The sequence below is a fragment of the Medicago truncatula genome, chromosome 5 (genome assembly GCF_003473485.1).
Source record: "Medicago truncatula cultivar Jemalong A17 chromosome 5, MtrunA17r5.0-ANR, whole genome shotgun sequence".
Classification (NCBI taxonomy): Eukaryota; Viridiplantae; Streptophyta; class Magnoliopsida; order Fabales; family Fabaceae; genus Medicago; species Medicago truncatula.
Window position 1 is genome coordinate 14,466,859 of NC_053046.1, and position 72,089 is coordinate 14,538,947.

Here is a 72,089-nt window from a genome sequence, read left to right on the forward strand (position 1 = left end):
GTCAACCCCTGTGAGGGCTCTGGAAGAACTAGAAACGTCAACTCCTATGAGAGCTCTGAACGGCGTCAACCCCTATGAGGGCTCTGAACAAACAAGAAACGTCAACTCCTATGAGAGCTCTGAACAGCGTCAACCCTTATGAAGGCTCTGAACGGACAAGAAACGTCAACTCCTATGAGAGCTCTGAACGATGTCAACCCCTATGAGAGCTCTGAACAACGTCAACCCATATAAGAGCTCTGAACGAAATTAAAAACGACACCTCTTATATGAGTTCTGAACGTACGACACAACGTCAACCTCCAAAGGATACCACCACATAAAAACAAATCATCATTGTATTATGCCGAAAAATTTAAATTAGTTGGCTTTGTATCCTGAGTGCCTACAACCGGCTATAAAGTTTGAACATAAAAATAGTAAATCAATTAAAAAAACAACAATTATAATAAAGTCTGCTCAATAGTAGAACCTGGAGAATTTGTTTCTGTGTTACACTCTCATTTATAAAGAATGTACCACATCATGTAATATCCTCTCATTTTTTTTTTTTTACAAATCAAATAATATCGTTATTATAATTGGTTTCTATGCCAAAATTATTTTCTAATAGTATGATTCAAGATAAATCTTCTATTCACACATCCTTAACAAGAAAGAGGGGGTTGGGAAATAGAAAATAATTCACGATTCAGAGACCAATAGAATTCGCTTAGACCGTCAAAAATACCTGATTTCAGGTTAATGTGTAATGGATTTAGTTTACATAGTTTCTATAGACTAAACTCAAACAAAAAAAAAATATCATCTTTAAGATAGTAAAATGTCGTTGGAAAATATTTAGGCAAGATTTGAAACTTTCAATTCTTCACATGAATCACTTTGTAGTTGAATATTACACAAAAAAATACAACAGTGGTATACCTGATACATTTAATCTCATACAAAGAGAAAATTATCTATAAAAAAAAAAAAAAATCACATATCAAAACTTAACAAAATCAAAATGATCGAGTTACTAGTTTCTTCATTTGATAAAAATTTTAAACTTAGGATGGGGGTGGGGATGGATGGTGGAGCTTGGTGGTGGAGGAGGAGTCTGCGGGTGTGGGAGGAAGAACTTTTAATAGAGTGTCAGTTGTTACTTTGTGATGTGACTTTGCAGGTTCATTGTTCAGACAGATGGGTTTGGTCACCGGATCCTTCTGCAAGGTATACTGTGAGAGGCGCTTACACTCTCCCCACTAGTGACGTCCCTTCTCTCGATGCAGTTGTGCCGGATGCTATATGACAGCGGCATATTCCGTTGAAGGTGTCCTTGTTTGTCTGGCGTCTCCTATTGGATCGTGTTCCGACCAAAGATATTCATCGTCGCATTATCTATGTTGATGATCAGAAGTGTGTTTCAGTCGGAAAAGGCTAGTCAACTATTCTTGGATTGTTCCTTTTTTGGAGCTCTTTGGATTGATGTTTACCGTTGGTTAGAAATTGTTACAGTTTGTCCCCCATATTTGACAATGCAGCATTTACAACAGTTTGCTCATATTGGTGGTGTTTCCAAATCCCACCTTGTTTAGTTTGTAATGATTTAGTGCGTTTGCATTTGGATTATTTGGAAGGATAAAAATAACATAATTTTTTCAGCTAAATCGGCCTTCACTCTTCAGCTTATTGACAGTGTTAAGCTTCTCTCATTTTAGTGGTTAAAGGCAAAGATCCCTAACTTGTCCTCTGATTACCATAGGTTGTGGCTGAACCCTTTACTGTGTATGAGCATAAGTTAATTCTGGTGTTTCCTTTTTCATTTTGTACTATGTGAAGGTGAAAAACACAAGAAGGGGGGGGGGGGGGGGGGGGGGGGTTGAATTGTGTTTTCTTTTTCTCTTAAAAAATACTTCTTCTGATAAAACTTCAGAAGCAGTTTGATTGCTTCTGATGAAATGATCAGAGTCAGATTGCAGCGGAAAAGAACAGAGCAGAGAAAAGAAAGACAAAGACACAAGCAGTTATCCTGGTTCCTTCCACAACACGGAAGTAGTCCAGTCCCCCTTGCACTTCCAAGGAGATTTCACTATAATCACAAAGATTACAACTGCTCAATACTTTCAAAGTATGAGACTTCACAAAACAATGCTCAAGCACACACGCAAGAGTCTTCCAATGCTCAAGCACTAAGCAAGAGACTTCTAATGCTCAAGCACGCAGGCAAGAGACTTCTAATCAAACAAAAATACAGAGAATTGAGTTTGAATTGAACACTTGATATACAATCAGTGGTGTTCACAATACAATACAGAAAAGACTCTAGACTTTGAATTTCTAAGATGTATCAAATCAGTGCAGAAATTCAGTGTGCTTTGTAGAATCAAATTGACAGAGTTTTGGCGCTTTTAAACTTATGTATCTCTGTCTCAAATCTTCAAGTCTTCATTCCTTTATATAGAGGTGTGAAAGAGACGTTGAGATAATCAGCACGTCTAAAGAGTCGTTTGAAATCCTTTGATTATCCACCAGTGATCCTTTGCCTGATTTGGGTGTAGTCCTTTGAAGAATAAACTTCAAATTCATTCCCATCTTGAGTGTACAAATTCTGCAGGCATGGCTGTTGTTTTGTCTTGTAGCGTAGACAGAAAACAGAGTAGTGGAGGTAGTGGTTGTACACTTGTACTTTGTCAACTCTATTAACGAGAGACAAGAGCTCAGTGCTATCCATATATCCGTTGATACCTCCCTTTCAATTCTTCGTTCTTCTTTGATAAGACTGAATTGAGAATCAGCTACTTTGAATCTTCAGTTTGATTAAAGGATCAAATGTAGCTTCTGGTGAAGATATTGCTTCTGATGAAAACTTTTGCTTCTGATGACTTTCTGCTTCTGATGACGTCATCTCTTCAGGAGCAGTTTAGCTTCAGGAGCAGTTTTCTTCAGATGCTCAGAATTTCTTTTTTCTTTCCATTGTTCTTCCAAGACCTATTGAAATAACTTGAGTAGCCTTTGGTCCTGTACACTTGAACAATTATTAGTAATAACCAATTGACAATTTTTAATACCTTGTTATCATCAAAACTTAATAAGGTTCATTGTGAAACACATTTTGTTCCAACAATCTCCCCCTTTTTGATGATGACAAACAATAGTATTTAAAATGTTCAATTGTTGTTGATCTAATTAATAAGTTGACTACTGGGACAGAGGTTTGTAAGCTCCCCCTGAGTCTAATAGTTCTTTAAGGTGAGGTTTGTAAGCTCCCCCTAAGTCTAATAGTTCTTTAAGGTGAGGTTTGTAAGCTCCCCCTAAGTTCTATTCTTATTAATTAAATTTCAATAAAATACTTATAAAATCAAATCAGAAGTATTTAAAAGAAATTTAGAAGTGGTTATAGTAGGGCTCAGTGCCTAAATAAATACTATACATTTACTCCCCCTTTTGTCATCAACAAAAAGAATAGAAACAAAAGAAAGAGTATCAGAGCCAAAACAAAACAAAAGAATAAACATATAATCTTTCAGAGCAAGCAGCATTGAAAACAGTAAATATCATCAGAGTTAAAGCTTGTAAAACATATTGAAGGTGAAAAAACACAAGATCCAGAAACAATGATAATATATATAAAGAAAGATTAAGATACAAAGACACAGCTACTGAGAACAAAAGTAAAAAACAAGCTAGAGTTGGGTGTGCAACTAAGGTTGGGCTTGCTTATACAACTGTTCTAAGAGATACTTGATCTGATCATCCTTCTTCTGAAGTAGCTCATCCTTTTCCCTCATTCTTCGTTTAAATCCAGCCTGAATTCTAGCAGCCCTAGTGATGTACTCTTCTTCTGGATAGAAAGGAGTGATGTCCAGCAGAGGCACAAAATTCAGCTCTTTCTCCTTAGCTGCTTCATGCATATCATCCAAAAGCTTCTTCAGCATAGCAGAGTGAGATGACACACATTTAGTTCTAAGCTGATCCAGCAGCTCATCAAAGCTCTTCTGTAGATCCATCCACTGATCAAAATAGTGAATAGGAGGTGCAGGAACTGTTCTGCGAAGAATCAGTGCCTGAATCTCATCACTAAGTCTGATCAGTTGTTCCTCTATATACTCAGACTCCAGGATATGGTCAGGGATGGGTGAAGGTTCAGTTTGAGTTGTATGTGATGTGGAAGGTTTGTCAGAGGTTAAGTCTATTATAGTGGGTGAGTCTGGTTGTTGTTGTTGTTCTGTTGTTTGGTCAGAAGTTGTTTGGTCAGGAGCAACTTGTTCAGAAGCAGTTTGCTCCTGAACAGTTTGCTCAGGGATGGTTTGGGTTTCTGTTTGGGTTTCCAAGACAGTCTTTTCAGAAACTGTCTTAGAGGCCTTAGTGGGTGTTGGTTGCATTTCACCACCTAGATGTTTTTCTAAGTTGTGAAGGGTTGAGGATTCTTGGTGTTGGGGGGTTTCTGAAGTAGTTGCATCTGAAACTACTTCAGAGGCTTTTTGTGGAGTTTGGTTAGGTTCTTGGTTGGGTTCAGGTTGTTGTATACTAACAGGCTCTGGAATATCTGGATATAGTGGATGAGTAGTAGGCAAATTGAATTTCTCACAAAGTTTTATCCTATTTTTTGAAAATTCTATTTGAGTACTCTCATAGTCAAGTGTTCCAAATTCTGTTAGTTTGGTAGGTTTGGTTTTTAGAAGCTTGTCTATATGTTGGCTAAGGGGTTGGTCATCTGATTCTGTGGATGATGAAGAGGGTGAAGAGGGTAGAGATAGAGACTGAGTATTAGTTGGAGCTTTAGATGGATTACCTGAGGACTGAGCTTCTGGATGAATTGCTTCTGGAGCTGTTGAAACTGGATCTGATGAAGTTGCTCCTGAAGCTTGCTTATTCTTCAAGGCTTGAGAAAGCAGAGTTGCTCCATACTGAACTGTTTCTTGCTCTAACTCAGAAGCTAAAGCAGCAATGTCAGGAGTAGGCACATACCCTGCAGCCTTGAGACGCTCATCCCTTTCTTTCTCAAACACTTCCTTCAACCTTTTCTTTTCTGCTATCTTGGATGCAGAAACCTCTCTAGCGTACTGCCTCATTTCTTCAGACATTTCAAAACTGGGCATGACTATGGGCTCAGAAGTTGCAGTCCTTTTTGCCTTCTTGGGGCTAGAGTCTTCATCCCAGTTCTCTTCCAGTTCTTTCAACATTTCTTCCCTTCTTCCTTCAGCTGTCTTCAGATTACTTGTAAAATTAGACCTCTTCCTTTTGATGGTCTGAAGAGCAGCTTCTCTTTTATTTTTGGGACATGAAGGCTTTTCAGAAGCAGTTTGATCAGAAGCAGCTTGTTCAGAACCAGCTTGTTCAGAAGCAGGCTGTTCTGCTGTTTCTTGAGTACTTCTTGTCCTTTTTCTGATAAGAGGGACATCATCCAAATCCTCCACTTCCTCAAGAATGGTGGACATAGCAGATTTTTCCTTCTTAGCTTTCTTATGCTTCTGAGCACCCACCTCAGTAGCATCTTCAGCAAGGTATTCTTCCTTGGTGATCTGCTTCTTTTTAGATTTTCTGCCTTTGGCCACAGGCAGATCACCACCATACATTTCTTCTGGGATATCTTTCAGGCTGATTTTCTTGTTGTAGCTCTTGTAGTAGTCCAAGATGTAGGCCCTCTGCACATCCAGGGGATCTTTCTTGCAGATAGGGATGTGATGAGTGACTAGATCAGATATGACATCAGATTCATGCATATCTGTATCTAGTTTCTTGCAAGTTGAAATCAGCCTCATCTTGACTAGAGTTGCCCCATTGATTATTTTTCCTGTGACTGCTCCCAGCTTCTGATTATCATAAATACCCACGTCTTTCAGGGCACTTAGGAGTCCTCCTTCTTGAAAGATTATGGAGAGCAGCCTTCCATAGGGAACAAACTTCCTGTTCTCCATCTGGCTCTTCTTGAGTTCCTTGATCATGTATTTAAACATATACTTGGGAACGTTCATTGTTGTTTCCTGAGAGATGGTGTGATGCAGAAAGACTTTGTGACCAAGTGAAGGTTGATCATTTCCTCCACCTTTGGGAAAAATGTTTTCATTTTGGATCTTCAGCAGCATTTTCTTTTCCATGCTTAAGGTGCTGTAAGGCTTAACATCCTTTGATCCGTAGATAGTGTTGTTTACTATCTCCTTCCATGGGCTTGTTCTGGGGTTAGGAATCTCTTCTCCATCGTATGTCCCAGAAGCATCCCTTCTCATGGCTTGAGCAATCACATGCTCATTGATTGTTACAGGAATCCCCATGACGTTTGATCTAATCTCAGTCCCAGTGAAGGCGAGTAGACCCATTTCTTCTCTGGTTTTTCCCTCCAAAGTAGGATCAACCAGAATCATCTGAGCTTCTTCCTGTTTAGCAGCAACTTTGTCAAACACTGAAGCTCTTACCCAGAATTGTCTGACAAGCACTTCATAAGTAGGACCGTTGAGAAGACTGAAGTAACTCATCAGCTTCTGCTTTTTGTAGAATCTTACCAAGTCGCATCCATGATGAGTTAGAGAAGTGAAATCCACTGGATTTTCCGCTTGAATGATTAGATCCCATTCCTCAATCGACATAGTTCTTCCTTTGATTTCATAAGCAGGAGTATCTATATCCATATTCGATGAAGAACCACCGGCAGAACTTGAAGATGCCATGATTTTAAGTAGAATTAGGGTTCTAAAGAGTTTTTGAGAGGATGAGAGAATGCGTTTACTTTCGCAGAGGGTTAAGACGAAAAATAGAAAGTGTTTGTTGTGAAGTGAGTAGTGTGTGAATTGACTTAGTGTTTTTATTAAACCGTTTGCAATTCAATAGAGACAAACAAACATAGCATTAATGACAAATTGGGGGCGCGTGTAAGTATGTTAAAAAGCGAATAAAACATCATTGCCCTTTTTGTTATACTCCAATACAAATAGACCACGTCAGAGACTCTTCAGAAAACTACTTTTTGGGTAATGGGACAGCTGTTACATAAAGTAACTGCCAACGTTCCCACTAACCAAACTATTCAGAAGCAAAGAATAACACTTCTGAAGTTTTAGTGCTGACGTCATCTTCAGAAGCACATTTTCCTCAGAACCTCAGTTAAGAGCTTCTGATGAACCAACATGCTCCTGAATAAACTTCAGAACCAAACTTCTTATTCAGAGGCAAGCAATTTTTCAATCAGACACAAAATGCATGTTCAAATTTTTCTTAATAAAATCAAATCTTTCAACAGACAAAGGTTTTGTAAATATATCAGCCCATTGATGTTCAGTATCAATGAATTGTATATCTAAAATTCCTTTTTGAACATAGTCTCTGATAAAATGGTGTTTGATTTCAATATGCTTGGCTCTTGAATGTAGAATTGGATTCTTTGACAAACAAATAGCAGCAGTATTATCACAATAAATGGGAATACTGTAAGCATTGATCTGATAGTCTTCCAACTGATGTTTCATCCAAAGTAGTTGTGTGCAACAACTTGCAGCTGAAATGTACTCTGCTTCTGCTGTAGACATAGCAATAGTTGCTTGTCTTTTGCTTGCCCAGGATATCAGATTCTCTCCCAGGAATTGACAATTTCCACTGGTTGATTTTCTTTCAATCCTATCACCAGCATAATCAGCATCACAGAATCCAATCAACTTATAATCTAGGGATTTCCTATACAGGAGTCCAAGATTAGTTGTTCCTTTCAGATACCTGAAGATTCTCTTAACTGCAGTTAAATGAGATTCTCTAGGATCTGATTGAAATCTTGCACACAAGCATACACTGAATAAAATATCAGGTCTAGATGCAGTGAGGTATAACAGAGAACCAATCATACCTCTGTATAGCTTCTGGTCTACTACTGTTCCAGTATCTTCTTTGCTTAAGGTGCAGGTTGGATGCATTGGAGTGTTCATCACTTTACAATCTTCTAGCTTGAACTTCTTCAGAAGCTCCTTTGTATATTTTGTTTGATGAACATATACTCCTTCTTTACTTTGGTTGATTTGAATTCCCAGAAAGAATTTCAATTCTCCCATCATACTCATTTCAAATTCATCCTGCATTAACTTAGAAAATTCTTTGCAAAGAGATGCATTAGTAGAACCAAATATTATATCATCAACATATATTTGCTCAATCAAAATATCTTTCTTAAGAGTCCTTCTGAAGAGTGTTGTGTCAACTTGTCCTCTTTCAAAATCATTTTTAATTAAGAAATTACTTAGTCTATCATACCAAGCTCTGGGAGCTTGTTTCAAGCCATATAGTGATTTCTTAAGTTTATAAACATGGTCAGGATGCTTAAGATCCTCAAACCCAGGAGGTTGTTTAACATACACTTCTTCTTCAATGACACCATTAAGAAAAGCACTTTTGACATCCATTTGATATAATATTATGCCATGATTAATTGCGTAGGATAGAAGTAACCTGATTGCTTCCAATCTTGCAACTGGAGCAAATGTTTCAGTGTAATCAATGCCTTCTTGTTGACTGTAGCCTTGAGCAACAAGTCTGGCTTTGTTTCTGGTTACTTCTCCTTGTTCATTCAGCTTGTTTCTGAATACCCATTTTGTTCCAATAATGTTCTTCTGAGAAGGTTTGGGTACCAGATCCCACACATCATTCCTTTGGAATTGATTTAGCTCTTCTTGCATAGCTAATATCCATCCATCATCTGAGAGAGCTTCTTCAACAGTTTTAGGCTCAATTATTGAAAGCAGTCCTATTAAAGACTCTTCTTGTCTAAAATGTGATCTTGTTCTTCTAGGACTATCTTTGCTTTCAATGATTAACTCCTCAGGATGTGAAGATTTGTGCTTGAATTTAGGTTGAATAACCTGCTGAGTGTTATCTTGAAAGTCCTCAGAAGCACTTTCATTCTGTACTTTTGGGCTAGGTTCTGCTTCTGAATTAGACTCAGCTTCTGGAGTGATTTCAGCTTCTGGACAAGATTCAACTTCTGTATACTTTTCAGAATCAGAAGGTTGATCAGATTCTGATGCATCTTCAGAATCAGTTGTACCTGCATTACTTTCACTTTGCTCTGAATTTTTACTTCCAGGCTCTCTATCATCAAATTTTACATGCATAGATTCTTCAACACATTGTGTTTCTGAATTATACACTCTGTATGCCTTTGACCTTTCAGAGTAACCTAAAAAGATTCCTCTTTGAGCCTTGGCATCAAATTTCTTCAGATAGTCTTTAGTGTTTAAGATGTAACAAGTACATCCAAACTGATGAAAGTAAGAGATATTGGGTCTTCTTCCTTTAAAGAGTTCATATGCTGTTTTCTCCAACATAGGTCTGATATAGATCCTATTTTGAATATAACATGAAGTATTGACTGCTTCTGCCCAAAAATGTTTAGCTAAGTTGTTTTCATGGATCATGGTTCTGGCCATTTCTTGTAAGGTTCTGTTCTTTCTCTCTACAACCCCATTTTGTTGTGGAGTTCTAGGAGAAGAAAACTCATGGAGAATCCCATGTTTTTCACAAAAAAGTTCAAATGGCTCATTTTCAAATTCTCCACCATGATCACTTCTGACTTTCAAAATTTTCAATTCTTTTTCAGATTGTATTTGAGTGCAGAAGTTGCTAAACACTTCACATGCATAGTCTTTACTTTTAATGAATTTTACCCAAGTCCATCTGCTGTAATCATCAACAATGACTAATCCGTATTTACTTCCATATAAAGATGCAGTGTTAACTGGACCAAAAAGATCAATATGGAGTAATTCTAAGGGTCTGGAGGTTGATATAATGTCCTTAGATTTGAAAAAACTTTTCACAATTTTCCCTTTCTGACATGCACCACAAAGTGCATCTGAATGATAATCAATGTTAGGCAATCCTTTGACCAGTTGTAACTTGCTAATTTTAGAAATTAATCTCCAATTAGCATGTCCCAACCTTTTATGCCATACCCATTTTTTATCATTCATTGACAGAAGGCAAACTACCTTCTGATCAGCCAGATCAGAGAAATTTATTTTATAGACATTCTCAACTCTCTTTCCCTTGAATGTAATGGATTTGTCATCCTTGTTGACTAGTGTGCAGTTGGTCTTACTGAACGTTACATCATACCCATTGTCACAAAATTGACTAATGCTCAATAGGTTATGCTTCAGACCATCTACTAGCCACACATTATTAATTGAGATGGAGGAATTACCAATAGTACCTGTACCAATGATCTTTCCAGTTTGGTTGCCACCAAACTTCACTTCTCCTCCATCTTTCATTGTAAGGGTAAGGAACAAAGCTTTCTCTCCAGTCATGTGCCTTGAACATCCGCTGTCTAGGTACCATGACCTTTGTTTCTCTCTTGCCCTTAAGCACACCTGCATTTTTGGCCAATTCAGATTTAGGTACCCATATCTTCATGGGTCCTTTTGGGTTAGTTTTGGAGGTTTTACTTTTCCTCCCTTGTACCTTAGGGTGAATGCTGAGTGGCTTTTGATCATTCAATACTTTAGGTTTGACACCTTTTGGTATTGTTTTCTCAGAATCAGTAGCTGCTTTGTTCTTCTGATCCTTTTGTTTTGGAATTTTAGATTCTGGTTTAATCAGATTCTGATGAACAGGTTCTGATCTTTTCAGAATTTTAATCTTTTGACTCTTAGGATCAGATTTTGTCATTACCTTGATCTTAAGATTCTCTGGCTTTGATGTGATCTTAGCCTGTGAACCTGAAGCTTCAGGTTTTGACTGAACAGCAGTTATAGCATTTGTACCTTCAGGCACAAAGGTGGATTTCAATCCATCCTTGATACAATCACAGTAGCTCTTGAGACTGTATTCTTTGGATTTCTCCTCAGAATATCCAATCCCTTTGCCTTTGTTCTTGTATGTGCTGTAGATCATAGAAGCAACTTTGCTTCTGTCTATTCCAGCCATAATAAAATCATCCAAGGCAATCTCATGTTTATTGCCTGAACCTTTATCACATTTTTCTTGTAGCTTCTGACAAAGACTCTTGAGTCTATCTTCATATGTTGTTGATATGAGGTTAAACCCTTTGAGTTCTTCTTCAGAAGCTTTCAGTTCCAATAGAGTTGATTTTTGTTGTTTCATCAAATCAACATATTTTTCTTTTAAATCTGTCAACTCATTGGTTCTGTGTTCAAACAGTGATAAAAGTTCTTTTAGAGAATCAACAAGTTCTTGTCTAGGAATTTTGGAATATACCTCATTTTCATCTTCTGAATCTGATTCAGCTTCTGATACTGCTTCTGATGATACTGTTGCCACTAACCCAACGGCTGCCTTAGCATCATCATCAGCTTCTTCTTTATCAGAACCAGATTCACTATCCAAATCTTCCCAGGTCGCCATCAAGCTCTTTTTGATTTGCTTTCTGAATTTACTAGAGTTGAAGCTTGATTTCTTGGATTTGCCTTTAAACTTCTCCTTCTGAAGATCAGGGCAATCAGCAATGAAATGACCAGGCTTCTTACAATTGAAGCATCCCTTCTGATCTTCTTTCTTGAAGTTCTTGTAGCTACCTCTCTTGCTCAAAAATTTCTTCTGCTTCCTTGCCAGATACTCAAGCTTGTTGGACAGCATAGCCATCTTTACAGATTGATCTTCATCAGAATCTCCATCAGGTGATTCTTCTTCAGATTCACTGGCTTTGTAGGCTTTGGAAGACTTTGAGGTCTTTCCTTTAGATGGTAAAGCAATGGATTTACTCTTCTTAGAGGTTTCATGCTCATTTAAACTCATTTCATGCACTTTGAGTGAGCTAACAAGATCTTCAACACTTAAAGTATTTAGATCCTTAGCTTCCTCAATAGCAGTTACTTTGGGTCTCCATCTTGAAGGTAAGCTTCTCAAAATCTTACTAACATGATCAGAGGCAACATAGCTTTTCTTCAGTATTTGCAATCCAGAAACTAAAGTTTGAAATCTTGAGTACATTTCTTCTATACTCTCATCATCCTTCATTCTGAAAAGTTCATACTGATGAACTAGCATCAAAGCTTTAGCCTCTTTTACTTTCTTGCTGCCTTCAAAGTTTGCACATAGAGAAGCAAACATAGCCTTCGCAGTAGATTTGTCACTCATTTTCATGTATTCGGTGCGAGGTATAGAAGCCACAATGATTCCTCTTATCTTGTGATGTTTCTTATAAAGCTTCTTCTGAGCAGGAGTATGTATTCTTCTGTCTATAGCAGCTCCTTCTTCATCCAAATTCAGATCATCAACTCCATCTTCCAGTATATCCCATAGCTCTTCATCCAATCCCATGATAAAGCTGTACATATTAGTTTTCCACCATGAAAACTCTTCTGGATCTCCATTAAACTTTGGAGCTTTTCCAGAGTCTGTTTTCTTGTCAGCAGTATCATAGTCATGCTTGACACTTGTGTATTTTGGAGTAACTGATTCCTCATCTCCAGACATGTTTTTCTAATAGATCTTAAACTGTAACACGGTTAAGTGCTGTGATAACAGAGCAAGCTCTGATACCAATTGAAGGTGAAAAACACAAGAAGGGGGGGGGGTTGAATTGTGTTTTCTTTTTCTCTTAAAAAATACTTCTTCTGATAAAACTTCAGAAGCAGTTTGATTGCTTCTGATGAAATGATCAGAGTCAGATTGCAGCGGAAAAGAACAGAGCAGAGAAAAGAAAGACAAAGACACAAGCAGTTATCCTGGTTCCTTCCACAACACGGAAGTAGTCCAGTCCCCCTTGCACTTCCAAGGAGATTTCACTATAATCACAAAGATTACAACTGCTCAATACTTTCAAAGTATGAGACTTCACAAAACAATGCTCAAGCACACACGCAAGAGTCTTCCAATGCTCAAGCACTAAGCAAGAGACTTCTAATGCTCAAGCACGCAGGCAAGAGACTTCTAATCAAACAAAAATACAGAGAATTGAGTTTGAATTGAACACTTGATATACAATCAGTGGTGTTCACAATACAATACAGAAAAGACTCTAGACTTTGAATTTCTAAGATGTATCAAATCAGTGCAGAAATTCAGTGTGCTTTGTAGAATCAAATTGACAGAGTTTTGGCGCTTTTAAACTTATGTATCTCTGTCTCAAATCTTCAAGTCTTCATTCCTTTATATAGAGGTGTGAAAGAGACGTTGAGATAATCAGCACGTCTAAAGAGTCGTTTGAAATCCTTTGATTATCCACCAGTGATCCTTTGCCTGATTTGGGTGTAGTCCTTTGAAGAATAAACTTCAAATTCATTCCCATCTTGAGTGTACAAATTCTGCAGGCATGGCTGTTGTTTTGTCTTGTAGCGTAGACAGAAAACAGAGTAGTGGAGGTAGTGGTTGTACACTTGTACTTTGTCAACTCTATTAACGAGAGACAAGAGCTCAGTGCTATCCATATATCCGTTGATACCTCCCTTTCAATTCTTCGTTCTTCTTTGATAAGACTGAATTGAGAATCAGCTACTTTGAATCTTCAGTTTGATTAAAGGATCAAATGTAGCTTCTGGTGAAGATATTGCTTCTGATGAAAACTTTTGCTTCTGATGACTTTCTGCTTCTGATGACGTCATCTCTTCAGGAGCAGTTTAGCTTCAGGAGCAGTTTTCTTCAGATGCTCAGAATTTCTTTTTTCTTTCCATTGTTCTTCCAAGACCTATTGAAATAACTTGAGTAGCCTTTGGTCCTGTACACTTGAACAATTATTAGTAATAACCAATTGACAATTTTTAATACCTTGTTATCATCAAAACTTAATAAGGTTCATTGTGAAACACATTTTGTTCCAACACTATGTTTCTGTTGTTAGACTTTTGTGACCGTTTAGTGATCCTTTAGCACTCCTTGTGCTTGGGAAGTTTAATATAATTCATTTTAGTTTCTTCACAAAAAAAAAAATTGATAATTGATTCTTGGCGTTCGTATATTATATAATAAGAAGGAATAGATATTTTTTGATCCAGAGTTGGATGGCTCCCACAACTTTTTTTGGCATATCAATACCTTCTCTTTCTCGACACCATACTCTGTGTTTTCTTTGTGACAAATCCATCTCATACCCTTCACAATAGTTGCAATGGAGTCTGCGAAATAACGTAATGTTAGTAGTGTGCTTGTATTTGTAGGGTGTACCCTTTTAAGTGTAAGTTGTTTTTATCAAATATTTCTCCCTTAGATATGTCAACTTGTATTTAGAACTTAAAAACAGAAGAAAAGAGAAGATCCGCGTGTATATGTTTTTCGTGGATAGATGAAATGACAAAATCATAATAAACTCACACACACAAAATGTGGAGGCAGGGCCGGCCCTGCCAAGTGCAACAAGGCCCTTGGCACAAGGCTTCACCTTCAGGGGGCCCTCTAAATTTGAAAAAAAAAAAAAAAAAAACAAACTTGTACCTACGAACAAAATCCATCACTAAGGCTTTGTTTGTGAGTTTGGAGCGGGAGGGGAACGGAAAGGCTTTGAGGGGTGGAAAATATGAGGGAAAATGGAGAAATCTTTCAAAAAATTTAAAAGAGTTGTTTTTTAGAGAATGATAAATTAATGCATATGATTACTATATATTTAATTTTAAAAATAATATAACAACTTAGATTAAATTTGAAGAATTCATATAAACCCTCCAAAACCCTACTCCAATATAATTTTTTAGTTCTCCCAAATGAGGAGGGTTTAGTATTATAAAGAAAAGTTAACCCTCCAAAGCCCTCCCCTCCCATTTTCCTCTATTTCGTCCACTTGGTCATTCCTTTTTTCCCAAGCCTTCCCTTCCATTCCCCTCCAAACAAAGCCTAAATGTCAATTTTCCATAGGTAAAGTTCTAAAATGCATCAATTTTACTGTCAATTATGCATTATTCATGAGTAAATGTCTATTTTTATGTAGGTAAAAGTTATGTTTGAATCATTGCTCATATATTGAACTACAACTTAATTGTTTGTCACCATAAATAGTGTTGGATTTTTTTTTTCAATTCTTTTTAAATGAAAATTGTGTCAAGTCTGTAACTGGGCCTCTGAATTGTCGGAAACGGCCCTGTGTGGAGGTGTTAGGGTTCGAACCCCGGTGATGACATACAACCTAACAATTTCAACATTTTTGCCAATTGAACTAGAACTTATGGGTTTCCGCATGTAAGTAATTAACCAGTTTTTAAACATGTTTAATCATATCTAAATTATTACTACCTTCGTTCCTATATATAAGACCATTTTGTTAAAATCACGGGAATTAAGAAGGTGGATATTTGTATTAAAGTTGTTTATAATCACAATTATTTTAACAATTTTATCCTTAAGAGAGAGTTAGTTTATGTTTTCCATATGCTATTCATTGTTGATTGAAGAAAAATATGTATAATAAGTAGGGGCATATATGTAAAGAAATAATTAATGTAATTGAAAATAACAAAGGAGTCTTATAAAAAGGGACAATTTTTTTTTCTTCAAAAAGGTCTTATAATTAGGGACGGAGGTAGTAACTTTAAACCATACTAGAACAAGAATATGAACAAAAAATCTCCGACTAACGCTCCTTTATCCCGTCTGATAGTTGATACTCCCTCCGTTTCTAAATATAAGCAAATTTTATTTTTTAGATTCATTCAATTAATGATGTATGTGGTCCATATTATGAACCACATACATCATTAATTGAATGAATCTAAAAAAAAAATTTACTTATATTTTGAAACGTAGGGAGTACGACACAATTTTCAAAGACAACACTTAATAAATTAGATTTCACAACATCTCTATAGAAACATTAATATTAGACAGTAAAAGAGGGAAAATAGCGATCTTTTTTAGTATATAAACATTAATATCTATTTTTTTATATACTACCTCCGTCCCTAATTATAAGATATTTTTGAGAATTTTTTTTGTCCCTTTTCATAAGACTTCTTTGTTATTTCCAACTACATTAATTATTTCTTTACATACATACCCCTACTTATTATACATATTTTTCTTCAATCAACAATGAATAACATATGCAAAACATAAACTAACTCTCTCTTAAGGATAAAATTGTAAAAACAATTGTGATTACAAACAACTTTAATACAAATATTCACTTTCTAATTAAATCCCTTGATTTTAACAAAATGGTTTTATATATAAGGACGGATGTAGTAATTACAAGGTGGTTTGGTTTTGGTGTGACACTTATACGGTTCTGGTGTGGTGCAATTGTGCTTATTCTTACTTTACGGTCTTCTGCATGGTATTTTTTTTTCTCATGCAGGTAGTTTTGCATATTTGTTTCCTTCTTTTGTCCTTAGGCTAAGGGTAGATAATGTTTTTAAGTTTGTGTTGTACTATGTGTGAATATATCGGCAATGTTTACAATGTAATACACTTAAACGACATTGAAACATATATCAATGACTTTTATTTAATTAATCTATTATCATGATTATTATCAATGTGTCTATATGTCAATGTTGTGTCTGATATTCATTAGTGTGTGTACATGTTTGTGTCAAGAAATATATTTTGGATTCAAATAAAATCAAAAGTTGAATATTGAAATTGTTTCAAAAGATATAATTTATGCTTTAAATAAAATTCAAATATATGGTTTTAAAATTGTTTTAAAATATATATTTTAGACTCAAATAAAATAAAAGATATAATTTTAAAATTGTTTCAATGGATATATTTTGGACTTAAATAAAATCAAAGATATAATTTTAGATTTAAATAAAATTTATATATATCGTTTGAAATTGTTTCAAAAGATATATACTTATATAAAAATATCCATATATTAACATGTGTACGACAAAAATAATAAATCAGATTTTTTTTTTTTATAACCTAATCTTTTTGGATTTAATTTTTTAATGAGAATCGCACTATCTTCTTAAAAAACTCCAAATCAACTTTTCGCACTTTTTTCTACAGAATTAGTTTTTCTCCTTATCATGGTCTACTAATTAATATAGCATAGTTTGTTACTTGTAACAAAAAAAGATCGTTTAAAGTATCTTATAAGATTGAATATTTTTTATGTTTACATGCGGCACAATCTTCTTTAATCAGGATTGTCCACTATATATAGAAGCGATGCTTAATTTAATAAACCATACTTTCAAGCCTTTGTTTGGTTTCTCTTCTCTTTTTGTTATCAACAAACTTCAACACGTAGAATCTAGGGTTTTGTTCTATGGCTTTGTTAAGAGCAAAGAAAGAAATCAATAAATTCAAAAGGCACAAAAACGATGCACCAATAAGCATAGTAAAAGCTTTTCCAAATGACTTATTGGTTGATATTGTGGGAAAAGTTGCTTCAGGTTCAATGGTTGATTTATACAAAATAAAATTGAGTTGCAAAGAATTTCTCAGTGCTTCAGAAGACCGTTTCGTGTATCAACATGCATCTTTGGATAAGTTTGCATTAATTCCACTTCCATGGTTCACCGAAGAAAAAGAAACCTCGTTCTTGAGACGTTGTAGGGAAAGTGGTAATTTGGAGATTCTTTATCGTGAAGGAATGGAGCAATATTTTAGTACTTCGATGTTGAATAATTTAGGTTTTGAGAATTTGAAGAAGGCTGCATTAGAGGGTCATCATGATGCGAAATATGTTTATTCTATGCTTTTGATGGCTAATTGTGAAGACGAAGAAGGAAGAAAACTTGGTTATGATCTCTTTGGTGAATTGAAAAATTCCACATGCATTAGTATTACAAGGAAGAGGGTGAAGTCTTTTATTCAAAGCATGTGGGTGAAAAATCATGTGGTGGTTCAAAATCAAGCAGTGTCTTTGTGTTGTTCTAGCACATGTCAGAGCCGTGGGACAATGAAGGTGGTGAAGAATCATTCAACATGGTCTGTTGATGAATTTGATAATGAAGATGTTGGTGTTTCATGCAAATATTGCGACGGAAATTATGAATTGAGTTTATTTTGTAAGATGTTTCACGTCTAAGTATGGAAAGTACATGAACTAGGTCAGATTGAGAATAGGAAAAGACATCGTAGAAACTCAAATATATTAGTTCAAGTGTAGATATTATTCTATTTTGAAGTTGTTTTATATTTCTCTTGTTTTAGATTCGATATTAACAATGTACAAACTCAAATTAAAGTTCAGTTATTATTCCTTGTTCAACTGGTTTTCATTCAAGTTTCGTTATTATTTCCTTAAAAAAAAAGTTCAGTTATTATTCTTTGTTCAAGTGATTTATTCTTCCTCTGTATATCAATTCTTCACGTTTTATCCTAAATTGTAGAAACACAAAATACGTCAATGTAACAAAATTTTTGTTCCAAGAAAAGCTCAACCAAAATTAGATTATGTTGATATATTTTACGTCAATGTAACAAATTTTTGTTCCAAGAAAAGCTCAACGAAAATTAGGTTATGCTGATATATTTTTGCTAACTTTTAGGATTAAATATGTGTTGTGCAATTTTTTTAGGTATAGCTTCCAACGGATTTCTGGTAATTAGTTGGCTTCTCAAATAACAAAAGAGTTTGTATTGTCAATTGATTTCTATATCAAAATTATTTATAAATAGTATTATTCATGATAAATCTCTTATTCACGTATCCTTAACCTATGAAGCACGGACACGCGTCGGCGTCCGACACTGACACGAACCTATAATTACACTGAATTATATCATTTCATCAAATTATTACTCGTGTCGGCGTGTCGGTGTTTGTGTCGTGTCAGTGCTTCATATTCCTTAGCCATGTCGGTGTCTGAGGTGAACAAGAAAGAGGGGGTTGGTGAAAAATACCTTATTTCATGTCTATGTGTAATTGATTTAGATTACAAAGCTTTTATAGATTATTTTTGGGTGGCTAGGGTTTAAACCCCAGACCTTACATATATTATATATTGTACTTACCAACTGAGTTAAGCTTATGAAGACTGAGCGTTTATAGACTAAACTCATACAAAAAATTCTCATCTTTAAAATAATAAATTGCACGTTGGAAAATATTCAGATAAATGTATTCATGAACACATCTTCCATAATCAAGTAGCCCAAGACTAGCACATTTAGAAAGGACATTGGTTAGTATAACCCCGTCAAGCTCAAAACATGAACTCAATATTTCCCAGAACAAATCAAGTGATTCTTGTGGAGATTGGCATTGCACTAATCCACTTATCATACTGTCCAAGAAGCAATGTCCTTTTCAGGAATCTCATCAAACAACCGTTTTGCATCGGTCACAGACTCACACTGCATATACATATCCATCAGAGTATTGCATCCAGGACCTAGGTTAGGAATGCAAACTATATTTAACATGGCTCAATGTTATGGCTGCTCTTGTTTGTTCTCTTGAGTTTATATAATGTTATGTTTTGATTTGCATTACTTCGGCTTGCAGCTTAGTTCATAAAGAAAATAATCGGTTTAATTTTCCCAATGACATAACCATGGATGATAAAGAGAATGAACTCAGAGTTATCCCAATTACAACAATTTAGCTCAAATTTCAAAATCAACCGTAAATAACCTATCTTTATCTTTATCTTAGCATAAATGTAAAACACTTTTAGATATCTTTATCTTTACATTAATGAAAAACACATTTAGGTATAAAATTGAGTGAATAGGCTATTTCGTCTCAAATTTGTACGTATCGGTCAATTTCATCCCCAAATTTTTCGAAATAGCCAATACATCATTAATTTTACGAATGTTAATCAATTTAGACCCTCTGTAAAGTCTTGCCGTTAAAAGTGGTGACGTGTCACGTTAAGCGCTGACGTGGAGTTCCAAGTCAGCTTCCATGTGTAAAAGGACGAATTTGATCGAAAACTTTTAAATTTTTTTTTTTTGGATTTTTTTTTAAACGAAAGTCATTACAAATTGTTACATTGTCAAATCAATCCCTAAATTATTCATTAAAAATCAAGTTGGTTCATGAATTATGTCACTCACTATGCAAAAGCTTATTTGACTTTGCCAACACATATGTGACACCTGACTTAAGTGAGGAAGACGTCATGTGTGTATCTGATTTTAATATAAAAACGTTACATATTTATAAGGAAGTTTCTATGGCACACCCTTCAATTAAGGTGTACCAGTACACCTATTTCATAAATCTATAAGTTAACGATAATTTTTATGTGATAAAAAGATATTTATCGACTTTTATATTTTAGAAAATATTATCTCATAAGAAAAAACATCATTTCATTTTTTATAAGAATTATACTAAATTTTTTAACATTTTATTGAAAAAAATAATCAATATTCACTATTATGAGTAATAAAAATTAAAAAAATTTGAATTTTGCTTTGCCGACACTTTTGAAAAATAAAATATAATTATTATAATTATAAATGATAGAAAATATTTTTTTCTAAAGAAAATAAATCATTAAACTATTCATTTAAATACACAGGTGTACCGATACACTCAAAATTATCGAGTGTACCATAGAAATTACCTATTTATAAATGAAATAAATAAGGGTCATGCTAACTTGTGCCCTTACGGAACATGTTAAGAAACTCAAAAGAAAAAATATTTACTAAAATTTTGTGCATTCAATTCATTAAAAAGTTAAATATTCAATGTAATGCACACATTTCGATAAACTATTTCTATATTTTACTTATTAACTTATGTCTTAAGGGCACAAATTAACATTTCCCCATAAATAAATGTCACGTGAGTTTAACCCCTCGTCTTCTAGGGATACAACATTTCCACCGTTCGCTGCTCTCGAAGCCTCCTCCTTCCATAAGACCATAACGATTCTTAGAAAAGGCATCTAGTGAGTTGATGATGGTGCGACTACGAAGAAGTATGGTGGAATGGGAAGTTTTGGTCGCAACAGACAATACATGGCCCCCAAAAAGAATTCCTGACAAGAATGTCTCAAATATATCAAAGTAAGATAATTTGTGTTTAGCTTTGTCTTGCTTTGTATATTGTAAAGTAGATATTTATGAATTTAAAGTTGTTGGCGGAACTCTTGATTACAACATTAATGCACTTGAGCAATAGGTATGATAGTGGTAAAAAATTTGCTGAGTTTTATGTGGAAACTCCTGAGTCCTGATGTAGATGGCCTTGACAATAGGTATGATAGTGATGTTGAAGAAGAAGTGGAAGGGAAAGGTTGTGCTGAAGTTGATGATTGTCCTTAATGATAGTGTGTATGATGAAGATTCATAATGGACATCTCTCTTGCCAGACCAGACTTTGAATTCAACTCTTGCTCTACCAATTTAAGAAGGTTAGATTGATTTGGAAGGTGTTGAATCATCAAGGAACCTTGTTGCAACAATTGTGTCTTATTTTGAAGATAAAAAAAGAGACTAGGAAAATCTAGAAACCCCAATCTCTTCTAAAGATGAAATTAGTAAGAGAAATTTTCGTAAGTTTAAGTTGTCCGAAAATGATGAGCAAGTTAGGTATCATGTAGGAAAAATATTTGAAAATGTTGAGTTAGTTAAACATCTATGAAAGAATATATTTTGGAATATATGAAGAATGTTTTCCTTAAGAAGAATGAGAGGAAAAAAATTGTTGTTAAGTGCACGATTGAGTGTCCATATTCCATATGAGATTTAGTAAGTCTGCATCACAAAGTAATTTTTAAATTGATAGTTATAAGGTTGCTCATACATGTCATAGAACTGCAAAGCTCAAGCAATGCAAAACAAAGTTGATGGCCATGATATTGGTTCCACTTTTGAAACACGCACATAATATGACACTGAAGGCTTTATAAGAAGAGAGTCAAAATAAATGGCATGTTTTGTTAATCAAGTTTCATATGTATAAGGCAAACAATAAAGCCTTCGAAATATATGAATCTAATGGTTGGAGGACATCGTAGTAATAAGCTTCGTGAATTGTCAGTCTCAAGAAATAGCAATGCTCTTTTCTCTTTGGATAATGTTGCTTGTAGCGAAAGTTTACATAGCGAATTAATCACGAACCGTTATATGAATATTAAGTGACCGTAGCGGAAAACTCTCTTTTGCATCCCACCGCTTGTGTTTATACCAAATAAGAATTTAATGGTTGGAGCACTTCGTGATAAGCTTCGTGAATTGTCAATCTCAAGAAATAGCAATGCTCTTTTCTCTTTGGCTAATGCTACTAAAAGCGAAATTTTACATAGCAAATTAATCACGAACCGTGATATGAATATTAAGTGACTAGCGAAAAACTCTCTTTTGCATCCCACTGCTTGTGTTTTCCATCAAATAAGAATCTAATAGTTGGAGCACTTCGTGATAAGCTTCGTGAATTGTCACACTCGAGAAACGGCAATGCTATTTTTTCTTTGGCTAATGCTAGTTGTAGCGAAAGTTTACATAGCGAATTAATCACAAACCTTTATATGAATATTAAGTGATTTTAGCGAAAGACTCTCTTTTGCATCCCACCGCTTGTGTTTTCCACCAAATAAGAATCTAATGGTTGAAGTACTTCATGAATTGTCAATCTCTCGAAATAATAATGCTCTTTTCTCTTTGGCTAATGTTACTTGTAGCGAAAGTTTATATAGCGAATTAATCAAGAACCATTATATGAATATTACGTGAATGTAGCATAAAACTCTCTTTTGCATCCCATCACCTGTGTTTTCCACCAAATAAGAATCTAATGGTTGGAGCACTTCGTAATAAGCTTCGTGAATTGTCAGTCTAGAGAAATGACAATGCTCTTTCTCTTTGGCTAATGCTACTTGTAGCGAAAGTTTACATATCGAATTAATCACGAACCATTATATGAATATTAAGTGACTGTAACGGAAAACTCTCTTTTGCATCCACCAGTTGTGTTTTCCACCAAATAAGAATCTAATGGTTGGAGCACTTCATGATAAGCTTTGTGAATTGTTAGCCTCGAGAAATAGCAATGCTCTTTTCTCTTTGGCTAATGCTACTTGTAGCAAAAGTTTACATACCAAATTAATCACGAACGGTTATATGAATATTAAGTGACCGTAGCGGAAAACTCTCTTTTGCATCCCACCACTTATGTTTTCCACCAAATAAGAATCTAATGGTTGCTGCACTTCGCGATAAGCTTCGTAAATTGTCAGTCTCGTAAAATAGCAATGCTCATTCTCTTTTTATGATAGTGATCACTTTCTTTCACGATAAATAGTGTTGCTTTTCAAATGAGCCTTCATCTAAGAAGCAATGAAATTTTTGTTAGGATATGTGTTTATATTTAATATTGGATTGAATAAGGTCTAAAATAAAATTATCTTTGGTGGATGAAATCTATAACAAAAACTAAAGGAAAAATGGTCATTTCTCTAAAAAAAAAAATTAAAGGAAAAATGGTCATGTTTATATTAATAGAAAATATTTACTGAGAAAAACCAATGTTTAATTTTTGTTGAAATAAATTTGCACAATTTTTAATAGATAATGGCTACTAATAGAATCTTTAATATGTGTCTTAAGGACACATGTTAGCATTTCTAAAAAAAAATAAGTTGAAAGAAACAAATCATAAAATGTGGTTCATATCTTTAAAAAAAAATAGTTTCTGCTTGTGTATGTGAAGACTACCATAAAAAATAAATAAATAAATAAATAAATAAGTATTATACTACTAGTATATTAGTTATCATTTTGGCTCCTCGTATAATATGTTTCTGGATCCGTCTATGTGACTGATTCATATATGTCATTCTCTCTGCTTAGAAAAAAAAAATCATATATGAAAAATATAGCACCGAAGAATTAAAATACAAATAACACAAAAGTGAGATTTGATCTTGTTTGTTGGACCAAAAATAATGAGAACAAGGACCCCATAAGTTCCATTCAAAATTGTTAAACCACATCATGGAAAATTCAAATTTCCTATGGCTTCAAATGGCACGTGGAAAGTGGAGGGACCATATTTATAATTATTACAAAGATGATAACTAATCAGAAAATAACCATGTTTGAAAGTAAATTAAACTGAATTAACAGTAAAATGTGGAAATTTTGGATTATAAGGGACCCAAAACTTGATTGCAAATTGGAATCAACTTAGGACCACAAAATTTTCCGTTGATCCTCCTTTGTACAATTGAAAGTGGTGGACAACAATGATCGATTCTAATAAACATTTAAAAACTTTTGCAACAAGAGGAATCAAAGGTTCTTTTCAGAAAACTAGAGTTGACTTTTCCATTTACTTATCCTAACTCTTTAGTTCATCTTAGACTCTTATTTGATTTATTAATTTTCCCATCCCTGACCAAGTTAATTTAATGGCTTTGTTATTTAATAACAATTGTCACAAAGAACCCACTTAAGTTTGATTGGATGATGTTGGTTTAAAATCTTGGAGTATACTTCTCTTAAAAATCTCAGTTCGATTGTCTTTAATATCTATTTCGGTGAGTTGGTTTGACTAAAAAACCGATCGCCACAAAGAAAAGTGAAGAAAAAGAAATTATTTGATTAATATGAGGAGGCTACAAAAGTAATACTAATACACACTCTTCAATTTTTTTTATGAGTCTCATCTTTGATTAATTATTTTGTACAAATTAGGGGAAAATAATAAATGATTTTTTTTTACCAAATTAACCTTATCTGCACATAATATTAAATAAATGATATAAGAGAAAGAAAAAAAAAGTTAATATTAATTACAATGAAAACTAGTTTCATAAAAAAATACATTAAAAATGACACTTATTGTAGATTTTTTTTTCTTCTTCAAATGTGACATTCACAATAGAACGGAGGAGTTATAGAAAGCTAATTGAATGCATTTCGATGAAATCGTTTAAATCACTTTAGACTTTACTAACGATCTTAGGATTGAACTTAACAATAAAAATGCAACCACATCAAAAAAAAATTAAAAGAGTTTTGTCATTTATTATAGTCGCATTTAATTTTTAGAAATTGTTCTCCAAAGTAACATGTGATGCCCAAATATAAAAATATTAATTGATAATGGAACAATAAAGTGAGATTCGAAAAGGGAACAAAAAAGATGATATATATTTTGTTTTCTTGCTTAAAGAAGAGGCAAACCTAAAGCTTGAATAATGGATAGTCTAGCTACTATGATTGTGTGCATATCTGAGAAGAAGATCACTATAATTTTTCGTAACACATAAAGGTCCTTAGAGGAGTTTTGGTTTATTCCTACAGCCGGCTAGAGAAAGAGCAATGACTCTTGAAGGTAATTGCAAGCTATTGACTACTACTTTTTTCTGACTAAAAAAATAGAGAGCTTTACTTCTTGATGCTGATGAATTACTCTTTCAAAAAAATAAAAGTTAAAACTAATGGCTCCTAGAATTATTATTTTTATTAAAAAAAATGGCTCCTAGAATTATTATTTTTATTAAAAAAAATGGCTCCTAGAATTATTATTTTTATTAAAAAAAAATGGCTCCTAGAAATGTGAAAGGAGAGCATATATGATAGGAAATAATCAATAGCTAACTTAAACGAGTATGGCTCCTAGAGAGGTAAAGTTTATAGATTTTGAGCTTTTAGAATTTAAACCCTTGTGTTTTGAAAAGATGTAAAAAAAAGAGCTTTATTGTTATACATTTTCAATGTAAAAAGTTTTGCTAAAATTTCTGATTGGAGAGAGTAAAATTATTGGACAATTAAGAATTGAAAAAAGAGTTGTTGTATTAAGAATTTCTCTTGATGTCTAATCATTTGAAATGGAAAGAGTAAATGTTAGTGCAGTGACCTGAATTTCGTGTCATGAAAGAAAACAAGCAGCAAAATCTCTTGATCATTGGATGAAGATCAAACGATTTGGGTTCTAATTTCATTAAATTGACTTCTATTTTGTGCCATGAATTTTTTTTCTCTATCTTAACAAATTAAACACCAAAATTTGTGTATCAAAAATAAAAGAAAAAACTTCTTATAATAAAGAGGTTTTTTTGTTTTTTTGTAATAGAAATCTAATAAAGAGGTTTATTAAATAGATTCAACAAGATATATAATTATTGTTGGAAGAGAGGTGGTGGGGATAGAGTCTTATAGTGAGTGGATCCACTATGCAATAAAAGCCTCCGATTATCAAAGGTCAAGCATAGATGAAAAAGTAAAGTGTGGGAACCCATGTTTAAAGTTTATGTTGACCTTCATATTTATACCCTTTTATGAGTCATGATACAAAATTTCAATTAGATGTCTCTTCTATGGAAGATTGGCATGATTCACTAATTCATTTTATATGTCCCTAAATTGCCTTTATGACCAAATATAATATTTAGTTTACTGTCTTTTTTTGTGGAGGACTGCAGTTTGGCAAGGACAAGATATACATCTCATTTTGTTCAAAAAAAATAAAAAATAGAAAGCTCAAATTCAATATAAACATATAAAATTAGTTCATCTTAAATGGTGAAAAAATAGTTAATCAAATTAGAAATTAGATTATAGATCACCAACATTATGTTCAAATTTTGTGGATAAAAAATGCTAGTAAAAGAGAAGATCCTACTAAAGATTGTTAGCGAAATTTCTTATCAAAAATTAATTATCAACAAAGTCGATAAATGCTCGCATGTAACTTTATTCTCATGTAAACGGTTCGAAGATAAATAAAAGGGTAACAAATCCAACCAACTAGGTTAGGTATATCTTGGCTATGATGAGATTGATATCAAAAAAGGTTAGGCCATTAGGTTGAGATTAAGATTGAATTAATCAAACAAACATCTTTATCCATTATAATTATTTTAATGGACACACAGTAGTACTATTTTCTTTTATGTGAGTGCTTATACATTGCAACTTTTGATGGTGTTAAATAGTCATTTTAGATAATGAAAAAGAATGATACACACACCACTTTCATATATACTTCTCAACCATCACAAGTATTTAAAACAATGATCAGAGACACCAACTTCCCCACTACCTTTCTATGTGGAGCCCTTTAAGCATCCTCTAAACCAATCCATCAAGACTTGAATCTTGTTTGTAATAAGGATGAAGCTTCTTTGTTGGCAAAAATCAATCCATGGTTCTTAAAACAAACATGGAGAGAAGTGTGAGAGGGTATTAAACAAAAACCCTACACACTCTCCCTCCATTTTCCTAAACAGTTTGCTTTGTGCTTTAGCTTTTGGCTTCTCATATCACAAAGGGATTATGCTTTTTTCTGAGTAGCAGAAGCAAATAATTAAGCATTTTTCTCCAAAGGATCAGAAGCTTTTGTTATAGCATGGCAAACCGGCAAGTCACAAAAAGGCAATGGATTCCTTTTTGGAGTCTTAATGGCTATGTATCAATCACTCTATCTATGTAGCACTGACACTTTAGATTGAAGGCGCGTCCCGTGCCTGTGTTTGTGCTTCGTAGATTGTTATAGTTATTTTCTTGCAGTAGAATGTAATAATAAACATAAAGATGGTGTTGTCTTCCTTTGAGAAATTGCCAACTTTATGATGTACTTCAATTCACTCAATTTGCAGCTGACTAGAGTCTGTTCTTGTTTCAGTTTCTGCAGATGAGTAAGGTAGGTAACTGTTATCATTAATTCATGTTCCTTTTCTTCTGTGTTGTTCTCTTTTTCCACATGAATGTATGCTTGTTTGTTTGTGTTAAGAGTTATTATGATCTTATGAGAAGTTAAAGAATGTTTCATGTCACACGAGTAATATGGACTCATAAAACTTGGGTAATGTTTTACCCTATTATTCAATAGTTGATATAAATAAGGTTGTATTAGTCATGTTAAAAATATACATTATTTGATCCAAGGTTGCTGGCATGAGTGTTTCGCCACTCTTGTCGTTTAACCAAGGCGGTGCATTCGATCCTTAAAAATGCAGTCACAGTTTAGGTGAATACTATACCACAACGAGCCGTCTGATGCAAGTAGTTGTCCACCAAGGTCACCATATATATTAGCTTAGAGTTAAGCATTATTCAGGTTGAACTGAATAATAGTCAAAACAACCAATGCCACTTTTCACTTTGCCTCCCTAAATTTCATTAAGTTAACCAATTTGGTAGTCCAAATAATGAAGCACCAAAATCACAATATATAATGAAGATGTCAAGGTCAAATGGTAGCACTCGCAAGAGTCTGCTTTCGACTCGTTTATTGGCTTGTTAAAGTAGTATCAATCATTGGTTACAATTATAGTAATGGCCTAGTTAACGAGGTATCAGCTATTCTATCTTGTAAGTGTATAGAAGAGAGAATGATGAATAAAATAAGATTGTCTGGATGAGATAGAATGATAGTAAAGAGAATGATAGAATGATAGACAGAAAGTGAAAATGTATTTCTAACTTTGGTGAGTTTGTGAGAGTAGATGAGACTTGAGAAGAGAATGATAAATAAAATAAGATTGTCTGAATGATAGAGAATGGTAAGTAAACATTAAGATAATAAAAAGGACTCACTCACTCTCTCACAAGTTTGGTTGATCATTGAGTTTTTGTAACTAATCTAATGCAAAGAATCAAATCAAGCCTTTGATCAATAAATTCTACAGCTATCATGGTAATTAATATTATCATGACAATTGTGTCTGCAACTAGGTGAATACATAAAATACATATAAACTTGTCACTCTAATTAATCATCTGCACAAACTATAACTCAAAGACAACCTTTTGTGGAAACCAAGGAATATACATGCGTTGAAACTTGAACCGAATGTGTATAACGAACCAGATACATGGTATGCGGAGATATTGACTAGTTCTGCTCAACTTTTCCAATGCCCTTTACCAATTTTTAAGAGAGAAGCATAGAGTAATTCGTTCCAGGTATCTGGTACTCCTGGTAAGCACCAATGGCTACAATCTTGGTGTTGCTCCGCGGTGGTTCGTTCTGCTTCTGTCTTGTATTCCATTCTGTATATTGATGGATGGGCGTCTTTTCTGTAATCTGTCATCCTACTTATGTTCATATAAATAACTGGAGTTTTCATCTTTGGGATGACATAATCTAAAGCCCTCATTTTCGACGGATATTTCCGTAAGTGGTCTCCTTTATATATTGGCTCGGTTTCTTTGTGGCACTGTCCTCCTGAATTCCATTGCCCACCTCTGAAACCATGTCAGACAGTGTTAGAATTCAACATGGCATACCAGATAAATATGGTGCGGAAAAATTGTTATTGTTAATGTACAATTTATATTTTTGCATAGGAGAATTTAATAACCAATGTGAGAATCTGAATTAAACATAGGGGTTCAGTAAATTGCCAATGGACACATATTAAATACCGGGTTCTTGATTAAGGTACAAAAACTGTAAATACAATATTAAAGAGTCTATGATATCCTGTTACCAATTAATTTGACAATAATACAGCATCATATATTGAATGCCAGGCCTACAATATTGATTTGATTTTTCTAATAATATGATGTTGAATTTGCTCAAAAAAATTATATGTTGTTGAACATTAGACCTATCATATAAAAATAGCTAAAGAGATTTCATCCAGCAAAATATTATAATAGGAGCAAAAGCGGATCACAAAAGCTAGATTGTCATCTGTTAATATTATTCAAACTAAGCTAATAAGAACTTCGTGATAATATCTCAGGATTTTGGAAATAGATGAACCAATCTTGTGCAATATTCAGACATCGAAGTAGAATACCTCTTAACAAAATTAACACATGGTCAGGGCCGGATTACAGTTATACTTATATTTATAGGCCTAAATATAATTTTTAAGTGAGGCATTTTTAAAATGAGAAAATTTTGGTATAGACAACATTAATAGAAAAAATATTTAAATATAAATTATGTGAAGCATTAATCCCAATTTCATTATCTGTAGTAGAAAAGGTTTTGGCCATGAATGTCATAAGCTTGTGTTCAAATCCGCTGGAAGAGGTCTTTTGTTGTACTTTTTAATACTTTCAGTTTTAAGCCGAAAAATCAAGGACTTAGATTCAAACTCACAATCCACTGAATTGTGAGAGACATGTTACACCACTAATCTACCTCAGTATACTTTAATATTTCTTTACAGGTTTTGATTTATAGGATTAATGCTTTATTTGGAGACCTATTTATCTTTGTAAAATTCATTTTTTGAAGTTTAGAGTAAGGGTTTTGCTGTCATATGCTTGAACTGACCTTGCATATGGTTCATAGTCTCGTTCTTCCAATAAAAAACATGCAGATTAATTAATATATAAGTAAGAATATTTTTGCAAAAGAGCGAGTAAACTCAGGGATAGTCAATGGCAAAGGTAGGAGGTCGGCCAGTTTGCATGCCAAGTTTCGAACAATATATAAATTTCCAGCTACAAAGTAACACCAGTCAATTTTCGAGCCATGTAAAGGAAGAAAACAATAGCAAGTCCAGATTCTATCAGGTTTTGGAAGTTGTATAAAAGACTAATACCTGAAATGAGTAACTGAGTATCCTCTGAAGAAAACATTTGTTCGATTTGCATCAATATTGTTGTCAATCCATCTAGCCCAAGTTTTCAATGCCCTTGTATATGCATCCAGAACTTTGAGTCTTGGGTACACATGGTTGCCTTCTTGATAATAGTCTTCTCTGTAACAGTACCGGTTGACAACAAAATCAAAACCTTTTTTCCAAAATTGCTTATTACAATCACAAAACAAGTACAAGGAAACCAGTGAAACAAAAGCGTAAACAGATATAATACAGTAAGCATGAACTCAAATAAAATTTCATGTTAAAATTCAGCTGTTATTTAATTTACAAACCGTGAGAACTGACTGTAAGGCAGAGGAAGACAAGAGATTCATATGTTGATTGAAAAAACAATTTAACATGAAAAAGTTGTGCACGCATGATAATTTGGAATGGAGGAAGTTGAATCAAACATCATACTAAATTTCTATTCTTATCCATCTTCAAATATCACTTGAAGCATGGAAACAGACGATGTGAAGGAAATATTTATACACATACTCACCCCCTAGATGTTTTCTCGTGGGTCCACCAATGCCCTGTATTGAAGACTATGATCTCAGCATCATGATACGTGGAAGTTGTCTGGTCCATCAAATCCAATCTTAATGTCTCAAATGACCCATTTACGCCTTTGAAAGTCGACTCTTGAACAATGAATGGTGAACTCACAAAATCTACTGAACAATTATAATCCTATAAATTACCAAAAACAAAATTTCAATGAGATGCCATTATAGGTTATATACTCTGAATAAAAATAGCAAGGATGTACTAGAAGCTTGCCTCAAATCTAAAAGCGTAGACACCTTTCTTCTTAAATTCATGTTTTCCTGAAATTTCATAAACACGTTTCTTGTCATTGATGCTTTGACGTAGGATACACACCATAGACTCCCACATGTTCCGGTTCAGTGAATCCCCAACAAAAACCAACCTCTGCCCTCGCAACTTTTCCAGAAAATCAGTTGCATTCAAACTGCGAGGCGACGTCAATAAGGAATAATATATAAATATACAAGGATAGCATTCATATATTCTAGGGTTTAAAATTATTGTCGCTGTTTGGTTGTTTATAGTTGAAATGACTGAAAGCCGACAATGACATTAAAGCACAGCCTACTGATCATTATTAACACTCCAAAACAGAGTTTGTTTGAATTAGGGATGTTGAAGATTGAAGGTTAAGCCAAAGCCTAATGGGAAGGGAATGTCGGTGAAACAATTCTACCTCAAATTTAGTTCCTTGTCGCATGGTGGTTAATAGAGGGGGACAGACGAACAACATTCCTTTTAATTTAGAATCATGTTTATACTTTGGTCAAAAATTGTGCTACTATGTAAATAAAGATTCTATTGAAGGTTTACACAAGTAAACAAGCATTGTGGTCCCCCCCAAAAGGTTACTCACTCTCAATTTAGAACATTAATGAACATAATGTATGATTCAGTCCTTCAAATTATTCAAACTTGTTTAACTTTCACCTCTTGTAAGGGGTAATGCGAAAATTGAGTTTGTAATTTATGAACTGAATCATACACATCATTTTCATGATTAGAAACATCTGCATGGACTATAGTGCCATTAACTCAAAATTCGACACCTATATCTAATTGTTTATCTGTCTTTTTTTGTTTTTGAACAAACTGTTTATCTGTCTTTTATTACTTAATAATCACTTCTTCAATGATATTGACACAAGAAGTGATTCTAAAGTCGGGTTCTAGCCGCTGTTGCGGTCATTGCTGTTGCAGAGACCTCTAAAACTTTAACTATTGCAATTTAGAACTATTCTCTTTGTCTTCCTATTATATACCTTTGTTTCCTAAACTATAAAGCATTTTCTAAAGTAACAATATTTCCATTTTTCTCTTAATTAACTATTTTAATTATACAGAATCTGCACAACTTGCTATTCTACTGTTATTTTTTTTTTCCTAAATTAACAACATTAAAATTACTAACTTTGCAACAAAAAAATAAAAACATTAATCAATCATGCATATCAAAATCATTATACATACCTTGGAATATCACAACCATTTGGCTTCCATTTCCACTTAACATAATCAGAATCAGGTCTACCATTAAGATGACAATCAAAATCCCTATCCACAAATGGACAAGAACCCAATTCATAATATGGCTTTGAATCATCTCTCACCCAATTCCCATCAAATATATCACACTTTTCATCAAATTTCCCATCTTTCAAATTTTCTTCCACCGCCACAGAACCACTCAAATTCTCATCAATTTCACCTTTCCCAGCAGAAAAGTTTCCAACTTTATCAACCCCGTTAGATAGAAAACTTGCATTATAACCATTTTCACTAAAATTCCCCAAAAGGGTATTCTCAAAACCCTGATTTGAAACATTAACTTCAGGGATTTTACTCAATTGTTCTTGATGAATTGTGAAAAGAGGAGTGATTGAAACGTTGGAGGAAGGAGATAAATTGGCGAATGGAAAATGCCATTCAGAGAATGAAGAAGAGTTGAGAAAGAGAAGAGAGAGAAAAAGGAGAGAAGCAACAAGACCTAAAGTGAAACCAGATAACACTTTTGTTCTGTGTGATGAAAAGGGTTCTGAGAATGTTATTCTCTTGTTCCATTCCATTGAAGAAGATGAAGAAGTGAAAGTGTTTTGGAAAATTGAAAGTGTTTTCGGTTTGTGAAAGTGTGTGTGTTCGCGTGAGTGAAAGTGTGTGCAATTTTGTAGGAGTGTTTAACTGAGAGAATTTTCTCTTTCATATTATTATATATATATATATATATATATATATATATATATTCTTTCGCACCGGTTTTCGGCTCACCAAAGGTGGACGACTAATCCGGCTCATGCGTAGAGGCATGCGCACTGGTCAAGCGTTATTCCTCCTGAAAATCGAACCCGATATTCCCCAGATACGTCCTTGAAAGAAGCTCCTTGCCACTGAGCCCATGCAACTAGGTTTCATATACTTTGATTAACCCTTTAATGCATTGGATTATAGTACTATACGATTCTAAAAGAAAATAAAAAATTAATCCAGGAATCTCATGATTGATACATAATATTTATTATTTTTTATATTTTTTATAATTAATATGTATCTTTATTAGAATATATAAATATCTTTCGTATCTAGTACGTCAAATAATGTATACAAGAGTTTTGACTATCAAGAAGTTACTAAATACAAACGACACATATTAAATAAGAAATATATTTACATATTCCAACAAGAATACATTAAAAAAAAATACATATATGTATAAAGTATACATACCTATTCTAATAATCACACCAAAGTGTTTTTGTTTTGATTATATTTTGTTTTTATTTATGAGTTAAAAAATGAAATTTGTTTTATTTTAATGATTTTTTTTTTGACAAATTTGCAACTGAACACGGTATATATTTCAATTTTGAAACTGCATGTGTTGGTTTTGAGAATCTTGCGCCTGGAAGCGAGGGTGCATGGAAATATCATTTTGGGAAAGAAATGGTTAAAATTTACAATGATTTTTGGTTTTAACGTTTAAAATTATATAATTACAAATTTGAAATGGACCGTTTACTAACGTGTAGTTTTTTTGAAAATGTTTACTAACGTATTGTTTGTTTGTTTCCTTCATTTAAATTGAAATAAATTGCCATACATTACATATGTTAATAGTTGTATGAAAAATTTGAATTTTTATGGTTATCCAATTTGTGATGAAGAAAGACGTTGCATGAATTTAGTTACATCGTTGTCAATTTTTGTCATTCGTTCTTTTTTATATTGGTATAGTTCTTTTCAAACTAACAAACAATAAAACAATTGCCAGTTCTTGCATGTATTGTATACGGTCTTTAATTTATCATTCAAATTTCAAACATATGTGAAACAGACAGTGGGATTTATCTTGATTTTTTTTTTTAAGGAAAATAAATATATTACGGCATTGGACAATCATTCTTTTGAGGAGATTTAACAAAGTGGCCGGGATTTGAACCTCAAACCTTACATATATTATTCTCCAAATCCCAAATGAAATACACACCGACACATACTACTAGTACTAACGTGCCGTTTACACCTAAAGGTACAAATTACAGAACAGAACCACAAACTTTCATGGAGGGCCATGTGAACGTGATTGATTGTATTGTGTAGCTTGCATCCTGACGGCGACACGTGGCAAATCATATTATTAGAGGTGGATGATAACAAGGGAGACTCACCTCACCTCCGTGGTATGGGCAGACATAGATTTTAGAGGATGCTACGGTTGAGATTTGAAATCAGAGTCTATATTGGACCTACCGTGAGTATTGATATTTATTATAAGTATGAATCATATCATAAAAGCTAAATACATTTGAAATCTATATCAATTGACAACATGGTTATATTATTAAGTTTGACATTTTGATTTAATTTTGAATGTCAAGACCAATTGATTTTTATGCGATATTTGTAAAACCTAATTTTACGTATAAAATAAGTCACAAATTTACTACATTGATGTGAATCAACTCATCACAAGCTGCACTTCTATTGCTGGTAAAATATGACCCATGGATATTGAGTTTGAGGTGTTTAAGAGTAGGATTATTCCAACTATGCTTCTAATGTGCGCTGTTGATTCCTCTAGATGGTTTGGTTGTTGCAATTCAGCCACAATGTCATGAATTATGGAATTTCATAATTTCTCTCCCATATCTGGTCAAAGAGAAAATATAAGCATGTTTCTATCCTTCGAAAATGATAGACCAATCCTAAGGTAGTTTACCTATGTCCTTACACGTCGAGTTCCATTCAATCCAAGCAAAAAGACAAAGATTAATTAAAAAACTTAGCCCAATGTTCTCATATATGCAAAATTGATTTTGGGTTTTGATACATTCATGATCACATCACTCAATGTTAGAAGCCATGTGATTCTAATTCTAGCTGGTCCCTTCCACTTCCAAATTTTATCAAAGAGGAGATCTAGAGTCCAGACTGTCTTCGACACTATTTCTACTACTTAGCATCTCATAACATTTGAATTTTTTTAGAGAATTTTCCAGTATAAGCTATATTCCAATGAATCGTGTCTTGGATGCAAGGACAAAGAGGTTAAACAAGATCAATAATTTTATTTCATTTACATAAGAATATGTCTCAAAACTCTCTTGAAATTCCATCTCATAATATTGCCATAAAATGCAACATGATAGTTAATTTCACTAGGAAGGACAAGAGGACCAAATTGGTCTTCAAGACTAGCATAACATAAGATCCAAGTGTCTTTAAAAAAATGTGGTGTGTTTCCGTCCTTAATTATCTAGATATATTTGGTTTTGCATTAGACCACTACTTTACAAAAGATTTTTCAAATAGGAGAAGTTGATGAACTAGCACTCATAAAAGGCATGCATGCCATTGCAATCACAAGAACTGTAAAATTTTATACGAGTGTTGAGATACATTCACCACTTTGTATTTTTTAAAACTAATCAGGTAATTACTTCCCTCAAAAAAAAAAAAAAAAAACAAGCTATCACTTGAAAAATAGTATATTATTCTTTTCTAGTTAGAGAATAAAACAAGATTATATTGTCTGAACAGGTCCTAATGATCTCGTAGCTTCTCTTCTTTGAAAGATGGGTTCAATGTGTTATGTGTTCAACAAGAAACCAATATCGCAAGAATCAGGTAACTATCTTGATCTCAATCCATCGTTCTTATAATCGATATCATCTTTTTTTTTTTTGTATTCTCAATTTCCCACTTCTGCATTTAAATTGTTCAATGAATTAAGAGCAGGATTGATTCAATTTGAAAATCATGTCCGTTGATGAGTGTCTTTATTGTCATGTCCGTTAAGAATAATCCTGCCTTAACAATCTTGTATTTGAGGAAAATGATGTAAGAGCAGGACCTGAAGTCCAATCCGCATAAGCCATGAAAATCATGAGTTGGAATTGTCGATGAATAGGTAGTCCGCATACATTTCCTAGTTTGAAGTACCTCGAGGGAGAGGATCCACTCCAGTGGAAATTTCCTCCTGTTTTCTCCTGTGAAATAATCTTAGCCATCCATTCCTTTTAATGACATCTGAATAAATCTTAGCCCTTCATTCATTTTTTTTTTATTTTACAAGTTCATTCATTTCTTTTCTTCCCTTCCTCACGTTGTTTCGTTGCCATTCATTCACTCTCATTCTATGGTTTGTGAAAGAGACAAAATCTGAGATTTAATTGGTTTTAATCATAGCCGTTGATATGTCTTTAAAAAGAAGGAAAGGCTAGGATTGCACAGGAGAAGACTGGAGAGAAACTTCACTGGAGACGATCCGCTCCCCTAGTGGCTAGTCCTCCAAGTTATATCCTCATCTTATGTGAAACTATCACAAATTCTGATAAAAATGAAGAATTAAGATATTGCTTGGGTTTTGATTTTTGTTTTACTGTTAATAGACAAGGTCGTAGTGGCGATCTTGCTTTATTTTGAAAATCTACACAGTTAATTGTTCAATCCCAAACAACTCTACTCTAATAATCATATAGATGTTAAAGTGGTGAATATTAACAAGGGAAATTGCTGTCTAACGGATTATTCCATTTTTTCAAAAAATAGAAGAAGAAAGAATGTTTGACAATTTTTACGACAACCGTCAAATATTTCTAATACCGTGGTGAATTTTGGATGATTTTAAGGACATTATTTTATTAAGTGAACACATTTTGATCAATGAAATGATATAAACTTTTTTTCTTTTAAAAAAAACTAAAGGTAATAATTCTCTATCTTTTATTAAAGATGTAGTACCATCTTTTTTCAATTTCAGTTTTAATATTTATAGTACTAGATCCAAAAATTATTTAGTTCCCTAAAAAATTGGAGCTTTGCCAATTGTCCATCACAGGGCCACCTTTGTTAATAAGTCAGGCTTATTTAATGCTTTAAAAATATTTTTCATGATGGTATTTCAACTTTTTTGTTGGTTTAACTTCTAGCTATTCTGAATGGATTGCTATTTACTCAAAATGTATACTACACAAACATGATCATAGTAAAAAAAAACTAAAAATTGCATAGATAATTCAAACCCTACTGCTGCTCTAGACATAGTCTTGAAAGAAACTCAAGCTCACCGTGACCAATCAAATTAGGCATTTTTTCACCCAAAGTGTAGTGTAGACTAGCTTGTTAACTGTGGTACTTCATTAATTTGATGACAATCTAAAAGCTTGAAACCATTATTGCCATCATCAGATCCATCGTGGTTTTAAAAAAAATAGAGACTAATGAAAATTATATTAAAGGATTTCATTGTAAATTGTAATCATGGAACCTGATAATCTTCTAATCATATTGAGTTTTGGGGACTTCACGTAGGTTAAAGCTTGTCAGTTCTTATGCATCAAATCCCTTCTTTTTGAATGTTTCTTTAAGTTTGTTGTTCATCGTTTAGTTTTATAAATGTGTAGTTTTTGTTTTATTTGATAAAGTTTAGATGAGTTGAGTTTCGGAATCTAGTCATAATCGACGAAAAAATTTAAATTTAGAGAACACATACATATGGACTTGTCAATATTACCCGTTCTCGTATCGACAGTTTGGAAGGGAAAAAAACCATACTCAAATCGATAGGCTCCTGGATAGCAACTTCAATATTCATACTTGTGTAAAACTCTAAACTTAGAAATATGAATTAATTTATTTATACACACTAGTGTAATACTCCATTAGAATGTCATTCAATTCTGTTTTATCTTTTTACCATGTGATTTTAAAATCCTTTGAAAAATTCATTTAATTTTAAAATTCTGTGGATAAAAAAGCATCGCACATTAGAATAGACCGTAAATAGGCAAGAGCATAATCAACTACAATAATACGAAAAGAGCTGAGTGCCCATACTAGTCAAGCATATAGCACGAAGGAAACGAGAGAGAAAAATGGGATTGGAAGTTTTCATTTGAATATGATGTGAAAAAAAGGTTAAAATATATTTAACCAATTGATCGAGTTCAGATGATTAATTAGAGCATCCACATCCATATCATATCACCCATATGAATGGTATAAATGGACTCCACTCAATATATTATATTACTTCACAAATCTCAATTATTTAAACCATTCAATTACATTTTATAAATATTCATACCACTCTTTCATAACTGTAAAATAGGTCCCACCAAACCCCACTATATACACCACAATTATATTTTACATAAATGTATAACATCATTTTGATATCATAAATAATTTTAGAGTAAATTACACTCTCCTCCCCTCAAAGATGTTTGAATTACAATCATCTCCCCTCTTATGTTAAAATATACACTTCCCTCCCTTGAAAAGTAAAATTTATACTCCCCTCCCTTATAAGATGCTTGAATTACAACCCCCCTCCCTCCCTTAATAATTAAATATGGACTACACTTTAATCTATTTTAACATAAATAAATATTTGTATAATATATAATAATTTTGTATCACCATTTAAAAAAATTAAATTTGTTTCTTTATAACCTAAATGTCAATGACAATTAAATTTAAATGTTTTTTTATTAGTTTTATAATTTAGAGTATAAAATTAACTTTTAAATAACCATACTTAATCAATTTTAGTAATTTTTCACATATTTTAATTTTACTTTGGGTTGTTTCATATTTTATAATAGGGTTTAAAACTATATGTTAATGAAATTGTGAATAAAAAATAGAGAAAGATATACATTCAAAATTTGATTATATTAAAATGAACCTCAGTGCTATTTTTCTTTAAAGTTTGTTAGATTATTTATTTGTTACATTATTAGAAATAAAATAAAAAAATATTGAGGGACTAAAGCGTAGATTTAAACACAAGAGGGGAGGGGAACGTAATTCAAGATTCTCTCAAGGGAGGGAGTGAAATATTTTCTAATATGTTTTGAATGAGAGAGGAGTGAAATGTATATTTTAACATAAGAGGGGAGAGGTGTGTAATTCAAGCATCTTTGAGGAGAGGTGAGTGTAATTTACTCATAATTTTATATTAGTTTATAACTTCAGCAAAACTCAAAGACACCGTAGCATTATAGTGCAACGATTGCAACAATATACCATTGCCAAAAAGTTAAATATCCTTGCCACTCTGACATTGTGTCTTTGGGATAAGTGAAGACACACCAATAGTCAACCGATATTGGTGCTCTTAGCTCCTTAAAGACAAATCGTGTAGAAGAATTTGAGTTCGATTTCTGATGTATACGATTATTATTCACATTTTACTTACCTCTCAATCGAACTTTAAATTACTATTGTCCTTTTCCTCTAAGAACCTGAGGGTTAACACAAGAAATTTTCTTAAAGATATTTTACCTTCTTAGTGTAATAAATTAATATCTTATAAATAAAGTTAAAGTTAAATTAATTTAATAACTAAAACTTATTTATTATAAATTACATATGAGTTTTCTATCATGTGCACACTTGTACTTCTAACAATTTTAATATGTACAAGACTAGGGCATAAGAATTAATGTTTCCCAGTTTTTCTATTTCCTGGTTTATTGTAAAAATTATAGAGAACATAATGGAGATTTATTAACATTATTATGAGGGTGTGAAGACTAGGTCCTAAGTAGGTTTTTCTTTTCCAAAACTCCAAGGTACAAATGTACACCCTTACTGTAAGATGGATCTACCACTGCACTCTTAGTGACGGGGCCCAAATTTTCAGCAGATGAAGCAGTGTGGTATTAATGTAATTTTGTTGCCTCTAGGTGGCTCTGCTGGTATGAACTTTAGTGCTTGGATGGAACGATACATGTTCTATCTTTCCCTGTTTTGGTAACCTTTTGCAGACTTGTGCATCATGTTCTATCTTTTCTTGTCATGGTGTATTTCAAATTTTTGTTTTGGTTACTGTCATAGTTTTTTATATAATTCTTGTTTAATAGTTTAGGATTTGTTGTTTGGTTAAGGTTGGTGTCTTGAAACCTTGCAATACATCTTTTTTAACAAGAAAAGGTGGCGAAAGTATTCACTTGGGATTCGGTGCAGTGCGACTCCATACAGTCGGACACATCTCGATGCTCCGATCAAGATAGGAAGATCCATATTTTAAACAGAATTACTATATTTAAGGAAAATCAAAATCTGCTTTAAACTTTGGACCGTCCAGCCTTGATCGGATGTCCAAGATGCATTCACAACATAATACTAAGGCTAGGTGACATCAATAATGGTACAACTTTCTAACATTGATTCAAAAAAATTATGAAGCAACAAAATCAACATTCAAACAAAGAAAATACTCTTATACATGACTTTCCTTTTTTGTTTTGTTTTTTTTTTTCCTTTTTACAGATGAATACAAGCATTACATAGCTAGCTATAGACACTAATAACAATGTCCTCTTTAACCATGAGAGCTATAGTGGTATCTAAACAAAGATTATTGTGTCACCTTGGGCCAGAAAGCTCCATTGCTTCTACTATCAGTGATGATTCTTCTATAAAATCTGAATATCTTTGAGGCGGATTTTCGCAAAACCGAAACCTTGGTGTTTCAATCCTCTGCGACGCCTCCCATTTCTCAGCTAAACCGTCCCCTTCTAACATCTTTAATACTTCTGACATCTTCGGACGGTGTGACGGATTGAATTGTGTACACAAGAGTGCTACTTGAACCATTTCTCCCAATTCAACTATGTCAAAGTTTCCCTTCAGATCTTTATCTACCATTTGACTTAATTTTCCTTCCAGGTGTAGCTTCTTAACCTGAAAGCGGTTTGGTTAATCAACTCATTTTAAACAAAAGAATGGTGAATTAATGAATGCTGTAGATGACTAAACATACAATTCTTGATAAATATAGGGACTAAAAATTAATATAAAATTTATAGGGATGAAAAACATATTTAACCTCCGTTATAAGCTGTGGAATAGATATACTTCTTGAACATGGAAAAGTTTAATATAGAAAAGAGATACTGAGAAGAGTGAAAGCCGGGAGAAAGAGAGTACCCAATCAAGCATCACGCCTTTCTGGTTTGCTGCTCGACCGAAATCTAGAGCCTTATGACCTGTGATAAGCTCAAGCAACAAGATTCCATACCCAAACACGTCAGTCTTTTCTGAAGACTGACCGGTGGATAGGTACTCCGGAGCAATGTGACCAATGGTGCCACGCACGGCAGTGGTCACATGGGTATCTCTATGATCTAAAAGCTTAGCTAGACCAAAATCACCAACAACTGCTTCGAAGTCTTCATCTAGCAATATGTTGGCTGCTTTGACATCGCGATGGATAATTTTCGGGTCACATTGCTCGTGCAAATAAACCAAACCTCTTGCTGTACCTAAAGCTATTCTCTTTCGCCGTGTCCAATCCAGAGCTGGTCGACCATGAATATGATCTGGTATATAAATCCAAAACCAAAGTCAGAGTAAGGTACATGTTTAAATGGTCTTGAAAAATTACATTATGATTATCATCACAATCATAGGAAGCTGAATAAAATGGTTGCTTTGGAAAAAAGAAATGGTGTCTACATTGATGTGGACAATAAACACTTCAATACATACATGGTTATCTACTTATGGTGCTTGTTGACACAAGTAAATGACAATGTTAAGCTGAAGTGATCATATAAAAGATAAAGTAGGACATATATTGTCGGTGTAAACTAGTTTTACACTGATATCCAATGAGATTCGAGTATTTTGTAGTTAATTTTTAAAATGCAATTACAAAGTAGGTATATCAGTATATGTAACAAACAGATGAATTATCATTGGTTGTCAGTGTAAAACTAATTTACACTAACAGTGTATACCAATTAAACTATGATAAAAAAAAAATGGTGGACACAGAAGTACATCTAGTTTCCCCGAACAACAAAGTATAGTTAACAAAGGGAAACAAATGATAAAACCAACCTATTATGAATAGTTCAATGAGCTAACCTTTCAATCTAGAGGCTACACTTCCATTAGACATATATGGATAAACAAGGAGTCTTTCATTCTGAGTACTGCAAAACCCACGAAGCCTCAGAAGATTCCGATGGACAGCCAAACTTATCGTCTCGACTTCGGTTTGAAATTGGATCTCACCACCAGCTGCATTATAGTCTTTTAACCTTTTGACAGCCACAACAGATCCGTCATTCAAGCATGCCTTGTAAACTATTCCAAAACCACCTCTTCCTAGAATGTTCTTTGAGTTGAAATGGTCAGTTGCGGCACGAAGCTCTTTGAATGAATACCTTTTTAAATGACCAAGGCGCACTTCAGGGTCGTAATGCTCTGCCAAGTAACAAACTTTAATTAAAAGACAGTTTTTAAATAGAAGTATATAAGGAAAGCAATGAAGAATTATCAAGGACTAACCACTGATATCAAAGAATATTTGTTGATTGTGTCTATACCGCCACCAAACAAGAAGCCCAACTATAATTACAACGACAAAAGCAGCACCAAAACTTGCACCGAAAGCAAGTGCTACATGATGGCCTTTTTTACCACTGTCAGGTTTGGCTGAAAAATAAAAAATACATCAGTTCATGTCATGAAGTTGATAAAATTACAAACAATGAAAGTAGAGAACCAAGATATATGCCATTAATTAAAACCTTTTAATGCATCTGGCGGGAAGGAAAGTGGCTCGGGCAAAACGGTAGAACAATTATTTTCTTTTGGACCGCAAATTAACGGGTTACCTACAATCCTGAAGTGAAAAAGTTGAGTAAGTGATTAACTTCGCCATTTTATTGTGAAGTTGAATATAGATATAAATACTAAATACAAGAGGAAACGCAAAAAACGAACTTACTTTAATGTTCTTGCCTGTATTCTTGGCAATGAACCACTCAAATTGTTGTAGGAGAGGTCCCTACATTTATTTTAAATCCATGCTAGTTAATGTACCATTTTTCAAGAGAGAAAACAAAGTTTAAACTTGCCTTAGGCAGGTATAACAGAAACACACCGGGATACAACCCTTGCGCTTCGATTAAAAGAAAGCACAACAGAAATACATTTTGGGAAAAATGAAAAGAAAATAACGGAGAAATAAGGTAATGAAGACCTACACAAGGGTTAAGCTTTCAATGTTGCTAAGAGACTGAGGGCAGGCTCCTGTAAGGCTGTTATTATTTATCCGCCTAGCATGCACATAAGAGAATATAAATTGAATGAGAAACACAATTTCACAAGTCATTAATGAAGCAAGAAACAAATGCACAATCTCAGAAAATGATCAAACATTTGTATCACGATGATGTACATGCTTTTGTAACTTACAAATAATTTAAGTTCTTGAGGCCTCCCAAAGAACTCGGTATCTCGCCACTAAATTCATTATTGGAGAGATCAAGTGTTTGAAGCTTTTCCAGGCTTCCTATTGCAGCTGGAATATGACCAGAAATAGCATTGTTCTGAAGTAACCTGCATATGTGAACAATTATTATTTAGGCATCAGTGTAATTTCCTTCATATAGGGCCTGTTTGGATTCAGTTATTTGAACTTATTTACTAGCATAAACACTTGTAAGATTGTTTGAGAGAGCTTATCGAAACAACTTATAACTTATATGAAAACAGTTTGACTTAATTTTATCAGTTTTGTTATAGAAATAGCTTAAACATAAGTGTTTATGCTATAAGCACTTAATAAAGTAGTTTATTGTCTCACAAGAAAGTGCTTAATTAGTCTTATAACTCTTTAGGAAGAGTATAGAAAGTGTATAAATTTAGAAAAAGATGGAATTGAATTGACCAGTGAAAATCAAGGCATTAATGTCAAACTCAACAATCATTTAAGCAAAACACAATCATGAAGATCTTAATGAAAATCAACATCAACATAGACTTACACAGATTGCAAGTTAGTAAGGTTTCCAATTCTTGGAGATAGTGTGCCAGACAAGTTCTGACTAGGAAATCCCCTGAAAGAAAAAAAAGAAAATTATTTTAAATGAAAAAAAATCAAACAAACTAGCAAATAAAATATTTAATTTATTTTATAATCAAGACCTCTTAATTTTTTTTTTGCCACTTTTCAAAAAACACTTAAACCTAAACAACTTACAGTGCAGAAACTGAACCATCTGGAGTACAAGTAATCATCCTCCAGCTGCATGGATCAACATAATTAATATCCCAATTCTCCAAAACATTGTGAGGATCATTCAAATCATTCTTTATAGCCATCAAAGCAACAACTGTTAATAAATAAAAGAAGAGTGTAAGAACTTCCATCTCAAAATTTATCTTATTTTACAAGAACATAAAAAAAATGATGAATAAAAAAATAATATAAACATCCTTGGAAAAAGGAACCAATTAAGATCTTTGCAGCTATTATATGATAGATAATTAGTTAGTGCTTAAAATCTCCACACAAAAAATTGAAAGAAAATAAGTAATATTAAGTAGCACTAACCATTAATTAAGCTTCCAAGTTTTACAACTTAATTAAATTGGCAAATAAACTCAACTTATGTACCTTAAATTATCAAATTATAAACCTTTATTGTTCAAAAATTCTACCAAAGATCTCAATGAAAGTAACTAAAAAAATATATAAAAAAATAGCAAGGAAAATTAACCTTCATAGTTTATGCCAGAAGGAGAAAGAGCAGCAGAAGAAACCTTCATCAACACATGAAGTAACAAACCAAGTAACCACAAAACCAAACTACAAAATTCCATTCTCAATAATCACTTCTATAATGTCTTCTTTACACAACCATTAACCAGTGGTTAAATTCACCATAATTAATAACTTGAGACAACACATTCCCACAAAGTTGAATCCTTATCACCTTATCCACACACAAAAAAAAAAAAAAAACACTCTTTAGAATCAGATTCTCATAAAGTAAACAACCCTTGAACAAAATATCAACTTTCCATTAAGACACAATTCAATGAGCATAAACAAACAGAACCCAGATGCCAAAATAGCTTTCGTATGTCAACCAAGTTGGAGAATTTGAATCCAACTGAAAAAGCATACTATAAAGGTAAAAACTTTAGTATTGAAAGGTGAAAATGTGAGTGAGATCGTTGAGATCTGTGAATGGTTTGTACTAGAGAAATTCAGATTGATTCCATTATCTTGTGTTGGGTTGTTGCAGAGAGAATAAAAAGCAACTGAGCATGAAACACGCTCACAACCAAAGAAAGAACCAACAAACAAAGGACAAAACAAAAATGACAAAGTGGACACAAATGTAGATGTAACATACACAAAAAGCTACACAATCAGTTACCAAATTTTCTTCAAAAGTTAATTAATTTTTTTGGAACATAGATTTTTTGGTCAATCAGGTTTTGATTTGATACTCATAGAATGTTGCAAAATCCTTTTTTTTTATTAGTTTGTTGATGTTTTAAAATTATTTATGCATATTATTAATTCAATATATTTATTCCTCTATATGAAATTTATTCACTAATAAAACAATAGCATAACACTAAAAAAGTACGGAGTAAATTCAAAAAGCACTTGTATAGTTTCACTTCGGTGGCACGATTTAAATTTGCATGTTTGTGACATATATAAGTATTTTTCTATTGGCTAGAAATTCACTTTTAAAATAATCGAAGAATTCAGATCTTTATATAAAATGATATAATTCTATCAACTCAATAGTTTATTACTATATTTTTAGGAAAATATATCATTTATTTTTTTAATCATGTAGTTTAGTGATTAAAAATTCATTTTAAACCACAACATATATTATATGATGTGTCACTACCAACTGAGTTAACCTCACGATAACAAATATGTCATTTATTATTAATGTGACTTGAGGAGAAAGACAAAAATAATTAAAAAATCAAATAAAGTATATGTATTGTATGATACTGGAGAATTAAAAAGTTATCAAAATAAAATTATTATTTATTTTGGATGAACATATAAGTTTATAAGCATAGTGTTTTTTTTTTTAATCTTCTGATTCCTAATAGAACTGGACTTCAATCAATAATCCAAAGTTGAAACAAGAAATAATCAAAACCTGATTAAGAATTGTATATATTTTATTAGTTGTTTTTTTTTTTATTTGAAAAGAATGGAGATTGATTGGAGTGAAGGGATATATGGGATTTGATGAAAGAGAATAATGTGGAATGGGATATGTATGTGCAAAAGGAGAGAGAAAATTTTGGTTGATAGCAGGTAAGTTGTTTTGACAGATCACGTGGTTGGATTGTCTCCACCTTTGTTTGCTTTTGGCTTGAAAATATAAACTTTTTCAGAATTTGGGTAAAACAAATATCAATATCATTTCAATATATCAATATCAATATGTGAGATATGTCACATTCTGCAGTTTACAACAGGTAGGTCATGGCCCACCCCCACCATGCTCCCTTCTTTTTTACAGAATATATATAAGAGATTTTCATTTTATGTTTTTATAGTATCAAATTATTCTTTATGCATGAATTATCATGAAGTTTTGGAATACAATCTCTTAATTTTTAATGTCGTTTTATTTCTTTAAAATTTTGGTATTCAATTTAAAAATCGACTAATCTTTCGAACGAATTTTATCATCCATTAACAATGGCTCAATTAAAATAAAATAAAAAAATTACGTATAAACCAAGTATAGACTGTTTGATCTAACGGAGAACAAGTTAATTACGGTTGCAACATTGTTCTCTCTAGGCTGGGAGGAGGGGGGAGAGGGCTACACGGTGTGTACAGGTTATCAAATGCCCACTTCTCAGAAAGACTTTATTTTGAAGGTTCAGACAACCTGATATGGCATACTCGGGTGTCATTGAAGGTTTTCATCCTAGCTTGGCGTGTTCTTCGAGACAAGTTGCCAACAAAAATCAATTTACAAAATTGTGGCATCATATCAGCTGCAAGCACCTATTGTTCGGCCGGGTGTGGTCAATTTGAAAGCGCTCAACATCTGTTTTTGCATTGCGGCACTTTTGCCATAATTTGGCAGCAAGTTCTGTATTTTATTGGAGTATCAGGTGTTGATCATAATAATCTTCGCGCTCATTTTATATAGTTTACTAACTGCTTGGATGCGTCAAGGGCGCGTAGATCATTTCTCTAGCTTCTTTGGTTAATTTGTGTTTGGCTAGTGTGCGATGAGCGTAATAATAGACTTTTTAATAGCTTACACACTCCCAATGTGGAGCTTATTGAAAAGGTTAAGTTTCATTCATATCGGTGGTTGAAGGCTAATAATGCCGCTTTTGTTTATCGTTCTCAGCAGTGGTGGTCAGACCCGTTAATTTGTTTGGGTATCTGACTACTCGTTTGTGTAATTGTTTGACATGAACTTTGTATTTTTGATATATATATCATTTTTGCTTCTTAAAAAAACTTACAAAATTGGTATGAGAGGAGTATATCCAAAGTTTACTCCGTTTATATTGTTATTATTTATTTTGACACAAATGATAATTTCTATTATTAATAAAATACATTTATATAACATGTACAAAAAAAAATACATTTATATATTCTTATATAGCACCAAAAAAAATTGGCGTGGCTACAGCTTAGTTATCATTACATGGACTATATTCTCATTAATTTCTCACCATTGCCTACTGAAAGTGATGAATATACTGATGAAATTTGAAAACTTCTTTAGAAAATTTGTCGTTCATTGCTTCTATCTTATTTATGTGATTAATCTTTACATAGCCATATAGGGTAAGAATGCATTAGTCCTATCTAATCTAGGCACACTAGGTACTACTAACTTGGTATGTATATATTATATCAAGAGGGCTCAATTGTGGGGTTCACTCATGACTCATGTTCATCCATCAAATGTTTTTCTTCTTTATTTTAGTTAATAGGACAAAAAAAGCAATTTAGTATGAGATTAACAATTGAAGTGGTTTGAGTAAAAAAAACAAATTATGTAGCTTGTTGAGGTAAAATGTAACAACCAAAAAAATAGTGCCTGGTAATGATAAAAAGATGAGAGCTGAAATAGAATTTTTCTTTTGGATATGAAAACTAAAATAAGCTGTATGTGGTAGAGGCTAGCTATTCTTTTGTTTGATAGTATGAGATTGGAATCTCTAAAATATCCCTTCCTTAACAAGCTCTTTTTCTTTGCCCTAGTGGACGGACATTGGCCATGTATTGACATTTTTTAAAGGTTAAATTACACTATCGGAATTTGTTGATAGTTAGAATAAATTCGTAGACCAGGTGTATTGATCTTTTTTAAATTTAAAAAAGTTTTATACGATTCTTTTCTATTTTTTTTATACCGTGAAGGTCGTTTAAATTTGAGGTTTGTAATAGATTGATCAAGTTATTTTGGTCACACATAAGTCCTTTAAGTTTGAGGTTTGTAACAGATTGATCATTTTATGTTATTTTGGTCACATATAAGTCCTTTAAATTTGTAAATTTTATCAATTTAGTCCTTCTGTTAACCAAACGATGATATGGCAGAAGGAATAAATCGAAATAGTTTACAATCTTAACGAACTTATGTGTGACCAAAATAACTTAAAGGACCAATCTATTACAAACTTTAAATTTAAAGAATTTAGGTGTGACCAAAATAACTTAAAAGATTAATCTGTTACGAATCTCAAACTAAAAAAAATCTATGATGTAATTTAGCCTTTTTTAAATTAGTATTTTGGAATTAGAGTATCATGAACGACGTTTCCATGAAAATTATTTTTGTTGGGGTTCATTTTTGTGCCCAGTTAATCTTTTTTATTTACCACTATTATTATACTACTTATTTTCAGTTTTTATGCATGCACGTGTTGTAGACTGATTTCTCTTTCTTCCAATATAAGATAATACTACGTAGGAGTAGTTAGTACACACTCGATTTCAAGCCAACCCAAACGGCCACCAAAATTAGGCACAGCCACTAGTATAGTAGTAGTTTAATAACTAAGATATTTTAAAGAAAAAAATTGCAATTAGTTCACTAACCTTGGAGAGATTAATTTATGTAGCATAATCATAATTGATGAAGTGCCCAACATAGTTTACAAACCTAACTCCAAAGGTATTTTTGTCGCATTGGGAAAGCTGAATATTCCTTGCGCATTAAACAAAACAAATGTTTAATTTTTCAATTTCTTGACTGCAAGTTTCTGCTTTAAATTAGTGTGGTGGAGTATGCTTCAGATAACAACTGTGAAACACCAATCCACGGCCATGTCTTTGGGAATTGAGAAATGAAAAAATATACCAGAATGAATATTTTAAAGCAAATTTGGGTCCATGTTCCAGGCAAGAATGGCATGTGAGTTTTTGCAAAAATTTATTGTTTTGCCATATCAATTTAACATTAATGTTACACTATCAAGTTAGCATCACCCTTTCTTAATATATCATTTACTTCTTTCATCCTACAATGAGTGGTTCATGATTATTTCACATGTTAAGAAAAAATGCATATATATATCTAACCCATCAAACATGTTTATGGTGTCATAGCTTTCTTTTATTATATAAAAAAATAAATTAAATTAGCTCAACCAAATTGATGTCGATATAATCGAACCTGAGACTTCAGAATATGTTGTGCACCTTAAAATGAAACACACTTCAAGGTTTCAAACCAACACCACAAGACCAACGCAAGTGGGTTTCATAGCCCAATGTTCAATGCTAGCTAGTGTCATGTCTAATATTCAATATTAATGTGATAGTCTAACTCATCAAACATGCTTATTGGTAATAAATTTTGCCCAAGTTCAATAACATAGCTCAGATCTTGTAAAAGGAACTAATGATTGTCAAACATCATAAGACAACCAAACTCATACCTTAAACCTTACGAGCTTTAGAAACTCGAAGTATTCCTCTTTTGAACACATGTGTTAAGAGCATTTAGAGTTCATGACTCAACTCTTCTTCGACTCCCAACTTGTAACAACTAGCGCCTCCACATCTTTATAACCCTCCTATGAGGCAGCTGCAATTTGCACATGATCATCTTTGTCCCTCGATTCAGGATAATCCTTTTTGAAGTGACTGATCGTATGACAATTGAGTACTTATATTTCAACTTGTCACCGCCCCTTGATTGTTATTTAGCCAAATTCGTTTTACTTTCACCTCTTCCTCTCGGCACACTCAAGTCTTTAAGCTTGGTTAGCTATTTTGTACTAGTCACCAGTTGGACCTCCTTCAATGTAATAGTGTTTTCGTTTCCGTAAATGAGTGCATACGTAAAGTGGTCAAATGACCTAAGCAACAAATTCAACAAGAGTAAAATCTTATCATCATCAAGATTAATATATGGTCAAAGTAAGTTATGTGAATAGTGCACGTTATAAAATTGGGACATATATTTTGAAAAAACGGACGGAGTGCATGCTAATTGTTAAATTTGTGTAATTTTCTTCTAGAAAATTTTTAATTCAATCTTTACCCAAAACATTGAAAACCTTTAAACTAACGTTATGATTTTGAAAGGTATGGTGGTTGGAATACAAGAATCAGATTATATATGTTTGTTCAATCTTAGCAAAAAAAAAAAGAATTGTTTGTTCGAAAATACATTTTTAAAAATCTTAAACATCACATGGAATGTATTGTTTGAAGACCAATGTTTCAGGAGCGACAACAAGTTAATGTTCCAAAATTATAAGAGAGCAAGACATCATATGATCTTCATCCAAAATCTTAAGTCATTAAATATACAGGTGTTTACACCTAAAATGATTATTAAACTATTTGGCAAGGAAGCCTCCCAAGCAATCGAAGGTTATGCCATGTTAAAGCAACCAAGCCATAAAAGCTAATTTTTTTTCAAGGCCACTAACTTAGTACGTGGGTCAAAATAGCTTCAAGATTAAATTGTGGAACTCGACTGTAATGCCAGAAACCCACGTTCCTTATTTTTAGCATTACTAACCACTTATAGGAAAGAAATATGATCTCCGCACACTAAGGGCTCTATTATTGGACTACGTCGTGAAGAAGGAGATTGAAATTGAACATGGGGAGTCACGATCGAATGAGCAAGGGAAGTTATCACGCACATCCTGTAAAATTAACCGAGCAAAGGCTCATATAGACATAGTTTTTCCAATAAATACTCGATTCATGCTTTCTATTGACACATGTTATCAAGCCATTTTTTTTATCTTGTTATCTTTATGCCTTTATCTTTATTTTTTTTATGCATTTCTTAATGTAGCTCAAAAATCTAAACAACAATACATAACGTTATGCTATAGAAGATAGGGAACCCAACATTGGATGACAAAGTTCCTCCCTCGACATTAATCGCTTTAACCAAAGAGAATCACAATTAAAAAAAACTCAGCTGAACTAAGGTTTAATTTCATGATTTCGTCAAGAACGGATACCTCTTTTATATATAAAACATTCACCCCAATGATAAACGATGTAAGATTACTTTTCAAAGTCAACATGCATTTATAAGATGCATAGATTGACAATGAAGCACAACTTTGTTAGTCAGACATTTTATCTACATCTAAATGATCATATATCGGTTCAAGTTATGAAGGATGAAATTGGAGAACATTGTTGATCAATTTATAAAGAAAAAAAAAAGTATAAATTACTCCCTCCGTCCCTTAATAAGTGACACAGTTGACCCAATTACGCATACTAATGCGTAATTTTGAGTTTAAATATCTTGAATAATATATTGAAAAAATTATGAAAATTTGATATTTTAAAAATACTCATCGAGACGAATCTAACGACATCTTATATGATATTACTTATCTTTGTATATTAGTAGAAAAATATGGTCAAATTAAATTAGGTCAAAATTGCACATTTTCAAACATGTCATTTATTGCGGGACGGAGGGAATATTCAAACTAGCCTATGTGTAAAGATATTACACGCTGTCTAAAGAAACACACCACCAATTTATCACATGATGACAGCTTAGCTGGCTTTGGTCATTGTTCGAAGGATGATAGTAAGATTTTTTGTGTTGATCGTCCTTCTGTTAATGTTACATTTATGGTCGATTTTTTATAGTAAGGAAGACACCACCAATTTATCTTTGCTGGTATTTCTAGTTTGGCCTTTTTAGCCCCCTTTTGTTCATAAAAATATAATAAATTTATGGTATGATTATGACATTGGATATAAAATTAAGTTTTTTTTTTTACATATTCATGGTTTTAGTCTCTCAACTGTTAAATTAAAAAAAATATGGTAGTTCCACAAATTTATAATTTTAGAAATTTTCTTCCCTATCAAATTTTTCATTTATTTTAGTTGATGCATATATGAGTTAAATTTTATTATTTTATTTCTTATATCATTAAAGTATTGTTTAAAAAAAAAACTTAAAATGACTAAATGTATATCCTTCAAAAAAAAATCATGTTGTTAAGAAAAAAATGCATTATTATTTCATCAAGTGAATTGTCAAGTTCTTCCTTTGAAAAAAAGTGACTTGTCAACTCATTATTCAACATGACACATCAACAAAAATAAGTTTAAAATTCAAAATTGGAGAAATTTTTTGAAGATTTAAAAATTGGAGGAATTTATGCTCAAATATAGAAATAAGATGACTCAAATCATGAAATGGTGAAAATATGAGATTAAAAGTGCATTCAAGTTTTAAATATATTATTTTATTTTTTTTGGTACAATTATATGAACAACCACATAAGTGAAATGAACAACCCCATAAGTGAAATGAACGGTCTATATGTTATCCAAATCTTAACACAATGAGATGGACATGAACAAATCAATAGAATGGACATGAACAAGATATACCAATGTCACTTTTAATTTTAGAAACGCACTATTTGTATTATTACACTTTATATCAAAATGCTTGTTAGGCGTAATTTTTATGTAAATCAAGTATTCTTCGTATATAACAGTAGAAATTAATCTTTCAAGTCAAGTGGTATCATAATTGATGGCAACACTCTCTCTTAAGAGATTAAATACTATTATATGCTTAATATTGAAGTCAAATTTAGAACCTCTGATAAAGTTGAAAAAAAAATGTTTTCATCTGATACAAACAAGGTAGACAAACTCGAGATCCTAAGTAAAATCTCCGTGCTAAGTATTGTTTGAGTTTGTATTTGTTAATTTGTTACGATGCATTTTTACTTTGTGTTTTTAAAATTCATTTAAGAGTTTGAATTGTGTTGCAAACTATTCTTACACTCCCACTAAGTCAAAAGAAAAAATTCTTATTCTCCCACTAACCCTCATGGCCTACCAATGTCAAACTCTAACATAATTATGCAATTTCAAGAACATCCCCGACCATATAAAGTAAACAAAAAGAAAACTTTTTCAGAGCTACATCACATGTAAGCGTGGAAATTTTGAGAGTTGAATAAAGAGTATGGAAACAGGAAACAAATTCATGAAGGAAATCTTTAATTAAATCATAATTTTGTGTAGGGTTAAATATGTTTTTGATTCCTATAAATATATGAATTTTTTATTTTAATCTCTCTAAAATTTTCCTTCAACTTTTAGTCCTTAAAAAATTTTCCATCTTCACTTTTGGTCCCTCTTTTAAAGTAAACTCATATGTAGAATTCATATTTTTGAATAAAATTTTTCATAAAAATTCATAATATTATAAGAATCTCTTCCAAAAAATTTTAGAATTTTTTAACAAAACATGAATTTAATATTTTTTATGGTTAAAAATTCATGTAAATTTACATTTTGTTAAAAAATTCTAATTTTTTCTGAGAAATATTTCTACAATATTATACACATTTCTGCACAATTTCATTAAAAAATACTAAAATTAACTTAAAAATAGGGACCAAAAGTAGTGATTGAAAATTTTATAGGGACTAAAAGTTGAAGGAAAATTTTAGAGGGACTAGAACGAAAATTTGGTATATTTATAGGGACCAAAAACATATTTAACCCTTTTGTGTATTACTAGTATTTGTTGTTGGAATATTTTATTATTTAAATATTCCAATATCATTATGTGTGCAAATATCGTAATAATAATTATATTAGTTACTTATCAATTGTGAGCCTTAATTGATTAGTGATCAAATTAAGTAATAAAACTATTAGATTTCTAGTAAGATAATTAATTAAACATTTAATTAATTGATATGGACTCTTTTGTCAAAAAAAAAAAAAAATTAATTGATATGGACTCAATGAGTGGATGTCCGGATGGCCCATTAACGGAATAATGGAAACCCTAATGGTCATCTAATGTAAAAGAGGTTATGGTCCCCAATACACCGAACACGGCAAACTTTCTTTTCTCCCCATCTGAAGAGAACTTTAGGCATAAAAGTACCGGTTGAGGAAGAACCAAATCAGCCGCCGCTAACCCTTTTGTTTGTTTCAGATCATCTCCTCTCTTTCATCTTGTTATTGGAAGGGCCGCCACAAACTTCAATCCAGATATTCTTAATATCCTTGATAAATCAAACATGTCGTAAATCCGATCATAATCATGTTCAATGGTTTATTTGCTTCCGCTATTAATTCATAATTGTTGAACATGTTTTATGAAATCTGTTTTTTTGTTAAGACCTAAATTTTTAACATTTATTTATTTGAAATTAAAAGTGTATCCGAAATTCATAATACATGCTACATGTGTGTAAAAGTGTATTCGAAATTCAGAATACATGCTCATTACTTTTTTTTTTGTTTAATGTGAATCGAGTATTTGTTTAGTTGAGACTACTTTAAAATATTAATAGAGTTAGATATTAATTTGATAATAACCTACAAAGATAAAGATTAATTTAGTGGTTTACTCAAAAAATGTTATTGTTTGTAATTTATAAATCAATTTTTTTTATGGAAACAAAGTTTCATTTAAAAACTAAATCAAATATTACATGTGTGTTGAGTGTTAAATTGTAGTCATCCACTACGATCCAAGCCTTACGAATAATAATATCTTCCGTAAGAAATTGTTAAGAGAAACCCAAATACCACATCATAAAGAAAGAACGTATGTCCTTCAAAAAAAAAAAAAAAAAGAACGTATGAGATAGCATCAAATAATGAATGGGAATGTACTTGTTCAATCCAAGGTACAAAAGGAAGAACAGAAACCTGAAATCAAACATCAAAGGAGAGTGAAACCACACACTTTTCATCCAAGTGCAACATTTGAAGATATGGTGATCCATAAATTAAATATAATGTTTATTGGTAGATTGTTTCTCATAAAAAAAATTAAAAACATTTTATGTCAAATATGAAAAATATTTTATAATTTTTTTTTATATCTTATCCTTTTTATAAGAAAGAAATGGGTCAACAAAAGTTAATGTTTTTTTGAACTAAATACATAAATTTTAGTTGACCAATTTATCTCTTTGTACATAGCGCGGCAATTCCGTACACTGGTTTTAAGCATAACACAATTGCTTCTTTCATGATTAGTAGATTGTTAAAAACAGAGTATATCTCTTCCACTAGCAAGATGAGATTTAAGTCTTGAGTGAGGTCCTAAAATGGAATGGAAGACTGAATCTCATAGTGGTCCATATGATTAGAAAGGACCAAAATTAGCATTTGTATCCATTCCATTATGTATCATTCAAGAATTCAAATATTTTTTTCAGCCAAACAATATTTCAAAGATATCCTATTCTTACTATCAATCACTTTATGCAAATATTTTATTCGATTCTTCCAATTCTTCTAACCAAACTCACTACTCTTTGGTGAATTAGTGACGCCCTATGATTGCGATGCTCACCTAATATATATATTTGAGCATGTTGTTTCATTTGTTTAGGTTTTCAAAACTATACCACAATCCATTAACTGCTCTCCTACCGTAGAACAAAAAAAAAAAAAAAAACTTACTTACCTTAATTAGGTCATTTAGCTACTATAATCTCTTTTAAATTAAATTAATTTATTTTAATGTTATCTACTTAATTTGTTTTATAGAGGGGTTTCTACTTAATTTAGTGTTGTCCAATAACTATAATTCCATTATATTAAATCTTTTAACAATACATACCAAGGTGGCAAGGTTTTCCCTAATAAAAATACATTTTTGAAGAACCCTAATAAAAATACAGATCAAGGTTTAATTAGAGGCTTCTCATTCAACCTCACAAAAAATTGATATACGCATTTATAGCGGTGCGTGGCGATTCTCATTAGACATGGGGATCGATATCCATTTTTTTAACTCTATCGGCAATCAAGGGAGACGACGTGTGTTTTGTAAAAAGATAGGGACAATAGAGGCAGCAGAAACTACACTCAAACTACGCCGCCGCCGCCGACTAGGGTTCTTCGGACTATCTCACAAATTTAAGTCATTTTTACTAACTATGAGGCCAAATTTTGAATCTGACTCTAGGACAATGTGTTTTTTTATACACAGGTAGAGTTAAACTCAAGTTTTTTTCCTAGTAGAGAGTTATATTACTAATCCTCCCAACACTAAGTTGGTCCAAATGTACACTAAAAGACCATACTTAGTGTGTGCCTCTGATAATATTATTTTCGATGATAGGAAGTCGGAACCTATCAATAAAAAAGGAAAATAAAGACCTTGTTGGAATTGAATTGTCACGTAATTCAGCAATAGATTTCAACAAAACCATTTTATATACACTGATATGATATGAGAAAATTGTTCTTCTCCCATCCAAAATTGCTTACTTTCATACAAACTGACGAAAATACTCCCACATGACTTAACTCGCATAGGTGTATAATCAACATGAGTTCACGCAAGACGACAATGGAGGGGGAAGAATTCAATTTGTGTTGTTAACCAACGTGAGTTAACTCACGTTGGGATTTTTCAGCGTGACTTAAGTCACGTAGGTTGTATAATCAACATGACTTAAGTCACGTTGATTAAACACCTATGTGAGTTAAGCCACGTGGAGGTATTTTCGTTAGTTTGTATGGAAGTGAGCAATTTTGGATGGGAGAAGAGCAATTTTCATGATATGCTATGATATGATATGGGTCTTTATTAATACTTGCTGGAATATTTTTACTTCTTGTAACATGTCTGTTTTGTATACAAAACTTTTCGGGGGTGTGGTACAAAAAGGCCATGCTGCATATCAAGTTTCCCTTTGACTAGTTTATTTAAAGAGTTTCTTTTTCACCCGCTAAGCTTTCACCGCGCCCCATATTTAAATTCTAAAATCTGAAAAAATAGGGTTTATGAATTTTTGAACATTTTTACATTGAATTATATAATCTAAAATGTTTACTGACGTGCGACAAGCTAGTAAGATGAAATAAAAAAAACTCTCGTTTATTTAAGCAATGATCAAACCAAAGTTTTCGGTAGGCATTGATACTTGTTATTGGTCCAAATAGCTTAAATATTAGTGTACCATCTAAGTGAGCAACATAGTTTTGATTGAGTTCAGGTTTGCTCCATCTATCTATCTATCTATCACCCATTTATGGAAGAGATATACATAAATCAAAGATTAATGATGCTCGTTAGTGGGGTTTATTTATGATGACAGTCTACCATACCATATTTTTAGAGTATTTTTAATTAAGTTTTTAGTTTATTTTTATTAATTTAGTTTTGAGTCATTTTAAATAATTGTCGTTTTAAAGTTATTGAGTCAAGCAATGAAATGATTAAAATTAGTGGTTTATTATCATAATTATTGGTCATATGATCAAAGAAGAGCAAAACAATAGGTGACAAAAAGAAATGACTTTAGGATTTCATATTAATTGATGGGTTTATATTGATCCAAGAGGAGGAAACGCATGTCTTAATCAATGGAAAAGGAGAATTGCTTTTCTCGCATCCATTGTTTCCTAGAAACACATGAAAATAACCAAAAACACTCCAACGGTAGTTAGCCACTGCTGGCTTATAACTAGAAAATCGGCGGTAGTTAACTAACGCTGGTTATTTTTTGGCATTCCCATGTATTTCTAGGAAACATTTGATGTGAGAACTGTAACGCCCTAGTTATTTATTTAATTATTTTATTATGTGGAGTATATATATATTATTATATATGATGTTTGGTGATTTATGCGGAGTATATATACATGCATATATCTGTGTATATGTGATTTTTGGGTGATTTATGTGGTGTATTATTTTATTATATGGTTTATTTAATAATAATTAGAATAAATATGAAATATTAATTATTTTGGTGTTTGGGGAATTAATTGGAGTTATTAGGAGTTTGGGGGAGTTAAGTGTAATTAGGAGGGAGTTACTCTTAAGTGGGAAGTTAAGAAAATAGAAAGTGGAAGTCAGAAACAGTTTTACGTGAAACCAAGCCAAGGAAGAGAGAACCAGGAGCAAGAGAGAAGAACCAGAGGAACCCTTTTTGCTGTGCATTTTTCATTCTGAACTAAGGTAAGGGTGGGATTTACTTCAATAGTGTAGAATTTAAAGTCTGATTTTGAGTTTAACAGGTTTTGGTGAAAATTGGGGATTTTGGGTTTTATGTTGAAATTGTGGATTTTGGAGTTGGGAGTGTAAATTTGATGTTAGAAATAGGTTCTAAGTACATACAGAAAGTTAATTTGTATCTGTAAACTGTTTTGGGGAGTGATTGGAAGGAAAATGGGATTTTTGGGTAAAACCAGTTTTCTGCCCGTACAGAAGTTCATCGCTCGCCTCGCGAGCAGCTGTGCTCGCCATGGCGAGTGAGCAACTTCATAGCTCGCCTCGCGAGCAGTCCAACTCGCCATGGCGAGTAAGCCTGGATAAAACTTGATTTTTGAAAAGTTGTTATAAGATGTTTTGGGGATGGTTTAAGGTACCTAGAGGATATTAATGACGAATGGTGAAAGTTTTAGGTTAAAAAGATGAATAGGGAGCTTAGAATTGGAGTTTGAGTGAGAATATGTCACTTTTTCCCGAGAGTACCTGATTTTCACTCGCCTCGAGTTCGCCTTGAACTCGCCATGGCGAGCTAGTGTTTTTGTGAACTCGCCATGGCGAGCAGATGTGCTCGCGAGGCGAGCTACTCAGTTTCTGAATGTTGATTTTCGTGCATGAATGGTAGTACCTTAATGTTGTTGTGTTGAGCATAGTTTCATGTAATTATGCATTATTGTGGTTGATTTGATTGCTGAATTGATGATTACTGATGATGAATGAAATGTATGCAAAGTAGTGAATCATACATGTTGTTTAAGTGGAGTCACATGGAGTTGCATTGCATGGTCAGTTGTATGTAGATATACACAAGTAGGTCCATTGCATATGCATAAAACAGCGGTGAGGGCTTCGGTCCTGGAGTACTAGTTGCTCAACAGCGGTGAGGGCTTCGGTCCTGATGAATGCTTTAACCATTCAAAAGCGGTGAGGGCCTCGGTCCTGATTGGTACCACATGCATAATTGCATTTCATTAAGAAGTCTAAGATGGTGTCTTAGCAGTGGTCATGTCATTTGCATGAGTCTTGGTTGTTGATTTCGGTTATTATCTGATAGATGATATTGGTGTTGAATATGTGTTATATATTTATATCCATTGTGATTATGGTGTATTGTTGATGTTGTTGTTGCTTGTGACTTATACATATATATGTTTACAAGATAATGTGTTGTTGATTAGGGTGTTAGATTCAATTGATGATTTTAACATCTATATTTATTGTTGTGAATCTCACCCCTTCTGCTTGAAAACGTTGCCCTTCCTATGGGTAACTTGCAGGTGATCCTGAGTAGTTGGTGGTGGCTCATTGTCGTGTCTAGGGCTCTGATACGTGGGATGGGAATATCTATATTATTTTATTGTTGTTTTCCTCCTATGTATCAATTTTTGGAACTTGATGATGTGGCCCTTTGTTGGTTGACTTTTGTTGTTTAGGCTTAATGCCAGGATATTGTTGGAGATTTAAATCGTTGTGGTTGTTATTGAAATGCAAAACTTTCCGCTGCATTATTTTGAAGTTATGACTGATGTTGAATTAAATAGTTTTATTTTCTATTTAAGAATTTTGAATTTGCAATGTAGCATGCCCGTTGTGAAATTACTCTGATGTATTTATGCTATTTTACTGCTTTTGGGTAACGGGGTGTTACAAGAACAACAACACTCATAGGAAAGGCAGCTAGGCAGAAGGATATAAAAGGGGATCTCACGCACAGGAAAAGGGTAATTACGTTTAGGCGGTGGCATTTAGGGTGGGTGACGGAAAGAGTTGCTCATCATAGAAAAGTTTTTTTCAACCATAAGATCAAAATAGAACACTGATCTTACTATAGGTTGTCCACACCGTATATCTTTTCTCAATGTCTTCAACCTTGAGACACCAATAGACCCACCACCACCTCATTAGACTGACGCCTCCTTCGTCGACCTCGTCGTCGTCCACTTCAACCCTCCTCGTCCTCCCTTCGATGCCATTGCCGCTTACAACATCCGCTTCCGACGCCGTCTCTTCCTCTCTCACATCACACACCATCTCTTTGCTACAAACGCCATCGCCATCAAGCTCCACTCACAACTGCTCCTCCTCGCCTTCGATCACAGGGGTGATACATTTGTAACAAAACTCAATTGAAAAATTCCATATCTAAAAAAATTGGTCGTTGGAACCAGCACGAATCATAACCACCACCGTCAAATATGACACACTCCAATGATTTCTTATAAAAAAAATTATCACAAAAAGTCCATAATATTACCCTTGTTGATTTGCAAATCTGGATGATAGAGATTTGGCAAGTGAACCAAAACTATCGAAGTAATAAATAAATTCGTATCCACGAGGACCGTTGTTAATTTCTACTCGGCAATTTCTTTATCAAAAAGGATGTATGAATTTATATTGATTACCCTAGGAAGTTGAGTTGTTTTGTAACATAAACGTAAATAAAACAATAAAAGTTGATTTTAAGAATATTAGAGAGAAGTATGGTTAAGACCTTTGAATCCTCCGAAGTTCTCCTATGGTAATTTTCACTCCTAATTCAATCAATGATTATCTAGTTTAACGACAGATTAACAAAGTAATTCTACCCAATCTCTTGACCTATAATTCTCCCCGCAAGTGACAAGCCCTTAATCTCTTGAGTGAATTCGAAACCGTTGGAGGTTTTAACAAAACGTTAATCCATATGTCATAACCTAATAATGATCTATCTCTAGCTTGATTACTTAGGTTAAACTTATTACCTAGATCAGAGTCAAAAGCCATGGTTAGTGGTCATTCAATCTCTAAGATCAATTTGCATATTCATAAAGTTAGGGTTAGTATTCGATGATAAACATACAAAAAGCATTAAACATAAAGTAATATGAATTAAAACTAGACTTTCATTGATATTTAAAGGAGTTCAACAAACTAGGGTTCTCATAGGATTACATCATATTCATCTCAAGCTTAACCAGAAAGAGATTAGTTACTCATAACTAAAGTACAAGATAACTCACATAAAAACAAGGATTCATACATGTATTGGATAATTGACTATGAGTTGTGATGGTCTCCCACCAAATCTACAAAGCCCCCGCTCGTAATATGCCTTTTCTCTCTAAAATCGTGAACCCTTATTTGAAAACAGACTTTTCTATATATAAGTATGTCAAAATCGGCCACCGAGCCCAAAATTCGGTGGCCGAATGCATTAAAACGTGTGCCCAGTCTGGAAAAATCGGTGGCCGATTTTGCATCTTCGGTGGCCGATTTTTGTCGAATCAAAAGGGAGAAAATCAACAGCAAATTCGGGGGCCGATTTGTAAAATCGGCGGCCGAATTCTGACTTCATCAAACTTCAATTTCTTGTTCTTTTGTAGCTTGCAGCTCCATGAATCACAATGAATATCCTTAAAATTATATGAAAAATGTCTAATAAACTAGTAATGACAGAGTGTCATCACTGGATATTGATGAATAACATCTCACTTGAAGTAGAAAATAAATCTTAGAGTGATGATGAATTTCCCATGAGTGTTGTTGTTATCACATCAAGTGTGATGATGATGAATTTCCTATTGATGATGATGATAATGATGATGAATTTGCAAATCTGGATATTAATGAATATCATCTTAGAGTGATGATGAATTTCCTTTTGACATATACTTTTGATTTATGATTAATCGTTGAACTCGGAAATATAGGAAAGGAAAATGCATTTGCATTGCTAAAACACAAGTCATGTAAAATTTCGTGCGTAATAGAGTCGTGTCATATAGCAGTGCTCTTTATTCAAAAAAACCTAAAAAGTGGTTTATTGCTTATAATAGTTATCGAAGGGAGTACCTAACTATCCACACATACGATGTTTACAAATAATCTCAAGAATGTGGTAAATATTAACTAAACACTTTTTTTTAAGAAGTAGCCAAGATTAAGATTTCAATTATCCATTCTCGGTAACAATATTCTTGGATATAAATTTCTTATCTATGAAAAAACGCACCCTTATAGAACAATTTTTTGTTGCTAATAATGAAATTGCATTAACTACCAAAACGGGTGGAATTTACGTTAGGGGAATTATTACAAATGAGAATATTTATATAACCACATTTAATCATATCCACTACTGCTCTGGAATCAGATTCAATTAACACATGTCGCAAGTGTTGAGATTGAACAAGCTAATGAAGGTTGTTGGAGGTGTTACATATGTATGTGTAGCCGTTGTGAGCACACCTCCCTTGCGAGGTGAGGGTGTAGGTAGCAGTAGTTGGGCCAAAGTGGATTAGACTTGATTATTGGTCTCTGGACTACGAGTAGGGTCTTTGAGCAATCCAGAACAACAATATATAAATTTTAAAATAAAATATTACTTTAAATCAACACACACAAAAAGCACATCATGGTACGATAATGATGAAATATTTGTACGTGTAAAATGTTTGATAAGAAATAGTGACATCGTCGAACATTAATCTATGAAAATGCAAAATGAAGGTACATGCAAACACCTACTCTAATTCTCAAGTTAAAAAGGCCGAGACGTATGTATGGTGTTGGTAGTGAAAGGTGCCTTTCATAAGCATTTCTGTTAAATTGAAGATTTGTGAACTAGCTGTTGGGGCATTCAAGCGATGGATAAGATTCAATGCTTGAGTCTTCGTCATGTTTATTTGTTTAGCCTTGCATTATTTTGGCCCTAATATTATGTAGTTTCTGAATCTTTTGATTAGTGTATACTCTATAACAAATATTAATTTATATAAATAAAATCCAAATATAAAACCAATTTCAAAATATTATCTAACTAAATTTTACTGTTTAGCCATACCAACATGATTTTTACCAATAAAATGATGCGGGCATATGTGGCCAAACAATGTGATTTGATTGCTTAATGTGTATCTCCATTAAAACTCCACTTAAATTGTCTTTTTATCTACGAAAATGACATTTTTTTTTCTACTAATCAAAACATCAACGAAAATCGTATATTTTTGGAAACTTAATTAGTAGTTATAATTGTAAATAACTTGTCATAATTTATAAGCAGTACACAGTTTTGGGATGGGAAGGATTGCGATTGCATTGTGGGAAAAAATCTACTACCTTCGTCCCTAATTATAAGACCCTTTTGAGAATTTTTTTTGTCTCTTTTTATAAGACCCCTTTTCTATTTCCAACTACATTAATTATTTCTTTACATACATGCCCCTATTTATTATACATATTTTTCTTCAATCAGCAATAAATAGAATGTTGAAAACATAAGCCAACCCTCTTTCTTAAAAGATAAAATTGTAAAAACAATAGTAATTACAAACATATTTAATACAAATATTCACTATATTAATTCCCGTTATTTTTTCAAAAGGACCTTATAATTAGGGACGGATCAGTGAAAGTAACTGAATAGTTGTGTCTTTTTGTGGTAACCCTATGAAAATTAACACCGTATCAACAATGGGTTGAAACGTTTCAATAGGTCACCAAATCACATTAGGTGTCAACTACCCATTGAACAACGAGGTATCCCTCTTTAAAATTCTCCATTTCCCACTTCTATACTATAAATCTCTCTTAATCACAAACAGTTTCCCTCCACACTCTTATCTCCAACTAACCAAAAAACAGACACAGCTTATTCATTTCCTTCAACATGGTTGCCATAAAAAGAGAACCCAAACAAGAAGCACCCTTGATGGGAAATAGGTTCGGGAATGGAGGAAATAGGTTCGATGCCGAAGGAGATGGTGGAGAAGTTGAAGGGTGATTCTGAGTTTGGTTCAATTGAAGCAATTTGGGTTGGGAATTTGGTTTACTTGCGTAACACGTTGGTGTTAGATGAACTTGTTGTATGTGAGGTTGTGAATGTGAAATTGTGTGAGTGGAGGAGAGTGAAAAATGCAGCGGTGGATGGCGGAACCAGGATGGTGTTTTGCGGTGGTGATGTGAAAATGGAGGATTTGCAGAGAGCAGTGTTGCTTAAGAAATATACATTTTGCATGAAACAAATTTGAAACGTATAGCTGGTAGTTTATCCATTTTGTTTTGTTGTTCCTTTTCTTAACTGAAGCTTTTGCCGTTTTAAATTCATCTTGTTCCTACAATGTATGTTAATCGATTGAAAGGGGTTAATATAGGTTAAAAATATGGTTATGCTGATAAATGTTATGGGACACTTGTTAAGAATTAAAAATAAAATAATAAATAAATATTATATTGAAAAAAAACTATTTTTTATCTTTTTAAAAATTAATACTTCATCCGTTTCAAATATGAGTGTCGCTTTAGCCAATTGCACACATATTAAGGAATAGAATAAAGTAGTCAAATGTCATAGCAATTTTATCAAATTATCTTAATCAATTATTGGTTTGTTTTTCATCAAAGAAAAAATAATACTTTGGAAGTAGTGTAACATAATATTAATTGAAAGGTACAATTGAAAAGAAAAAGTTATTATTGCATTGGAAACTGAAAGTGACATTCATTTTGAAATAATTTTTTTTGGCTAAAACGACACTCATTTTGAAACGGATGGAGTCTAATACACAATTTTAAGGTTATATTTTCTTTTTGGTCAAATGCATTCAAATGTCCTTTAAGTTTTTCGTTTTTTTCAAGTTGGTCATTTAAGTTTCAAAAGTCTCAAATAAGTCATTTTAGTTTCTAAAACATTTCAAAGTGATATAGTGAGCGTTTGAATTGCTGATTTTTTTTAGTTGATAGAAATTTTGAACTCAATTTTGTTTTAAATTGAATAGGAACACTAATTTTTTTTTTTTTTTATGAAAATTGTCTTTTATTCATCACTATTATTTTGTTTTGCATTTGGGTTTATATGTTTTTCGAATTGTGTATTTGTGATTGCTATGAAGATGTCAAATTAAACATTAGTTGTAAAGCAAGTATAATATTAGGTACAGAGAGTAGAACACACAATAACTATAACAGTGCTTTTAAAGTTTTCCCTTATGAAATTTGTTGTGTTTCATCACATAATGAAACTTTCATCGCATAATGACTCAAACCGGTACCAGTCCCTTTTGCTGCAAATTAATATAAAGATGAGAGTAAAATTGTGCCATAAAGATGTCAAATTAACGGCCACGTTATCTTGTTTTAAATGGAGACTGACAGACAGTATGACTTTGAAACGTTTCAGAAACTAAAACGACTTAGGATTTTTGAAACTTAAAGGACCAACTTGAAAAAAACGAAAAAATTTAAAGGACCATTTTTCTTAAAAAATGATCAAATGCACGGTAATATTTGTCGCTGAATATGTACGAGTGGCTTTATAGTTGTCATTTAGCTTTTTCTCTTAACTTTGATTTGATCCAAAATGATAATTGTTGGATTTTTCTAATGAGAAATCACAACAAAACACTTTATTATGCGGTGATCTTTATCCAATTCACTTCTGCATGTGTCTTATAATTGGATGGATGGATTATATATGTATTTCTTTGGCAACGGTATTTTTTAAGAGAAATTCTAGCATGGTCTCGCCCTTAACACTTCGGCATGTTTGATAATTATAAGACGTTCAAGAGATGATGTTGTGGGTTTGAAAGCATCTTATTAGGAGAAGTTGATGAGGACTTTGTAGGAAAGTACCATTAAATTGGTGATATTGTTAAGTCATGTGGGTTTGAAGAAGGTTATTGAAAACTGCCTTCCAATTTAAATAGACCGTGTTTGTCTTTTCCCCCTTAAAACCTATTTAATTTTCCTTTTATTTCATTAACTAATTAATTGAAATTATTTGATTGGATGAGCTCAAGGATGATTTGTTAAGGGCAAGACGATGCAAGAATTTCTCTTATTTTAATATATACTACATACAAAAATACTCAAAAACATATATATGCATAAAATAAGTTATAAGAAAGTTATTAATAAAGTGAACAATGTCCTTTGATTGAACATGTCGTACAATTTCGTGCTTTGAATCTGTCGGGCTATATAGCAACACTCTTTCATTAGTCTTAAAATTAAAAAATAGTCTTTCAAAAATAAATGTGGAAGATTTTTTTAGTTTTTCCAATGTTTCTCACCTTGCAAATCCCTTACATTCCCTCCTATCTTCGCTATGAAACAAAGCCTTAGTCTCGGTTGTAACAGCCATGAAAAACACATTTACATAACTAAATAAATTGAACTTAGCACCGGTTATAATTGATGGCAACCAAATTTATTGGTGGTTGTGTTAGCAGTTGGCTGCAATTGCCACTAATGACATAATTTCGCCATTTTTCTCATCTTTTTTTCAATGGGTAGGGTTAACTTGTGTCATTATAAGGCACATGTTAAGGAACCAAAAGAAAAAATATTTTCTAAAATTTTGTTCATCCAATTTATTAGAAAGTTAAATATTGAATGAAATGCACACCTTCCAATAAATTATTTCTATATTTGAATCATTAACTTGTGTTTTAAGAGCACAAATTAGCATTTCCCTTTTTCAATTGTTGGAATTCATTTTTCGCGTAATTAACATTGACGCTAAATACTATTGCCTCAAAAAATTATTACTATTAAGTTTTCTTGAACTTCTGAACTATGTTTCTTATCTTTGCTAGTTCACATCTGATGTCAGCGATAAGTGGATGTTGTATCTTGATCAGGAATATTAACTAATTGAGACCAATTACACGGGATCATTTATTTGTGATTGTGAAATACTTTTAAGTTCAATGCCTCAACCAATTTTTTTTTTTTTTTTTTGATAAGGCAAGTGTCCAGTGACATAAAAAAGGAACAGAAAACAATCTAAAAGATGGAATGTCTTGCAGATTCCAGTCTATGTCAGGCAAATATCTATATTTCTTATACTTAATTTTATTTTATTATGAAATATACCCTATCTATTCATAAATACATGTCCTTGTTTGACTTGTGCACTATTCATATAACTTACATTGTCTATATTTTATTTACTAATATATAAAGATAAATGTTAGGATTTTTTTTATTTTTTTTTGACAAAGACAAATGTTAATATATGGATGTTGTTTGATTTGTCTCAATGAATATTCTCAAGAATGTGTAATTAATGTGTACGTTTTAGAAAAGAATATAGCTTAAGTTGGTCTGATGGTGTTGGATTGAACTAGTTTATCTTCTTAAAAAAACATATGGTTAATTTGTCATTTGTGCTTATTTAATATTGTCTTTTCATATTTTAAGATAAAAAAAAATTTGGTTATATATTTTAAGAGTATTAGTGTATGTTTATTAAAATTCAACGCCGTGCGTTTACATGCCTGAGTCAAATATTTTTCTTTTAACGAATGTTTACAGATGAGGAAGGAGCAAGTAAAATTTACATGTAATAACTGTTTGCGAAATCGTCACTCAAAAAACTATTACGTAATCATCATCAGTTATCACTTTCGTTTGAAATTAAGGATAATATACAGGATGTTGTTAACAAGCAAATGCAATAATAATGTGTCTGGAGTGAAAGATTAGTGGAATAGTCGTGTTTTAACTTTGTGCAAGGATAAAAATGGTGACCCACCATAAATTGTTAGACTGAAAAAATAATATGTTCTTCATATTCAGTTTAACTTATTTTCACAAAATCTTCTTTTGAAAAGAGGGATGTCTCATAATAAACTCTAAACATACTTTATCTATATTCGATGTGAGATTTGTGTTTCTTCCAATAATAAACATAAGTTGGTGAATTTTTTTTTGTTACATGAGAAAAAGTCAAAGCAAAAACAAAAATAAAAAAGTGACTATTGACTGCGATGATAAGCAACACCCATACTATCTGCTTCGAGCAATAAAGGAAGCCCAGCTGGAGGGTTAAGCACAATCAAAAGATTACTCGTACACCTTTTATCAAGTTTGGTTAAGAAGTCAACACACATATTACCCTCCCTGAGAATGTGACATAGTTGAAAAGTCCAATCGTTAGTCATGTACTTTCTAATAATAGCTATCTCATTTCCATAGTTGTGAGTGAAAACATCAACATACTCCACTATGTGAATAATATGCATGGAATTAGTGTAACAAATAATATCTCTCAGACCTTCGTCCCATCAAATTTGAACCCCATGCATTAATGCCAAGAGTTCGGCATGAATAATATTTGAGTATCCAATATTACCATAAAAGTCACGCATAAATTGGTAGGGATATCACATTTTATATGCAGGGGCCGGGGTTCTAACCTCGGACACTTCCCTTCTCCACAATTAAATTGTGTGAGCTCTGGCCATTAGGCTACTTGATAAAAAAAAAAAAAAAAAATTAGCCATCAAAGTCTCTAACTAAGCCACCAGATCCTGCCATCTCCAGGTTGGTTTGAGCACTACCATCCACATTAAAAATATATGAATCGGGCCTCTTTATCAAGAAATAAGTTGAGGTTGAATGCTAGTAATCTCCTTATGCACACTCCTGAGTCAAACAAATAAGTTGGTGAACATTTATCACAACATATCGAATATCTTTATAACCATGAATTGATTTGCTTGGTTAAATTCAACAAATACCCGAGTTCTATTTTTAGCGATAGATAATTTTGTGATTGTCTTTTCTTGTCTTTTCCTATTGAATTAGGCCATTTTCCCTTGTGGGTGGAACCAAAATAATTCAAATCAACACAATATTACACGCTTAGGGAAAGTGTAACATCCATTAGAAGTATTGGTGTTTAATTTCAAAATGGATAAGTCTAGATAGAATTTCAATTAAGAAAACAACGAAGTTAATTTGACTTAAGTGGTAAAGGAGTTCACTAATCATAAATCGTTTGAAAAAATTTAAATTTGATTTGTGGATGAAAAATTATCAATCTTTCAAACGAATGAATTAATAACCCTTGAAGTCTCTTTAACTCAGAAAAAACCAGAAGGTTAACGTGAAAAAAAACATCTCAATCAAACTATCAAATATCAATATTGAAAATGAGGTCCACCTGAAATGAATACATAGAAACATAAAAATAAAAGGGTTAAATATGTTTTTGGTCCCTACATTTTACGCAATTTTAAATATAGTCCATAAATTTTAATAAATGTTTTTAAAATCCCTACATTTTTCCTCCGTTATCATAAATAGTCTCCGGTGTCAATTTTCTAACAGGAGGCTGACGTGGCAGATTATGGACCCCAATTATTTTAAATGAATTTAAATTAATAAAATGATTAGTGTTAATTTGTAGTTGATTTAATTAATTAACACAAAAGACAAAATTAAAACAAAAAAAGAAGAAATTGGGAGACCCTATAACACTAAAAATTTCACAAACTCCCTTCATCTTCATCGTAACATGCTAGTGGTTCATATCACCACTACCCTCACAAACACCTCCACCAACAATTCTCGGCAACCTCACCCAACAAATCCTCTTCCACAACTTAAACCCTTTTTCTCTTCACCTTTCCCTTCTAAAAACAACAAACACACACAACCTTTGTTTCTATTGTTTCACCTCTGACAATTCTAAATCCAGATTCCGACCCAACATCATTGTCATCTTCTTTCCTTCCTTCCACGGTGGCTGGTCCAACAACAACCAAAACCACTGATTGGCTTTATTTGATTTGATTTATTAATTATTAACAAAAGAATAAAGAAGCTTATGAGGGGTGTTTGGTGGTGTCGGAGGAACGTGGAAGAAAGTGAAGGAGGATGAATTTTCCGACTGAAGAATGGTCTTACAGAGAAGCAGGATCTTTGTGTTGTGTTGTGAGAAGAAGAAGAAAGTTGGGAAATGAAAGATCGTAAAAGAGGAGGAAGAAGTGGGAATTAGGGATTGGAATCACTATGAAATGGGTTGAATCTATGGATCGGGTCTTATTTTACCCATTTTGTTTGACCCAATCCATTTAAAAAGTAGAAAAAAATTGCCACATCACCATTCTGTTTGGTGACTGGACAGAAACAGACGGCAGGGACCATTTATGATAACAGATAAAAAATGTAGGGATTTTAAAAACATTTATTGAAATGTAGGGACTATTTTTTAAAGTCGCGCAAAGTATAGGGACCAAAAACATATTTAACCAAAAATAAAAATAAAAAAGGTTTAATTACAGTTTTGGTCCCTTTATTTTCACTTTTTTACAGAATTGGTCCTCCTATTTTAAAATTTGACAGTTTTGGCCCCTCCATCGTATTTTATAACTATAAATGATGTGATAAATTTTGTCTAAAATATTATGATGTGATAAATTTTAAATGTCGTGGAATATGATATGAAGATAGGAAAAGATCAACATCGATGAAATTATAACAAAATTCCTTTAAAAACTTCATTTAAAACATATCATATCACAGTATTTTAGACAAAATATGTGATAGAGGAATCAAAATTGTCGGATTTTAAAATTATGAAATAGAGGGACCAATACTGTACTTAAACAAAAAAAAATAAAAACAAAAAAAATCCGAATAATGTTTGGTGTATATCTTTTTTTTTTTTTTTTTTTTAAGAGATGTATGTCTTTTTTATAATGCTCTGAATGTGGGGACATACTTATCCTATATTGGGTGGGAGCCTTATCCTGTTATCCACTATTCTGTGTGTAAACGTAAAAAAATATTTTTAAAATTTTTGTTTAAAGTAAATCAATATTTTAGTCTTCAACATTTCTTTTAAACAAATGAAGTACAATGATTATTCAAAAAACATAAAAAATATATGATGTGATGCTACATTTTTATTTGAGAGATCCTACATTTTTTTTTTTAAGGATTGAGAGATCCTACATATTTGCAAACTTTTATAATATATGATGTGATGCTAGCTGGTGGTATTTCGTGTCAACAGTTGAATTACTAAGTTAGCCTCTTTTCATTAAAAAGAAGTTAGCCTCTTTTATTAAAAAAAAAAAAATTATAAAATGTTTCCATCGACAAAGAATAATAAAGATGTTTACAATATTTTTTTACGAACACATTTTAGGTCCGTCGTTTTTTTTTTTTATGCAACGTGATTATTTTTATTACTAACACGGTTGGAACGTTGTTTTTTTTTATTCAACATGATTATTTTTAATTTTCAAACTATCGTTGTTTTTGAAAATATTGATTTTTTTCCCTATCATTTCACATGTACTATATATAAAACACAAAGCATAAAGTCAACTAAAAAAATTTAATAGTGTCTACTTGAACTCGACCCCTCTATAATAAGTTGTATTTCATTTTTATCCTTGACCCCTTGCAAATTGTAGTAATCATTTTTTGTAAGTTGCAATCTTATTTTGAAAGTATTGTGGTTCTAAAAATATTGATTTTTTTTCCTATCCTTTAACAGGGTCCACTTGACCCCTATTTAAAAATGTTAATTAAGTAGATAGACGAAATTTACATTTTAGTAACAAAACAATTGAGTTCAAGTGATTAATGAGTTTCATCAAAGACCAATTATTTGGACGAATATGAGTTTGATTCTTAAGTGAATCAACTT

At 32.6% G+C, this 72,089-nt stretch overlaps 3 protein-coding genes and 1 long non-coding RNA gene across 4 annotated transcripts; 1 reads left to right on the plus strand and 3 right to left on the minus strand.

Annotated features, from left to right (window-relative positions):
• The first annotated feature begins 17,125 nt into the window (after positions 1–17,125).
• On the plus strand, positions 17,126–17,890 carry LOC11410656 (F-box protein At2g35280). The gene has a single exon (XM_003613138.1). The coding sequence runs from the start codon at positions 17,126–17,128 to the stop codon at positions 17,888–17,890; it is 765 nt and encodes a 254-aa protein (XP_003613186.1).
• Positions 17,891–22,559: 4,669 nt separating this feature from the next.
• LOC112421944 (uncharacterized) lies at positions 22,560–25,177 on the minus strand. The gene is made up of 2 exons (XR_003012323.2): positions 24,955–25,177; positions 22,560–23,093 (listed from the first exon to the last, which is right to left on the minus strand). It is a non-coding gene; the product is annotated as an uncharacterized lncRNA (long non-coding RNA).
• Positions 25,178–28,239: 3,062 nt separating this feature from the next.
• On the minus strand, positions 28,240–33,064 carry LOC11413521 (protein trichome birefringence-like 2). The gene is made up of 5 exons (XM_003613141.4): positions 32,349–33,064; positions 31,110–31,302; positions 30,829–31,019; positions 30,282–30,440; positions 28,240–28,962 (listed from the first exon to the last, which is right to left on the minus strand). The coding sequence occupies exons 1-5, from the start codon at positions 32,942–32,944 to the stop codon at positions 28,620–28,622; spliced, it is 1,482 nt and encodes a 493-aa protein (XP_003613189.1). The 5' UTR covers positions 32,945–33,064; the 3' UTR covers positions 28,240–28,619.
• A 7,496-nt stretch (positions 33,065–40,560) lies between these two features.
• On the minus strand, positions 40,561–45,606 carry LOC11407415 (protein NSP-INTERACTING KINASE 3). Its single transcript, XM_003613143.4, has 11 exons — positions 44,900–45,606; positions 44,380–44,512; positions 44,165–44,236; positions 43,593–43,736; positions 43,382–43,453; positions 43,123–43,182; positions 42,923–43,017; positions 42,681–42,827; positions 42,255–42,596; positions 41,313–41,704; positions 40,561–41,066 (listed from the first exon to the last, which is right to left on the minus strand). The coding sequence occupies exons 1-11, from the start codon at positions 45,000–45,002 to the stop codon at positions 40,749–40,751; spliced, it is 1,878 nt and encodes a 625-aa protein (XP_003613191.1). The 5' UTR covers positions 45,003–45,606; the 3' UTR covers positions 40,561–40,748.
• Between the last annotated feature and the right edge of the window lie 26,483 nt (positions 45,607–72,089).

What these genes read in the sequence shown, in the direction of transcription:
- LOC11413521 (XM_003613141.4), bottom strand. Translation starts at nt 32,944, where the DNA reads ATGGAATGGAACAAGAGAATAACATTCTCAGAACCCTTTTCATCACAC. An exon ending in CACGAGAAAACATCTAGGGG is followed by an intron (nt 30,441 to 30,828) that starts GTGAGTATGTGT and finishes GTACTGTTACAG; the next exon opens with AGAAGACTATTATCAAGAAG. An exon ending in TACTCAGTTACTCATTTCAG is followed by an intron (nt 28,963 to 30,281) that starts GTATTAGTCTTT and finishes ACATGGTTTCAG; the next exon opens with AGGTGGGCAATGGAATTCAG.
- LOC11410656 (XM_003613138.1), top strand. Translation starts at nt 17,126, where the DNA reads ATGGCTTTGTTAAGAGCAAAGAAAGAAATCAATAAATTCAAAAGGCAC.
- LOC11407415 (XM_003613143.4), bottom strand. Translation starts at nt 45,002, where the DNA reads ATGGAATTTTGTAGTTTGGTTTTGTGGTTACTTGGTTTGTTACTTCAT. An exon ending in CTTACTAACTTGCAATCTGT is followed by an intron (nt 43,737 to 44,164) that starts GTAAGTCTATGT and finishes TCACATATGCAG; the next exon opens with GTTACTTCAGAACAATGCTA. An exon ending in ATACAGGCAAGAACATTAAA is followed by an intron (nt 43,018 to 43,122) that starts GTAAGTTCGTTT and finishes TTTTCACTTCAG; the next exon opens with GATTGTAGGTAACCCGTTAA.